The 72089-nt window shown below is 38.7% G+C and overlaps 3 protein-coding genes and 4 long non-coding RNA genes across 11 annotated transcripts; 3 read left to right on the forward strand and 4 right to left on the reverse strand.

The window, feature by feature from the left end:
• Positions 1-3037: 3037 nt before the first annotated feature.
• LOC136244801 (uncharacterized) lies at positions 3038-7271 on the reverse strand. The gene is made up of 2 exons (XM_066036353.1): positions 5249-7271; positions 3038-4158 (listed from the first exon to the last, which is right to left on the reverse strand). Exons 1-2 carry the CDS (start codon positions 5433-5435, stop codon positions 3038-3040), a joined length of 1308 nt encoding a protein of 435 aa, XP_065892425.1. The 5' UTR covers positions 5436-7271.
• LOC136244521 (uncharacterized) lies at positions 3088-6950 on the forward strand. The gene is made up of 6 exons (XM_066036101.1): positions 3088-5764; positions 5823-5970; positions 6027-6094; positions 6145-6242; positions 6296-6405; positions 6461-6950. Exons 1-6 carry the CDS (start codon positions 5604-5606, stop codon positions 6851-6853), a joined length of 978 nt encoding a protein of 325 aa, XP_065892173.1. The 5' UTR covers positions 3088-5603; the 3' UTR covers positions 6854-6950.
• Positions 7272-13103: 5832 nt separating the features above from the next.
• On the reverse strand, positions 13104-19263 carry LOC136244948 (uncharacterized). Its single transcript, XR_010695667.1, has 3 exons — positions 19181-19263; positions 13651-13768; positions 13104-13239 (listed from the first exon to the last, which is right to left on the reverse strand). It is a non-coding gene; the product is annotated as an uncharacterized lncRNA (long non-coding RNA).
• Positions 19264-25407: 6144 nt separating this feature from the next.
• Positions 25408-26121, forward strand: LOC136243894 (uncharacterized). The gene is made up of 4 exons (XR_010695012.1): positions 25408-25581; positions 25629-25773; positions 25864-25893; positions 25951-26121. It is a non-coding gene; the product is annotated as an uncharacterized lncRNA (long non-coding RNA).
• A 4984-nt stretch (positions 26122-31105) lies between these two features.
• On the reverse strand, positions 31106-34705 carry LOC136244338 (uncharacterized). 3 transcript variants are annotated; one of them, XR_010695155.1, is made up of 5 exons: positions 33514-34705; positions 33065-33265; positions 32912-33013; positions 31234-32856; positions 31106-31178 (listed from the first exon to the last, which is right to left on the reverse strand). XR_010695155.1 is itself a non-coding variant. In XM_066035916.1 (4 exons), exons 1-4 carry the CDS (start codon positions 33550-33552, stop codon positions 32146-32148), a joined length of 1053 nt encoding a protein of 350 aa, XP_065891988.1. In that variant the 5' UTR covers positions 33553-34705; the 3' UTR covers positions 31219-32145. The 3 variants fall into 3 exon arrangements, 1 of the variants encoding a protein (XP_065891988.1); XR_010695156.1 differs by having other exon boundaries at positions 33323-34705; XM_066035916.1 differs by lacking the exon at positions 31106-31178 and having other exon boundaries at positions 31219-32856.
• LOC136244341 (uncharacterized) lies at positions 31406-35764 on the forward strand. Of its 3 annotated transcripts, none has more exons than XR_010695159.1 (7): positions 31412-31769; positions 32247-32312; positions 32370-33022; positions 33578-33720; positions 34758-34963; positions 35028-35279; positions 35340-35764. It is a non-coding gene; the product is annotated as an uncharacterized lncRNA (long non-coding RNA). The 3 variants fall into 3 exon arrangements; XR_010695158.1 differs by having other exon boundaries at positions 31417-31769; positions 35028-35371; positions 35421-35764; XR_010695157.1 differs by having other exon boundaries at positions 31406-31769; positions 35028-35764.
• A 1308-nt stretch (positions 35765-37072) lies between these two features.
• Positions 37073-37541, reverse strand: LOC136244910 (uncharacterized). The gene is made up of 3 exons (XR_010695643.1): positions 37459-37541; positions 37322-37404; positions 37073-37130 (listed from the first exon to the last, which is right to left on the reverse strand). It is a non-coding gene; the product is annotated as an uncharacterized lncRNA (long non-coding RNA).
• Positions 37542-72089: the final 34548 nt, after the last annotated feature.

Genomic DNA, 72089 nt, shown 5'->3' on the forward strand with positions numbered 1-72089 from the left:
AGACTACAAAATTGCAGCCAATCACAAGCTAGATGCAATGTGCATTAAAAATAAGTTAACATTACAATTTCTGGATGTAATATCCATGACAAATAGGTGCGTGCTGATGGCCAGCCTTCAGGTGGTGGTTTACTGATATTTTCTTAAATGTGCATGCATGAGTATGTGTGTGTGCGTGTGTATGTGACTCTACCTATCTATGTTTATTTGTCTGTACACACCCATTTGAGCAAACCATGAAGTGGTAAAAGTAGCCTGTATACAGATAAACAAAGCCTCTAATAAACTTCACACAGGTGAGCTTTAGCTCTAAGGTGGGCTAGGTTCTTTTCCTAGTTTAAAACTGAGTGTAGCAACTCTCCACAGACTTCAAAACCGGCTTTCCTAGTGGACTTTTCAGGCATTTTACAACTGAAAAACACTATGGTAGTCCTCATAGGCTACCAGGAAATGTACATCTTTTCATTTAAAAGTGCATGTGACCTGTACTTACGTGAACGAAAATAAAGAGCAGCCCAGAGGTTTTGTCAGGAGAATTTTCAAAGAACAATACCATAGACAGAGAAACAGCTGAGAAGATACTTCTGTGTGTAACGTGTTGTTTGGAGCAGTTGTTTAAATATGCATCCTTAGCAGCACATAGCAAAGTATTTCAGGAATTCCAAAGTAATTCATTAATTTCATTATAATAAAAATTTAAATGATTCAAAACTCTGTATGTGAATACAGGGGCATCAGAGTAAAACTGAAAGTGGTAAGGCTTAGTCTGGGGTCACACCCCAGGAATTTTTTTAAATCACACATTATTAAAGATGTCATTTGGAGGCACTCTTTGGGCTGTAGTACTATATGCAAGGTGCTAGTTAGCTACACTGTAGCTAGTTAGCTACCTGACAGGTGTTTGATGACAAAACTGGAGAATGACCAACAAAAATGCCTCCACATTACTGTGTAACTCCTAACCTTACCACTTGGGTCTATTATTAAGCTGTAAGGAAATGTTTCCAAAGCAGCTACACAGAAAATCAAAGCCATAGCTAGCATGATGGTAATTAATTTTAGAGGCCTTCAATACAGACGAGCTTAACATGGAGCTATTTTGAGTGAAAGACAGGTTAGACGAAGTATGTATAGCTGCGATGATGACTTATAGTTATAATCACTGCCATGCAAAGCGACTCGGTTCAGAGCAGATAGGGAACCAGACGTCAAGAGGCAAGACTTTTCCATTGCTTGTTTACCAAAAATTGTACCGTTGCTGTACTATAGCAAACCAAGCTATGGCAGGGCAGTCACGGTGACGGTATGGCTTGCGACTACTGAACTGGATACCTACCAACTGCAGCTCTGCCTATAGTAAGTGATCACAGGTAAGGAAAGCTTAGTATTGTTGAACTACAGTACAATGTGTTTGCAGTTTCACAGCTGTTGGTGTTGACCACAAGTATGTCCCAAAGCAATGCAAAGACTTATTCAGGTCAGTAATACAATTATTGTCATAAACTTGTGAATATTTTTAACGCTGTTGGAGCTGCATACCTGTGTATCTATATTTTCCCCTTGAAAGTGATAATTATGCTTTACAGCACTAGAATACCACTTGTTTAATGGACTATCTAAAAACTGTGCATTAATGCATGTGACATTGTCAATAAAAACATAAAATATAAGTGATTGAATCGGTACCGTTTGTGTTCGAAATATATAATACTTGGCATGACCAAAAGTTCACTTTACAGCATACAAAGCAAAGTGTATTTATCATCTTTGTTGTTTTTTGCAGATCACTTTTGTAATCTTCACCCCTTCCTGACCTGCCTCTCTCATGGAAGAACTATATACATGGACACATATAGAAAGTGACAGACACAATTAAGTTATCACAACTGTTATTCTTTTCTAAATATGTTTGTATGTTGTGAATATAGAATTGAATATTATATGTGACCCAGTCTGAGAAAACCGGTTTTATCTCCCATGTCAGCAGATTCGATTTTTCACCCAGGACACAAAGCTACATGAATAAACTACCTAATTCCACAATAAAAAATAATCAGTTTGACTTGAGTGGTCTGGTTTTGCTGGCTGCTTTTCCCAAGCCCAGTGGCGATCCGTACATGCGGTGTGGGGCCTTAATGGAGCTCTGGTCAGCCTGGGGATGACTGTATGTGGCTGTACAGCTCTGTGGTGTTGAATAAGTACCTCTGCTGTAAATTTCTTTTCATTTTATCCAGTTATGAGACTTCAATGGTCAAAAACTTGGCCTAATGCATCCCCACGCCTTCCTTTTCAATTTTTGAACACCATCTTGCCCGCCTTCCAGGCCCCCCCGTCTCCCACCCAATTTGCAGCTTACCTGATACAGTCAACCTCGGTTTAAAAACTATCTAAAATGGTGGGAAACTTAGTTGTTGGCTACTTGCATAGTGGATGCTCTGGAAGGTAAGGAATTGGTGTAAAATGTGTGAAAATTTGGTGCACAAAGCTTCAACCATTGGCGAGCTACAACACACTAAATACTTAAAACCGGTGTTTCTCGATACTTTTAAATAGGTGATAAGCCCGGTTTTCCCAGACTGGGTCACATATGTACAAGTACTAGTGCTCAATTAATCGAACATAGTGCTATAAGAACATGCTTGAGTGCTATGGTGACACATATTTTAGCACTTGTGAATTTAGAAATATAAGTGAACACTCCAAAAGGTGTAGTAGTTACACACGAAAGTGCTGTCTGTACACTGAAGGGTGCTGCAATGACATGGATTTAGCACTCCGTCCTTGTTGAATTTAAACATGCAGGTGGACACTCTAAAGTGTTACAACAGCATCCTTTTTTAACAGTGAAGGCTGCCAACACACACTAGGTGTGCTACTCCAGCACAGTGAAAGTGCTACAGTAACACTCATTTTAACACCCACCCCTGGTTGAATATAAACATGCAAGCAGACACTCCAAATTGTGTTGCCATTACACTCATATTTTAACAGTGTGGTTCTGTCTGGGCTTGCAATGCATGCATGTCCATTTTATAGATTATGCAAACTGTATAGCTACAATATCACACACAGTGGCCAGTAATGCAACCCGTACTTTAACGGTTTGTGAATTAATTGAAATAGAAAATCCATCTGTCCAAAGACTATTTAATTCCTTAACCAAAGGTCTTAAATAAGAATTCATATTCTTTGGTTCCTTTGGACCTGGAATAATGCCAGTAACAATAATATTTTCAGGTCTAAAACGAATAGCACGTGGTAAATTCAAAATTACTAGATATATAACACCGACAGTATACCTAGACTGAGCAAACGGTTGGAACCAATCACAGTTAAGCATAACTGCTAAATTGTGTGGTTCAGATAGAAATGGTTGGTCTTTATATATTTGAAACTCTTTCCACACACGTCCATCATAGATGTCAGAAAAAGTTCCACCAGTAGTTTCACGTTTTCTCCACAATTCACACTGATCTAGCATGTTCTCCCGTTTAAGGATAGTGGTCATACTTTCAACAAGTGGCAAATAACAATACGTTTTTACTGGAGAATACTTCGTTCCTTTCTTTGTAACAATTTCTTTAACAAGTTTGTGACCACATTGGGTTCTACGTGATGCATGGGGATGGTTAGGAAATGAGACATGAGAGCATGTCTTTGGACTGTTTCCAAAAAGGGTATACTGGAAACATTCACTATATTGATAAAGGGACTCACACTTTCCACAAATCACATATTTCTCAAATTTGTCTGTACCAATGGCAAACATTTTCTTCATCAAGTACAATGATGAAGGAAATGCTGCTACTACTGAAGCAACAGCAGGGGAATGCACAGCTAGAGTCGATAGCATGTGGTGCAAATACTGTAACAGATGATTTACAGCCACTGCTGAGACACCATAAAAGGAAGCCCAAAGGAAAATAAAAACAATTGTTACAAACACAATTCTGTTAAGCGATGCACTATCTTCACGTTCTTCATCATCATAGTCAATATCACTTGTTTCTACATCACTACTCCAGTACTCTTGTTCAGAAGTGGATTCATCATCACTGACCGTGTCTTCTAATTCTGAATTGCATTCATATGCATTTGGGACCTCAGTATCACAGTTCTCTGAAATTGATGGTCCTGTCTCCATAGCATTTACAATACCTATATATAGAAATTATTAGTTCAAAATTAGAAGAAAAGGCATTTTTCCCTGCACAAATAGCGTAACAGTTATACAAAGGGATAGTTAAGTACTTCCATAAACAAAAACTACAACTAACATAACTAATTCCACAACTACATAATTTGCTAGTACTACGTACGTACAGGGGAATACTATTACTCAGGGTATAGGCGATTGTCATCATCGTCACGTGCACTATCTTGAAGAGTCCAATATCTTTATATCATCCTTGAATTGCTTAGCCACAGTGCAACAGAAAGTTGCTGGGGGTAAGTTCTTTCTTACCAGGTTGGGAGTGACAACACTTTGAGGGGTGATACAATCAGAGATTGTTTTTAACATTTTTAAAGCAAAAGGAGTCCACACTCCAAAGCACCCCATCACTAAAGGGATAAAAATCCTTCTCCATGGCTACCAAATGTTTCTCAAAATTTGGAATATTATTAAAGGACTCGCAGCCTTTATAATAAAATTTAAAAGCTGTGGCTAAACATGTTGGGGGTATTTATGCTTAAGATATTGATTTTTGCATACTGTATATGGGACTGGGAACTTTATACAAGTTGCCAGTCATCATGCAGGTTGTGGGATCCCACACCTACTTACTGAATTGAGGCATCTCAGAGTCTTGGCAAATTTAACTCATTATTGCCTGACTGGTGCTTTAGGCCATGACAAATTAATCTTATGTTTCACGGCTGTGGCGGGTCAGCATTTTGGCAAACTCATAAAATATGCAAGTCATGTGATCTCTTAAAAGAGTGCTAATGTAGCTGGAAATTCATAAGCATAGTAGCAAAGAGGAGTTTCCTCACTTTTATTCGTAGTTATTAAAGGGTGGATTTCATTATCTATGTTTTATTTCAGAAGGATTTAGCTACTGAGCAACTTCACCTGCAAAGATTGAGATACTCTAATAGAGCTGTCAAAAATATTCTAATAATAAAACAGTCAGTTGGAACTGGAAAAGATTTATATTATTATTTTTTCGACCTGCCGGGTCACTGGTAGAGTTCATGAAACATATGACTAATTTGATATGCACAAATTTAACAGGAAGAGTTATACCTGCTATAACCTGCTCATCATATGCATCCTTGGTACTAGTTGCAGGCCGCTGCATCAGGATATCTTCTTTCCTAGTCCATTTCTTCGCCAAAGTGTCATAATACATATCCTTGTGCTTTTTAAAAGCAGGGTTAAGCAGGTATTCCTCACAGTGCCCACAAAACTTTCTCTTTTTCCCTGCATGCATCTGTACTCAAGTTAAAACTTCGTCCCTGATCGATATCGATATCAGTACAGATCCTCACACAGATCGAAGAAATTGACTTCACGTGCGCATTTGTTCACGTGATCCACCACATGCTAGAGGCAGGTGCTTGAGGCGCGTTAATTTAAAATCGTCTGGTGTCACAAGAGAATGGCATTCAGGACTCCAGTAAGAGGACGGCCGGTATCGCGAATTGCCAACGCACCATTAAGTGAAGGGCCGCCACGATCTACCGCACACCCAGCGCCAATTGGATCTACTTCGCCAAGTACCAGCAATTGCAATGGATCTCGCAATGGACCCATTTTAAGGTATTTTTACTATAATATTAGTGGTGCTTCAGACAGGCGCCATGTAAACTGTTTTCAGTGACCAGCCCAATGAAGCAAACATCAGGACTCTGATGAACCAACAGAAGTCCTTGCAGCAAAGTGTGGCGCGCTTAGAAAAGGTGGCCAAGGATTTGACTGCTGAAAAAACGAAGCACCAAAAGAAGCAAGTCCCTCTAGATTTAAGTGTAAGTGTGACATTGTCATTAGCATGTTTTCATTGTATATATTTTACTCCTAATAGGCAGCAGTCAGGGAAGGATATCATGAAATGTGTGAAGATGACATTCCGCATTGGGATTTTTCTGTCTGGTTTGTGATAAATCAATTTTATTTAGTGATATGTTGTGATTGTTCTATAGTTTCGACCATCCAAACAACAAGGAAGTAAACAGGACATTAATTAAGAATGTCCAAGCAGTAGTTGATGAGGAGATATCAAATGTTGCCTTAGTCAAGCGTATGTTAGGATGCCGTCTTATATGTGCACAATTTTATTTTATTTTGATTTAGGTGCAGCTAGGACGTATTTTAAAACCAGAAAGAATCGCCACCGTAAAGTTTCCTCAGGAAAGCAGGCAGCTACTGCTGCAGAGTGCAGACAAAGACAGAGGCGTCATAATGTAAGTGTTCATTTACATACATGTCTATCAGTTGTGCTTATGATTTATTTTACAGAAAGCACATGCTCGCAAGAAGGCTCTACGGAATTCAACTACACTGGATGAAGCAACAAAGAAGAGGGTGGAGCCTTTGCTTACAGCTGAATATATGTCTTCAGATGAAACTGCCATTGAAGACTCCAGTGATGAGTCTGCAAGAAGTGACTCTAGTGAGCGGTCCACTGATGAGCCAAAGACAAAGAAAAAAAAGCTTATAAAACATACGCTATCCTGGAGAAGTAGAGAGATGGAAGAAATGGTTTCCTCTCTAGATCGAAAAGTGAGCAGACGGCGTACACCTAGAGGGAAAACAATGTGCTTAGAAGTGGAAGTTGGAAGGGCATCAACTCGGCCCAGGCCAGATAATGTTCCTGAATGGGCAGCAGAGCTATTTGACAATGACAATTAATAACTTTTAATCTGGTCTTGCAACAAGTTGTGTATACACATGTAATAATTGTTATTGTTGATGTTGCAGTTTTTGTTATTTATACTGCTTCATTGAATTCTTCCAGTGTAAATCTGAAAAAGAGATGTCCATTTATTGCACATCAAAAGTATCATATGTGCTACATATATACTTCACAAAGTATCATATTATGCTATATATGTACTTCACCTGTGTTTAGTGCAAATATGACTATTATATCCTATTTGGTACGCTTCACATGTGATGCAAATCTGGCATATAACTAAATTTACTCAATGTCAAATGTGTACTATATATGTTATGCATAGTGATGTAAATATGAAACAAAGTAGTTTACACGTGATGTGTACTACACATTTAATCAATATTTGCTGCAGGTGTAAATACATATTTTAGGGCGGTGTTGCTTCCTTGCCCATCTGCCAAAAAGTATTCACGACTTGCCACACCTGCTGCGTTTTCCTTGTAACTGAAGAAGTATTTTATTCCTTCCTCAACCAATTCATCATACGTTGCTCTGGGTGCCATAGAAACCCCAACATTAGGTCCAAGTTCCTTGCAGTGTACACCACGTTGCTTTACATCATCGAACCTCATTCCACCAAGTGTAATCTAACATAATCGAACAAACTTATTGAGTAATTTGCACACATGTGGCTAATGCCTCAAGGGGTGGATCCATACTTTCAGGGTTTCACTATTGCAACCCACACTTTTGAAGGCTCAGACCAAAAGCGGCAGAAATTTTGAGTGAATTTCAGTTTTTCTCAAGTTCAACATACAGTAAGACCAATTTGGCAACCGCCATTTGATTACATCCTGGACGGTTGCATTATTGTAGTGATGGTACAATCTATCGTATACCGTGTATCTCATGATAATCATATTGTGACAAAGCTATATTGTGATATAAAAATTTCAACTAAATACATAGTAATTGCAATAAACAAGAAACTTTCTCTGATAGAAATTTTCATCACTAGTTACAACTGCACTCAGAAACTTGTTGTTTGTATAAGTTCTCACCTGTAGACTGGCATCTAATGTTACATGTTAATTGTCGTGATAATTATGATAATCGTGATAATTTTGCTTGCAATAATCACAATATGCAATGTAAACAATAAGCTATATCGCACATCACTAGATTTTAGTGAATGCTCTATTAGAGAATTTTGATTGTGCTTCATTGATGATTTTTCAAAAAGGGTGCTCCATGGAACCCTCTCAAACCCCCTGGATACACCACTGATGCTTATTAGAATAGTTAGTTATACACTGACCTTAATTAAAACTGGGTTTCTTTTTTGAACACTAGCAGCACATCTTGTCTTCTTAGAGCTATTTGATCGTTCTCCTCGTTGGAGTTACTTATATTTTTCAATAATCTCAGCTCTTTTACTGCTACCTAGTAAAATGAAAGTGCCATGTTGCTGGTGATGCCTATAAAACACTAGCTAGTCACATTCCTCGTAAGCACCACTCGTCAATTAGAAGTTAAAATCCCCCATTTCTAGGAAGGGGTCTGGTGAATCATCCATACCATTCTTCTTCAAAATTGTTGCATGCAAATTAAGGTTAAGGCCTTGGTGGTAAGATTATATGGTTAACACCTTGGTGGTAACAACAAATTGTATGCAAAAAGTTGCCGAACAAAAAGGTGTGGGCAGACGACAAAACTTTTTCTGAGGGGGTACTTATAATCTCTAATTGATAATGTCAAGAAGTTAAGGCAATACGGTCTGGACAGGAGACTTTCATGCGACTAGCTACATATTATACAAATTAAAGCAGGCATTAAAAGGAAAAATACAAGTTGGCTACAATAAAAATGTTATGAACAAAAAAGATATTTTCTGATAAGAGCTCAAGGCAGAAGATCCTGCTTTTAAAACACCATTGCTCATGAGCACTACATATAGAGCATTTTGTTTTGACAAAAAACCAGACAGCTCTACAGACCAAAGCCAGGTTTATACATTAAAGTCAATATGCACGTGCTCGAACTACGTTCAGTATGTGTAACAAGATAACGGTTGCTGGCTTACTTGCAATTGGTGTAGGGCGTTGGATACTATGATTGGGTCCATATCTCATAATAGCTCCTGTGGTGGCTGATGATCTGCCCTTGCCAATGATATTGATGGCTTCGTCTCCCGTAATCTTGCCTTCCTTAACGCACTTGAACAAAAAAGAAACTTCATCTTTTCCCGCCATATCCACGCGCACTTTTAAGTTGTACAGTAAGAACTCTTAATTACGCATTATGACGTCGTATGCCACGAAGAAATTCTATGGAAATTTTAGAGAAGTACTGATCACGTACACATAACGTCTTATTTCTCAAAGAAATTCTATGGAAATTTTTGAGAAACGAGAAAAGATCGAGAAGTACTAAAGAAATTTTAGGGAAAGTTTCAAGAATAGAGAAAAAATTGAGAAAAAGGTGAGAAATATTAGAGAAACTGTTGAGAAATGAGAAAAAGTGAAGAAATTTCTCGGAAATTTCCGGGAAATATACCGGAACGGGCCACCGTAGATTTGCTTAAGGTACTTGTGAAACTTGTTGGAGTCATGTAATTTACACCTGCTGTAGGTTACACCTGCTGTAGGTTAGGTCTATACAATTACTCATGATCTATACAGCAATTATAAGATTATTTCAAAAAACTGCTTTTCTTTGCAAAATTGTTAATAATGCTTGCTGCAGGTGATCTTGTACTTGTTGCCATGGATACTGCTCATTGTAAGGCAACAATAAGGCTGTATTTGTGAAATTGTTTGTAGGATATGCTAACTGTATCATCTTGAATAGTTTGTGACATACATGGTTCAAATAAGTGTCAGGTCTTAGTAAGAGGCTTGGATGAAAAATTTCTTTGCAGCAGCTTTTGATCCAGGCCACAGGGTGAAAGTTTGAAGAAATGAACATTTCAGAGCCACCTGCCAGAATATTTATTCTTGTTACCATGGTTACCCAGTACACAGCTTTTCAAGTGTTTCCATAGAAACTATAGTGGTAGTATTCTTGTGTTGTGCAATGTGTGGGGTTTGGTGTAAAATCTTCCCATTATGTATGATACTGTACAGAGATTGCTTGCATTGGGTTTTACGCCATTTGTTTGGCATAAAATTTTCCTATTAAGTGCATAAAGCAAAGAGTGGCGTAAAATCTTCCCTTTAGAGTAAAATGAGAGCATAGCGTAAAATCTTCCCTTTAGACCTAAAGGCAATGTACCCCTTAAATACGTCATTGTGTGCAGTACCGTCCGAGAATATAGGATTTCGAGCAACGACTTTGATGTGGTCTAGCACAACAATCAAACAAGATTTTTGGCTCAAACTTGGAGGTCTAGTTAGGCTCTATGCAAGGTATGTCCACACCAAATTTGGTATGATTCCATTAAGCAGTTTACGAAAACGAGTGTCCGGGTATACAGAATAGACAACATACTCTACACATGCGCAGAGTAAATATTCGCGTGCCGCATTTATTCATAACTAGTCCAGATCCCCCAGCATGTTTTGTAGTTGATTGGAACGAAATTACATTTGATAGGTAAAAGAGGAGAGTCCTCTCTATTAAGTAAATTTTATTAATGCCGTGTGTTTTGCTTACATTACAGGCTGTATTTCAGTTAGAACGAAATGAATTGAAGACTCAGATTCCGTCAACGTCAGAGTCAATGCCAAGGTCAACAACACGACAGCCAGCCAGTGGTGCCAAGGGAAACATTAGCCACTTAACTGCAGGTAGTCATGTTTCCTGCGCGCGTACTATATAAAGCATTGTCTGTATGTTTGATAACCATCTGATGTACTTTCAATGTCGCTCTCATAGAATCTTAAGTTTGAGCAAAATTAGTGTCAATGTTTTGAATCAAGAATCGTGTAGATCAAGACAATCACTCTCTCCAAACTAGAGCTTATGGCAACGTCATGGCTACTAGGCTAGTGCAATATGTCATATTGTCACATTATGTGTCAAATGATGCAAAGGGTAAATCCTTTGGCTCTAACTGTAAACAGGTCATTATTCAACACAAAACGTTATACATTTCCATGTACTGTTATATGTGACCCAGTCTGACAAAACCGGTCTTATCGCCCATGTCAGCAGATTCGATCTTTCACACAGGACACAAAGCTACATGAATAAACTATCTAATTCCACAATCAAAATCAGTTAGACTTGACACAACACAAATAGTGTTCCAATACTACATATTCTAACCCAATCTTTATTACAACTATTTTTAAATTCTCCTTATAACAAGACAAAACGAACCTCAAATCTTTAAATGACTTTAATGTTATTCACTATTTGGGGCTGTGATTTGTTTTTGTTTGAGCCAAGGTAGAATATTTGGACTATTAGTTCCAACACCTAAGCATAGACGGATTAAATACTGTCAGTATTTGTGTATGAATTATGCTGTGTGAGTGGTCTGGTTTTGCTGGCTGCTTTTCCCAAGCCCAGTGACGATCTATATGTGCGGTGTGGGGCCTTAATGGAGCTCTGGTCTGCCTGGGGATGACTGTGTGTGGCTGTACAGCTCTGTGGTGTTGAATAAGTACCTCTGCTGTGATTTTCCTTTCATTTTAGCCAATTTTGAGACCTCAATGGCCCAAAACTTGGCCTAATCCATCCCTACGCCTTAATCTAAAATGGTGGGAAAAGTTGTTGGCCACTTTCACAGTGGATGCTGTGGAAGGTAGGGAATTGGTGTAAAACGTGTGAACATTTGGTACACATAGCTTCAACCATTGGTGAGCTACAACACACTAAATACTTAAAACCAGCATTTCTCGATACTTTTAAATAGGCGATAAGCCCGGTTTTCCCAGACTGGGTCACATATCATGACTAATCGATTTTCTCAGTTATTCCATAGTCCAGGGAATAGAAAGATCTTAACTTTTATAATTTATCTGCTGAGGTGTTCTAGCACAGCTAATTTAGAGACAGGTCACAGTAGCCTTAGTGCTGGCATCTGCAAAGGCATACAGGTGGAAAGCTGATATGTTCAATGCTGAGAAGTGACTTCCAGGGGGCAGATCTAAGATTTTTTAAAAGGGTGGTGGGTTACCTGGCCAGACAGGGATCAAGACACACGGTAGTGTGTCGTGCGGCCCAAGAAGCCGGCGCGCAACCCCGTGAGTATATTGACAGGAAGAAAGAAAACGCAATTTTCGCACCTCCGTAGCTCTGTGCTGCCTTGATGAAACAAGACAAATTTTGCTGTGTACATTCCCTCCAACTTCAGTACTCCACATTCCAAATTTGAGCAAAATCGCTTCAGGCATTCCTGAGATATGCGACTTCAAAAATTGGCTTAATTTCTTAGTTTTTTTTTCTTATTTTTCTTCCTCTTTTCGCACACTTACAAAAACTGCTATAAAACGCAAACGCGTTATCCGATTGCCTTGTAATTTGGCACACAGAAGGGGGGTATAAAGGCGCATCTCGGTACCAACTTTGGCTGGAATACCATAAACAGGCAAAGAGTTATGAGCGATTATGCACGAAAAATAACACCAATATGTTGTCACGCCTACAGGGTAAACCGCGTATGGGAAGAAGCTGAAAATCGGTGGGTGAATAGGTTAACTGTTGAACCTCAAACCTTTTGTGGTTTGAAAGAAATCAAGCTAAAAACAAGGAAGATACAGCGAAAAAATCAACAGTGTGTAACAATTATGCAATCGAGATTAGCTAATTTTTTAATATTTTTTATTATTATTATTACTAGGACCGGGTCACACATAACCAAGTAAATTTGTTAACGTATTAAACAACCTGTGGCAGCTTTGTCTAACTGTGATGCATAATAAGTACAGTAGGACCTCCATTATCCAAACACCTGTGTGCCAGTTTAAATATATACAGAGTTCCGTTCAACTACTCTAATGGAACATACACTTACTCTAATAGAACATTCACCTAATGAAGAAATATTCTAATAGAGCAGTCACTAATAAAGAATGAATAATCACGGTTTGGATAGTCAAAGTCCTATTGCATCAGCTGCTTGTGTCACAATTGATGGTGGCCTCTCTACCTTGTCCCCATAGCCCTGATTATGCCACAAGAATGTAGATGTAGTGTCAGTTTGTAACATCATAAGAGTAACATTTAGCTTGCAAGTAGGGTAGATTTTTTCAAGACCAAAAAACATAAAGAAATACACCCACTTAATGACCTAACATTAGTTTAAGTGGAATTCTGATGCTATACACTAAAAATATGGTATGATAACAACATAAAAGCACGTAACAGTTGACAATATACATAAATATCTTTCAAGTGTTTATCTTTATCCATTAATAGTAACTTGAGACAGGTATTCCATTTATTTATCTTGCTACAAAATAAGAATACATGATACTGCTTATTCCCACATCTGATATCCAACAAATACAGTTACATGTATAGTATAGGGAACCTCTCAGGGACATATTATTCTGAATAAAAAAAGTCTGACTGACTGATGAAATTACTCAGCTACTGTACAAGAATGAGTAGCACAACTTAAACAACACTACATCATTTTTGCCAATGGATTTTATTCTGGCTAGTGAATGGATAGAAGTACGGCTATTCAAGGGCTGCTTCAAGCTACCATTTCGCATAAACAAAGTAACTGTGTTATTCCACATGACCATTAATCACAGGGTAATACAGTGTTATCCAACCCCCTTGGGACCAAGACATGTTCAGATAATCAAACCCCATACATTTGTATACAGAGCTCAAATACTCTAATAGAACATACATCATAAACAAAAGAGAACTCAATTCTGCTGTTCGGATAACCAAGTGTTCAGATAATCAAGGGAGCTAGCACTGTATGTCATTTCACCACAGGAAGAAGACTGATATACCATTTTACCCTGTAGGAAATGTAATAGTAAACTAACGGGTGGGACACAACGTATATAGCATAGTTTACCCCGAGATTTACTTCAGAGTAAACTAACATTTATTTTTTTGGTCTAAGTTTTACATCAGAGTAACTAACAGTTACTAGTAATTGGTTTACTCTGAATTAATCACAAGCGGAGCTTATAATAAGAATTCCCTGTTCCCTGTACCATTAGAAAAAGACTATTGATACCACACAATCATCACCACTCACTACAGCACATGCACATATGCACGCAGACACACACAGAGTAGAAGAGTAGATATTCTGTTAAATATTTTTTTCAAATTCCGTAGCAACTTGTTGGAAACATGTTAGGTCAATCTGAAGGCTTGTTTGGGCTTAGTTTTACCTAACCAATACTGCCACATCATCGTTTGGGAAAAATGAGGATGGTTTTTGGATGGGCCACACCCATGTCTTTGTGGTCTCTACTATACAGTACGATATCAGTACTATCGTACTGTACGATAAGTGAGCTGACAATCATTTCTCCAGTGTACTCATTTCTCCAGTGTACACACCTTCTCATTGCTGCTAATTCCAATGCAATTAAAATTCAGAAGAACTGATAGACTTTAGGGCCTAGCTATACAGTGGAACGTGTCTATAACGGTCACCTTGGGACCAGATATATCTGGCCTTTATGTACAGGTGGCTGTTATAGAGAAAACCTGCATAAGATGGTCAGCAGCATTTTAGTGGCTATGACCGTTATAAATGAGTAATTATTATTAAGAGACTCGCGCCAATCACAATAGAGTATAATTTTACTAGTCTTCATACAGAAAGGGCAAGGTGAGCTTGTTATGAATGTTGGTTATAGCTATTGAATACGTTTAAGTAATGAAGCCTGATAGTTTGTATAGCATTCATTGAAAGGAAGGAAGTGTGATAATTGCATGCGCATTAATTGAAATGGTGCCGTGGTCACAGACTATTGGCTTAACAAGCCACCATAAAAGGAAGCGACTGCTATACGAAGGATGAAGTTATGTATACAGTGATTCATAGGCAAATTCTTGGTTGGCCGTTATACACGTTAGATAGGTGACCGCTTAATGCAGACCACAATACATACATTTGAATGGGAAAATATTTGGGCGTTATGCAAAGGTGACCGCTTAATCCAGGTGACCGTAACACAGGTTCCACTGTACATAAATACTAAAGCTTGGAAGGTATACCTTAGTGTGCTTCCTAGTAGGCCATGCACCCCACCCCTACCCCTAAGACAATTTTGGAAAATTAGACCATTGGGGTTGAATCTGAGGGTGATTTCAGCAGTTTACTGTATACAGTACTTATTTTACTGTTGTATAAGGGTGACTGCTCTATTAGGGAAACTTTACAGAAAAGCAGGAAACATACTATCCAGAATTTTTTTAACACTAGACCCAAAATGAGGCTGACTATTAGCAAGTAGCAACTAATTCTGTCTCCCTGCTATATTAGAGTGACTGTTCTGTTGAGTGTAAAAGAAACCGCACATGCTGCAATTCAGCAATCATGGAACATTTAGTTGTTAAAACAAATACTACATTTGACCTGTTATAGCTGAGGCTACTACAACTTTCAACAAAGAAAACCCTGCAGCTGTTATGTGAAGACGGCTACTATGGGCTTGTGTGGTAGCAGCTCATGGTGTCTGTATGGATTCACAAGTTACTGGCCTTGTTCAATCATCCTTCAACGGTATCACTTATTTAAACTTCTCTCAAAAACGTTATTTCCTGGCTTAAAACAACTCCTTTGCCTGGTTTCTGCTCCAAACATGTCTTATCAACACTTGTACCAGCATATTCAGATACAAGATGTGGCTCTTATGACAATAATTCTAGGCTGTAGAGTGGCACTATCTGGGGGCAGCTATTGTAAGAGTCGCGGCTATTAGCCAGTCAAATATGATGAAGGTACAGTGGACCCTTGGTTATCTGAAACATGATGTGTCTCAGACAATGGTAAAAGTGTTCAGATAAATCAATTGTTTGTAAAACTGAAGTCTATACATTTATATCCAGAGCTCTGTTGAAATACTCTAATAGACATACATTTGTACTCAAAATACTCTAATAAAGCAGTCGTTACCAATTGTGGATAAACGAGGATACGGATAAATGATGGTTGGATAACTGAGGGTCTAGTGTACTTAACTATTATACAAGAATAAATAACACAGTTCAAACAACCAGTAGTGGGTTGGACACTTTACATTTAGAATAAGTTATGTAACATTTGGTGTGGTCCAAACTCTGATCAGAGAATAGAGGAAGTTATTTGAGACAATAGCACCCATCTAGCAATGTGGATACTACTTAGTGGTAGTTCAAATGGTGTGGTCAACTTGTGCCCATTTGTTTATATAGAGTTATGTTCAACTACTCTAATAAAACATACACATGCTCTAATAGAATGTTCATGTAATGGAAAATACTCTAATAGGTTACACATCCCCAGTGCAGTGGTCCCTTTAATGTTCGGCCATCGATACCCAATTGTTTTGTTATTCAAACAGAAGTGACTGTTCTATTAGAGTATTTTGTTTCAGAGTGTACACTGTATGTTCTATTAGAGTATTTGAATGGAATTCTGTGTATAAATCAATCGGTTTTAACTTCCCATTATTTAATGAATTTAAATAATAGAAGGACCACTGTACAGATAACAAGGGGAAAACCATGTGCACAGTGTACATACACAAAATACATGGTAATATTATAAAGTTGATGTCACCAGTACCAATACAAAGACCCAAAGACACTGAAAGCTCAGTACAACTTCGTAACAATGTTAAAGTATGTTATCAAAATTATAGGGAAACAGATGGATCAACCAACACAGAGAAAAACTATCATAAAAAGATTGGGAGTTATCCACCACTTAATTTTATCATATGTGCACACAACAGTCGCACATTGTAAGCTAATAATGGATATTATAGCAATATATTAAACAGTGGATCCTCAATAATCTGAACAGCACTGTTCTCAAGTTGATAAAAGTAGTAAAATTGTTCAGATTATAAACTATAATTATACAGAACCCTATTCAAATACTGTAATAGAACAAACACTTGTTCTCAAATTACCCTAATAGAACAGTCATTTCTACTAATTGATCCATCGCACACATGATCCAATCCAGATATTTGATTGCGCATCGGATGATCTAACCCTATGAAAGGGATCAGTGGACAGCTCACTGTGACTGAACACTAAATCTACAAGGCAGACATTTCAGCACAACAAACATTCAGGATACAAATTCATCCTTCTGTCAGCCTACAACATCTGCAACAGTGTAGAGCCAATTTACCAGTAAATTTAATAAAAATTAAATAGTGTGTATTTTGCCAAAAAAAAAATTGACAACTGCAAATTGCCTAAATATTATTTTGTTGTTACACAGCATTTACACATGCTTTGAGGTTATACTATGACATTATCACTTGTCAGCAGAAGTCTACCAAGTAAGTGGGCAAAAGACAATACCAGTTAATCAGTTTTTCCATACCGGTTCACAACACTATTACACAGAAAACAAGCGTCAACTCTGTGCTCGGTGTACACAATTAATAATATTATATGGTCAACTTATATAAAGCTAACGTCCCCAATACCATGTACAGTATGACACTGAATAGGACCATTATCAACCCCATCTGCTTTATTCTCAAGTAACAATACTACAGTATGCTATAAAAATTATAGCATTACAGATGGACCGGCCAACACAACACAGAGTAACATTATTAAAGAAAGATTGAATGATATCCACTACTTAATTTTACTGAATGTACATACAATAATCACATATGTGACCATCTCAGTGAAAACCTGTCTAGTTTGCACAACCTCTAAATTTTTTTTATTTTTATTTCTCAGCATTATCTGCATAGTCCAAGAAATGGTTCACCAAAGTTTCAGCCTTCTGTGGTGAGTAGTTTTGGAATTACAGTGCTAGAAAGTAGGAAGAACAAGGAAATCAATTTGTATGGTGACTAAACTAAAAATAAACTACAGGCGCTTGCATTCGCAGTCTTACCCTGTAACTTCCATTTAGATTAGTCTACAAAGTTGAAATTTGGCTTACAATGTTCACCATGGATTGGCAGACCAACTAAGGTATAGTTTTTGCCTTGCATTCACCTGTGCATAAAGGTATGAAGGTGGTTTTGTTAAAAAAAAACAACAGCAATAACTTTGTTTATGTCTACTGCTCTGTAAACAAACTCACGTGACACACAAACCATTGGAAGATTCTAAAACAAAGATGGTGCATAGTTTAATTGATTTGAATCTTCCTTCTTTGAGTACTGGCCCGATAAAAGCTTGCATATTTTTTTTCTTGTAGCATGTGTAATTTTACGGATTATTTTAAAATTTCTATTTTCTAAATACTCATGCTTTTGCGAACTAGACAGATATTCGCTGAGACGGTCACATATCGTAAGTCATCATACATACGTACTGTACACAGTCATACATTACAAGCTATATGTAACAACAGACATTTAACTAGAACATAATTATATTAGTATCCTATAGCATACTGTATGTATGCGATATATAGACTATTGTTATGCGAGTAGTTAGCAACAAGTTTATAGTTGTTTGCGAGTGAATCTTTGGGTTTGTTTTGGGACGTGAACAGGCAGCACTGCTATAAGACAGAATCTTAGTACAAACTCCACTAACACTGTTACCATCCACAAATTGAATAGCTCATTACATCTACATTTGCACTGCTATTATAGTCATTATTACTCAGTGTTAACAATATTGGTTTGAATGCTATAGTAGCTATAAGCCATGTTATCTACAATAGATTTGTCTTGACCAGCAGTCGCACATCTAGTGCTGCAAGCATATGGTAAAAGCAAATGTTCAAAGTATATTATTTATCTTATGACACATGTGTCTGCATCATTAGTGTACAACATGCACAGTACTGATATGTCTACAGAAGCTGCATACACATGAAACACAAACAAGTCTTATAAGAACGACTGCTCTATATGAAAAACTATTTCTTGGTGCCCCTTACTCTATCCTGAACACAGTAAACAGAGTCTTTTATCATAGAAATTTTGTTTTGCTACCTTTTTCATAGCTAAACAATGCTTGTACAGTAGCTACAAATAGTAAGTCACCACTTATGGACTAGTCACTAAATAACAGACCACACAGCGTAGTATCAGTGATTTGACAGTAGTACAAACTTGTAAATTTGGTCCAATAATAAGACTTTCCCCAACTGACTATTGGCTAAAATCTCGTAAGTGTATTCTAATGCTTTTGCGCATTTTAATACTCAAATGGAATACCCTAAAAACTACTTGCAGTAAAGTAATAGTTGGAGTACATTACATAGAACTAACTTCCAAGTAAGAAAACATCGTTGCTTCCACCAATAATAGTGCTTTCCCTCATAGGAGACAAGGAGTCAAGCGCTTGGTTTAACGCGCAGGCGGCGCAGCGCATTTGAATTGGTTGCTATGAGCTACAAACCGGCCTTACTAGTTTCTGGGCACGCAAATAGGTTTTACGAGTGGTAACTAACGAGTTACTGGTTGTCAGGTACTGAAAAAGGATGGCGTTATATGGAAAACTGTATTCAATAACGAAGGCACGGAAGAAAGAATCCCTTTTTATTTCTCCTGTTTTACTACCGTCTAACACAATCCCGGTGAGCATTTGTGTGTGTGCTAAGTAGTTTCGCTGTACATTAATTAATTAATTATGTAATTAATTAATTATTTATGACGTCACTTATTATTATTATTATTATTACTTGGTTATGTAACTAGGACCGGGTCACACATAACCAAGTAAATTTGTTAACGTGTAAAACAATTTGTATTTGCTTTGTCTAACTGTGATGTATAATAAATATAGTAGGACCTCCACTATCTGAACATCTGTTTCAATTCAATCTTAAAAGTGTTCAGTTAAGTGCATTTGTTCAAATAAATGAAGCCCATTTGTTTATAATAGAGTTACGTTCAACTACTCTAATAGAACATACACTTACTATAATACAATGTTCATGTAATAACAAAATACTCTAATAGGTCACACATACCCTAGTACAGTGGTCCCTTTAATGTTCAGCTATCGATACACAAATGCTCTATTATTCAAACTAAAGTGACAGTTCTATTAGATTATTTTGTTTAAGTGTGTATGTTCTATTAGAGCATTTGAATGGAATTCTGATAAATCAATGGGTTTTAACTTTCCAGTTTAAATGATAACAAGGGGAAAGCCATGTGCACAGTATACATACACAAAATACATGGTAATATTATAAAGCTGATGTCACCAGTACCAACCAATACAAAGACATGAAAGCTCAGTACAACTTCCTAACAATGCTCAAAGCTATACTATTATTCTCTGACATGTGTGTCTATATGCACCAAATGTATAGTACTGATATGTCTAGGGAAGCTGTATACATAAAACACGAACAAGTCTTATCTATAAGAACAACTGCTCATATCAGTGATTCTATGCACTAACTAGCAAATTCGCTCTAATTATAAGACTCTGCTTGTGCTCACTTATCAATTAGAGTATTACAGTCTGCATGAATCTTATGTTTGATGCTGTCTATAAGCTTACATGGAGCCAAGCCCACTAGCAAGAGTTCATAATATAAAAAGAGAGGAGAGTGTCCTACTTAAGTATAGCCTGTACAAATGCATATCTCCAAGTTATGATGCGATACCTATAGTCACTTGCAATGTGTTAGTTGGTCAGGTATCTACTCAGTAGTAAGTTTCAATGACCCTTGTAGATTGGCTTCAATAAACAGTCCACTGATGACATTGTCAACACTCCTTAACACTGTATATGTAACTTGACATGACATCCTAAAGAAATCAAAGGTTTACTGTATTACTTAGATACATGATCATGATAAGTAGTTGTGGTTCACAAAAAAACTAGGTTGTGGCAGGACTAGGTTAAAACACTTCAACGTGAACTAATTGATCCATTGCACACGTGATCCAATCCAGGTCAGACTCAGATATTTGATCACGCGTCGGATGATCTAACCCTGTGAAAGCTATCAGTGGACAGCCTACTGTGACTGAGCACTAAATTTACAAGGCAGACATTTCAGCACAAGAAACGTTCAGGATACAAATTCATCCTTCTGTCAGCCTACAACATGTGCAACAGTGTAGTGCCAATTTATCAGTAAATTTAATAAAAATTAAATAGTGCGTATGTCGCCAAATTAAAATTTTGCCAACTACAAATTTCCTAAATATTATTTTGTTGTTACACGACATTTACACATGCTTTGAGGTTATGCTATGACATTATCACTTGTCAGCAGAAGTTTACCAAGTGAGTGGGCAAAAGACAATACCAGTTATAATCAGTTTTTCCATACCAGTTTACAACACTACTATACAGATAACAAGCGTCAACCCTGCACAGTGTACATACATAATAATATTATATGGTCAACTTATATAAAGCTAATGTCCCCAGTACCATGTGTGACACTGAATAGGACCATCATCAACCCCATCTACTTTATTCTCAGTACAACTTTGTAACAATGCTACAGTATGCTATAAAAATTATAGAATTACAGATGGACCAGCCAACACAACACAGAAGCAGCAATATTAAAGAAAGATTGAGAGTTATCCATTACTTGATTTCACTGAATGTACATACAATAGTCACATATGTGACCATCTCAGCGAAAACCCATCTAGTTCACACAACCTCTGAATATCCTTTTAATTTCTCAGCATTATCTGCATTGTCCAAGGAATGATTCACCAAAGTTTCAGCTTTCTGTGGTGAGTAGTTTTGGAATTACAGTGCTAGAAAGTAGGAAGAACAAGGAAATCGATTTGTACAGTGACTACTAAAAATAAACTACAGGCGCTTGCATTCGTAGCCATAACTTCCGTTTGGATTAGTCTACAAAGTTGAAATTTGGCTTACAATGTTCATCATGGATTGGCAGATCAACCAAGGTATAGTTTTAGCCTTGCATTCATTTTTGTGTAGGCGTATGAAGGCGGCTTTGTTGAAGAATAGCAATAATTTTGTTTGCATCTACTGCTTCGTAAACAAACTCACGTGACACGCAAACCATTGGGGCTACAGAAATGACACAAAGATTTTTGAACTCTCCATGAGTAAGATGGTGTATAGTTTAATCGATTTAAATTTTCCTTCTTCGTGTACTGGCCCGATAAAAACTTGCATATTTTTCTTGTAGCATGCATAATGTAACGAAAAATATTTTTTTAAAGTTTCAATTTTCTCAATGCACATGCTTGTGCAAACTAGACAGGTTTTCGCTGAGACGGTCACATATTGTAAGTTATCATACATACGCACTGTACACAGTCATACATTACAAGCTATATGCAACAACAGACATTTAACCAGAACATAACTATATTAGTATCCTATAGCATACTGTATGTATGCGATATATAGACTAGTGTTAATTGAGTAGTTAGTAACAAGTTTATAGTTGTTTGCAAGTGAATCTTTGGGATTGTTTCGAGATGTGAACAGGCAGCACTGTTATAAGACAGAATCTTAGTACATACTCCACTAACACTGCTACCATCCACAAATTGAATAGCTTACATTTGCACTGCTATTGCAATCATTATTACTCAGTGTTAACAATATTACAGTGCTTGGTTTGATTGCTATAATAGCTATAAGCCATGTTATGTACAATAGTTGCACATCCAGTGCTGCAAAGGTATTGTACCTATAATACAGCCACAGACTGCAGTGTAAGTAAATGTAAATGTAAACCAAGGGGGTAGCATTCCCCCTATACCTTCTCTGTTCCTTCAACTTTCCAGTTCATAAAAGATCAAAATATTCTAATAGAGCAGTCAGTTAAGAACATGCAGTCACCGTTTTATTTACTGCCAATATTTTCTTGTGCCAGATGGACTGCCCCTGCCTCCACCCCAGCTTATTGGTAAATGACCTGCACTTAATACTTAAAAGTAATTACACAGATTTGAGTGCAATTAGGAAGTAATTGTATAAGTTGTGGTCAAATATTCAGTTCTGTGTGGCCATTAACTCCGAACAGATGATTGCATCATTCTTTACACCACAAAAAAGGTTTCTGTGTCATATAGGCTAGTTCCAATTGATAGGATTCTAATGTCATTATATTTCTAATGTCATTATGTAACACGTATATAATCAAGAGTTCATAGTAGTCAGGAGAGTATCCAATACTGCAATAGCCCTTCAAAACACACTGCGTTATTGTTATATCTAATAGTTTATTATCACCACAACATGTTAACTGCCTCAAAGGTCTTATCTTTGCCTATAACATTTGAAGTACAATTACAGGTTTCCCTTAGATATATCATGCAATGCGTATCAACATCTATCACCTTTCATGTCGAATCCTTTCATGTCGAATCCTTATGCTGGAATTTACTGAAAATATCCTAGAGCATTCAGATATGATGTAATACTGATGTAATTTCATAATGCAGTATGTATTGAAGGGCTATTGCAGTGTTGGATACTCTATCTACTACTATATATAATTATTATGAACTCTTGGTATAATGTATGTAATATATTTGTAACAATTAAGGCATGTATTGTATATTTGTAACGTACATGTACGTGATGTCTGTAACCTTTGTACTATATGTAAGTTCTGTAACTTGTAACATATTTAATATCCGTTGTGGTCACTTTACATTATTAAATTATTTACAGAAGTGAAAACTGGAGGATGTGGATAGTAGGACAATCATAATTCTTTAAAGTACTTTTTCATATACATTTCCAGCAGTTAAAGGACTTCACAGAATTACTAAATACCTGGACAGCTGGTCCGTGCTTCATTACAATACAAGTTTGATGGATTTACAGTACTCTAACAGAACATACAAATATTGGCAAAAAATAAATAGAATATACTCTATCATTGTTAGTCACTAAGTTAGCTAAGTCATGCTGAGTAAGTCTTTTAAGACTGTAATTTTGTTGTATTTGATTGTACGTTCGTTTATACAGCGAACATTATGTCTACTGGGCTATGTGGGCTGTGAACTATATAGCTACTGTGAAATGAAATTATTTTCATCACTGATGACTCTACCTAGATAACCTTTTGGATCTATCACACAATGTTGTACTTTACAGATGGAAAATTTACACTGCAAGAGCTCCAACAGTGAAGTATCAAGACAAGAAAGCTTCTTTATCATGCCTTTACAGTGAATTTGCATTGGAAGCGGACTTTACCACATTGCCTCGCACATTGCTTCAGTACATAACGGGCATCAGTAGCTACAACATCATGTTCATGTTTGGTATTGAACAGACTCTGGAGACGATATCATTACTAGGGACAGTGAAACCAGTAGCTCATAAGCACTGCATGGCTATAACTGACATGTTAATGGAACTAAATATAGCTAAACTGGCCAACACTGGCTTGAAAACTGTAGACTCGATCGGAGCAGCTGCAGTCACGTCTGATAGCCACTACTAGCTAATTGCAAACCAGATTACTTCATTACTAGTCACTAGTAATCATTTGTTTTGTACACTAGTGTTTTAATTAACACTTTTTTGTTTCTCTACATTAGAGTTTTGTCCCCAGAGGGTTTTGTTAATTAACAAATAACGTGGCAAAACCCACAATCGAAATTAAAGACATTTATGGTTTAATTATTCGCGTAGTCAACGTTCGCGTTCATAGAAGAATGTTTGAGCAGAGGATGTAGGTTCAAGCCAAGATCACAGAAAGGAATTGAACCCTGGTGTTCATCCCTTCGACTTCGTAACAAGTAAGCCTTTGTAACACTGTTCATTTACGTTTCTCAATTCACAAGCCCGGTCTCTCGGGTCTCCCCAATTTCATTGTAGAGTTTAGGATGATGAAGTTTATAGACACCCCTACCTATTCTCCCGATTTGTTAGTGAATAATGTTTAACAGTTCTTGGACAATTTATACAAAAACATTGCAAAAACCTCATGTATAGAGTGCATTAATTAGAAATTTGCACTATTTCAGTGTCACGCCCCACCTACCTACCTCAGGTCAGACAGTGGGTGAGGATTAGTAGAGGCCTTCATACTGTTACTTATCCCCAGGGTAGGGGCATTTGCAGCACAAATAGCCATACAATATTGTTTGTTTAATGGACCTATCAATGTAATCTCCGCCTATCAATGTAATCTCCGCCTATCAATGTAATCTCCGCCTATCAATGTAATCTCCGACTACCACAGATACGGGCTGAGATGGGGGGAAGGCCAGGATTTTCACTTCTGAAAATTACAAATCCCCACCTACTAGCTCCGAGTAACAAACCCCAGGGATAGTCAATTGTTTTTAGGGTTTTAGTAGAGGATTTGCAACTAGGAAGTTGTCCCCAGGAGTCAAAACTCCACTGTAGTGTTGTACAAGATAGATGGCCGTGTAGACTTGTGCGGACGTGATGTACACGTGTTGAGGTGTTAGCAAACTAGAGAAAAGTGAGTTTAATCCATTAAAGTGACCTTGTATTAATTTATCTTTGTAGGACTCCAATGTAGTGTTGTACAAGATAGAAATTACACATGTGAGGATGGTTGTGAAGGTGTTCACAAACTAGAGGGAAAGCCATTGAAGTGACATTTAATTACAGGAAACAGTAAGACTCCACTGTAGTGTTGTACAAGATAGAGGACCATGTAGACTTGTGCGGACATGATGTACACGTGTTGTGAGGTGTTAGCAACTAGAGAAAAGTGAGTTTAATCCATTGAAGTGACCTTGTATAATTTTACCTTTGTAGGACTCCACTGTAGTGTTGTACAAAATAGAAATTACATGTGCGAGGATGGTTGTGAAGGTGTTCACAAACTAGAGGAAAAATGAGTTTAATCTATTGGAGTAACACAGTGAAAATTATGTACAAGTGTAGGGAGATGTTAAGTATGGTGAGTTTAATAATCCATTGGTGTACCATTGTATTACAGAAATAGTAAGCTCATCTATTGGAGTTACAGTATTTTTTTATTTCTGTGTAGAGTAGCTACAATCAAAAAAAAGAAAAAAATGTGAGAAGGAACTTCTTCAAAAGTTACAGTGTTACATGCTTGTTTTTCCATTTGTAGGACTTTCAGTTCATTACTTTTCAACACAGGACTTTCACAAATTTCAGTGCATTCTTTGTGGTCTAAAGCATGTCATAGAATATTTGCAGATTAATTAGTGCAGCTGGGTTGAAGGGAAGACCCCAGGTGAATTCCAAGCTAATTATTTACCACAACTGTCATCTGATTGTAGCGTACTAGCTGTTTGCTATTTGCATAATCATACTTTTTGGTATTACTTCTATATATATATATACCAGACGAAAGAATTTTGACTTCTAAGATCAGCTAACTCGTGATTGCATGTACAGGCATTTCTTCCCGCACTCACAAACCGCGTATGTTGGTGGTATCGCCAACAAGAGAAGCAATGTTTAATTCCATTGGCTAAACCATCTACATCGTCAAAAGTTTTGGTGGAAAGCGACTTATACCTGGTTTCCTTTTTAGCTGCGTTCCTGTGCCTTTGGTAGGTATAGCGTATTACCGTCAAGTTTGTACAATAATACCTGTTTATTGCCGGCTAGATATGACTGAGTCTGGAGACGAACTCTTAGACATGGATGTGTCACCCCAAGCTACACCTTTGCTAGAAGCCGCATCTAATTATTACCAGAGACCTACACCAACGCCACCTACTCCACCACCACATAGGAAGAGAAGGGCACCTACACCGCCTCAACGAAGGGTAATAAGACCACCTCCCCCGCCTCAACGTAGGGTAATAAGGCCACCAACCCCACCTCAGCAGCGTAGGGTAATAAGGGCACCCACTCCACCACCTAGGAGCACTCCAGCTCAGCTACCACCACAAAATATAGGTGCCTCCAATGTGGCACCTGGCAGGCCCCCTATACCACCTCCAAGGAGCACATCGAATGTACACTCTATATTTATGGTCAGGGCTTCCCTGGATATTACATCACTGGGTAGATTGCTGCCCAGTTAACTATCATATTGTCAACTGTTTTCACAGGTATATAAAGGTAAGACGCATCAACAATAAATGTGAGTGGCAAATTATTTAAAATGAACGGTCAACAAGCAAGGTTGATTTGAACAATAGTCAAGCTGTTTCCCCAGCATGGTCCTAGCTGTGTGAGTAATTAATGCATGAATATAATAGAATGAATACCGGTAGTCAAGGTACTTTTTTGGTAAAAGGCAACAGTCAAAATCAACATTGATCTTGACCAACTTTGATCATGGTTGCAGATTGTACTACAGTGCCTATTGGAGTGACAATAGACCCTGGCCGTGCACCAAGCAAGAGCTTAATGACTGTTTGAAAATAATTATTTACAAAACACCATCATAGCTAACTATGAAACACCATAGATACTGGAAACACTATCCAACACATTAATAACTGCCATGTGGTCAGTGATTTGTAGACCTGTGTGATGCTACAGCAGGGTCTGTAACAATTGTTGGGTTCGGTTCATTCAATTCATGAGTCATTAATCAGAATGACAACAAAGTACAACCAGAAGAAGAAGTAGGACAAAATAATAAGAATACAAACGTGACGTCATAAATAATTAATTCACAGGCAAAACTACAAGGTATAGAACAGAACACTAACCGGTATTGGGTGAAGCGATATCCGAAGGTTAAATAAAATGACGGGTTTGTTTCTGCAACTCTTAATAACCAAGTACGGTTTTCTAAATAACGCCGTCCTAGCAACATCAGTTCAGTTCCAGGCAACCAATTCTAATGTATCACACGTTACTAAGCACCCACCTGTATAACCTATTTGAGCGTCCAGCAACTAGTTTATTAACCGCGATTTTTCGTTCACGTCATAGCAACCAGTCTTATGTGTGCTGCGCATAAAACTAGGTGATAGATACGCTGAATTTAAGCGCCTCTATAATCTATCGTGGAACTTTGACCTCCTGCTCATGCGAGGCCTACCTCTTGCGATATAAACTCTATGTATTTGTACGACCTAGAACACCACACTCTCCAGAACAGGACCTAGAATGGAAGTGTGATATAATCACCTAAAATGGAACAGAGTACCCCCAAATAAACTAATGATCTATCAGGTGCGGAATGCCAAGATGCCGGGTAGATAATGTCAGGAGAAAGAAGCCGTAACGAAAACAACCAGAGTTGTGATGGTTTATAACACGAAGGAAGGATGAAAGTATCTCAGAGTATAAACAGTGGAGAAAGGTATCTCGAGAGCTCATAAAATTTTGTTGCTGATACCATAGTGCTAATACCAGAATATTAGTGCCATATTGCCTGACCATGTTGTATAAACAACACATGCTATGACATAGTCTAATCCAATAGTGACGATTATGTACACATTTGTAGACAGTTGTGAGTTGTTAACAAACTAGAAAAAAGTGTTTATTCCATTGAAATGACATTGAATTACAGGAAAATTTTTACACTGTATGAGTCCACTGTAGCTAGTGTTGCAAGATAGAAATTACAAGTGTGAGGACAGTTGTGAGATGTTAAGGAAAAGTGAGTTTAATCCATTGAAGAGACAGTGAATTACAGGAAACATTTTCCAATGTAATACTTCACTATAGTGTTGTACAAGATATAAATTACACATGTGAGGTTGTTAACAAACTAGAGAAAAGTAAGTTTAACCAATTGAAGTGACCTTATATAATTTTTCTGTGTACGACTTCACTGTAGTGTTGTAAAATATAGAAATTACACATGTGAGGATGGCTGTGAGGTGTTAACAAACTAAATAAAAGTAAATTTAAACCACTGAAGTGACCTTGTATAATTTTTGGTATGACTTCACTGTAGTGTTGTAAAAGATAGAAAGTACAAATGTAAGGATGGTTGTGAGGTGTTAACAAACTAGAGAAAAAGTGAGTTTAATCAAGACTGCAAATAATTATTTTCAATCATTAAACTCTTGCTTGCCGTGCACCAAGCAAGAGTTTAATGATTGTTTGAAAATAATTATTTACAAAACACCACCATAGCTAACTATGAAACACCATAGATACTGGAAACACTACCCAACACATTAATAACTGCCCTGTGATCTGTAGACCTGTGTGATGCTACAGCAGGGTCTGCAACAATAAAGTATCGGTTTTGCCTAAATTTTGGAGACAGCTGACCCCAAATCTGCCCCCAAGGGAAAAAACCCCCACTGAACAAAAACCACATGGGTAAAAAAAGAACAGCTGGAGGAAAAAACCTTACATGATGCATGCAGCTGTAGCACCACATGTGCATCACTCTCGAACACAAACGGCAATAACAATAACCACAAGCAAGATTAAGCACATGCATGAATACATATATAATAGTCCAGAATCTAGTCCAACTGAGTATTTTAGTTTATTTGTGAATAATTAAATGGCATTTTAATCAGACTACAAAGAATTGCTTACATACCATTTTCTAAGCACAATAATGGAAGCCAACCATTCCCCAAGGAGTAGCATAGGTGCAAGAGACCATGACTATACGTAATAATAATTATTTTGTCAGTGGATTCATGTCTGCATGCAAGGGGCAGAAACTACCAATAACAATCCACGACTGAGATATTAGTGGATTATTGGTGACAAATTTCTGACTCCTGGTGACAACTTCCTAGTCATGGTCTCTTGCACCTATGCTACTCCTTGGGGAATGGTTGGCTTCCATTATTGTGCTTAGAAAATGGTATGTAAGCAATTCTTTGAAGTCTGATTAAAATGCCATTTAATTATTCACAAATAAACTCATGGTTGAGTCTCTTATCACTAAGAGACTTGCGGTTACCCACACCATGGCGAGGGGCATAGCTACAACCTCCTTTTCTCCGCTTCTGGTGCAGACCATTTCCTAAGACAGTAAGATGCTCCACAGTAGCATATTCGAATTATTAAACGCCTGAGGCAGAGGTGTTAGAATGATGCAATGAAAACTGAGGCGGAACTAAAACTTACAACAATGCAACCATGATAATACTTGTATGTACGTGCATAGTTATGTTGTATCAATAGATATAGTGGTATTGTTCATCGTGATAAATACTCCTGTGTGATGACTTTATCATGGTGAACTTTTATAGTATCAATTGACCCCAATCGTATGTTGAGACCTGGTCTAATCTGTAGGTCGCCTTTTCTTTGCTGGCCTTGAGTAAATTCAGCTTTGTCACAGCCAGTGCTGTTTTAAGATAATAAATCAACATTAGTTTATTAGAAATCCGACTAAATTACCTGTCTCACTTCTTGTGTAATTGTAGGAACAAAACTGTTCATGTGTGTAAGGACATACATTGTACACCATATGAACCCATTGTTGTCCTGGTGTAGTTCCTACCATTATTATGCAATGTTTTATAGGTGTGGAATAGAATTATGTTGATACTTATGTTTTTATGTGTGGGTACGAGGAGCGAATCTTGACAAAGTGATCAACTGATGTGGTATTGTCTAAAGAACACATGATGAGAACAAAATGCATCATGCACATGTAATCGCATCCCTTAAGATCATGTACAGTATGTTCTATAATATTTTCTTTTAACAATAAGTTTAATAGTAGATGATGTCATAATGTTATTGGCTAATAATAGTTGCAATTGTTGCAATAAATAATAGTAGATGTGTGCCTGTAAAAGAGGCACATGTCACAAACATTTAAACTGTTTATGCACTAACCTTTCATGATTGTCATGGTGGCCTCTTGCACTGGGGCGATTAGGGTTATATCTCCTGTAGATAAAATTATTTTTATATTGCTCAATTTTGTAATATCATAACTATTACCACCTCTGTAGCCACATCCTCTTCCTCTGAAGCCACCTCTACCTCTCCCACCCCTTTGACGCCGTCTCTGCTGAGGAGATTGTCCTGTGCCCCTCAAATTTTGATGTCCTGTGCCCCTCCAATTTCCTGTGCCCCTCCATTTTCTTGTGCCCCTCAAATTTTGATGTCCTGTGCCCCTCCAATTTTGATGTCATGTGACCCTCCAACTTTGAAGTTGTTGTGGTGGGGCGGTAAGGGGCCTCATTAACCCATGTTGCGGTTGAGGAGTGAAAGGTCTTGCTTGCGGAGGGGTAGGTGGCCTTGGTTACTGTGGAGGAGTGGGTGGCAGTTTCTTTTTGTTGGGTGGTGGAGTAGGGGGCTGTATTGTGTTGGAGGCCCCGAAAGACGCTTCCAGCAGAGGGGTGTGTGGCCCATATGTCCTTGGTTCATGGCTGTTGGTGGTAGGCAGTGAAACTTCCATATCTAGAATTTCTTCTCCAGATTCAGTCATTTCTAAAACGACATTAGAACAATACTAAATGCGCTATCCCATACCTACATGTATTACCAGGTAATAAAGCCAGTCCAGCTACACTCGACGCTAACAGTGTCAAAAGTTTATCGCAAAGTGTATTAGCCCGGTTATATTAGCCAATGGAAGTTTCTATCTTTGGCGGCCTAAGCAGAAACTTTTGGTGTATGAGTGCAGGAAGACATTAGCTAATTGTGACCGGATTTGCGAAAAGGTACCTTTTTCGCACATTTTTCAAAACCTGTTTTTTGTTATTAAAGCATTTGTATAATCACATACTATTCGCTGTTAAAATTTTAGCGCGATACACCCAACCGTTATTGAGATATAGGAGTTTTTCGATTCAATACATTACAAATTAACTTTAATACATCTATCAAACCTGTAGTATAAGATTCCGAATATTCTCCGTAACCAATCAAGGCGACAAATCTTCTTCTTAATCGTGACAAATCGCTGTGTTCAGAAACGGAGTGAAATTACAAAATAAAACGGATTAATTATTGCATGGCTGTTTCCTTTTCCTCGTGACGATGTGCTACTGCCATATTCTGTGTAATTCAGATTGTTTGGTGAGTTTATTGTTTACGTAACGAAGTTTTGTCAACTGTAAACACGTAACATACCTGTCAAATGAAGGATTTCTTTTAGTGCGCACTGTTTCAATGCTTTTGTTGTTCAGTTGTTTAAAATAAGCCGACTAAAGCAAGCAGAGTAAACTATGATACTGGATAATAGCCACAGCGAGAACCGTGGTATTATACAATAATTAATTTTAGTTGTTAGCTTCTGTCAGGTTAAAATGGCGGCGTGATTGTAATTAACCTGGCCTATGATATAAACACAGTGAAACACTACTGTAACAGCACTAGTAACTAGAAAATGAGTTAACAGATACAATTCAAAGAGATTAAATACATACAACACAGAAGTATTCTGAAGTGGAGGTCATGGCCGAGGTTCTGTTGATTCAGGACATACGATGTCTTGCACTTCTGTTGGACAAAATTCTTTAATTTTATCGAATAAATACCATTTCCTTTCTATAGATAGTCCATCAGGGATGATAACTTGTGGAAGATCTGTGTGATGTGGATGCCATGAAGAATTTTTCCGTAAGTTAATACACCGCTCGGTGTCAGAAATACGGTTTTTCACAAATACCTTTCCAGGGCGTGATGAGCTAAACCTAAAGTGGTGCAACTGCGTTATCCCCTTCAACGCAGTTTTGATGGTGTGTTGCTCGAAATACTCTGCCCAGTTGTACATTGGCACTATGTTGCTTCCGTCCTGTGCTCCAACTAGTTGAGCGTAGTTTGGTTTTGCTGACTGGTTTACTACTCTCACAATATCATCAAGACATCCAATAAAAGTCTTCTTATAGTTTTGCTTCAGCAGTCCAAAACACCAATCAGGACTAAACTTTGTGTGGCCAACAGGAAGAAAAGAGATTGTGATATCATTATGTTGGCCAGTGAGAATGCGCCACATGAAGTAGTACATAAGAAACCGATTCTTATTCTGGCCACAGCAATTATCTGCATGGAAATGGACTGATTTTTCTCCAAATCCATGATGATAAAGGAAATGATGTAGCATTGAAATTATAGTATTTCCACCTTTGCCAACATTGGATGCCTCGTCGATCAAGTAGTTTATCTGAAATTATAGCACATTGGAGATGCAACTCATGAACATCACAGTATCAACTTACTTGCCGAGGAACAGCTTCGCAACAGACACCAAATATGGCACATTTACGAGGTGTCAGAAAATAAATAGGACCAGGCTGGAAAGGGTTGCTTGGGTAATGGACCTACAATAAGTAAGTCATTATAGTCAGTTAGCTATGATTTTATGCAAATACCTGTTGTGCCATGTCAAAGCTGTAATGTATGGTTTTGTTGTTGGAGTTGCAAGGTATTTCTGCTCCAGGAAGAGGAACTTCCATCGTTTCACCATGTGTGTACAGCTCTTCCAATGCTTTCACACTGTCCTTGCATGCCTTTCTGTAATAGTCCCTCTCCTCCTTAACATGTTTGATGTGTGTTTCAGCTTCCTTGATGGTCTACAGTAGGAAAAACAATAGAACTTTGATACTTTTCAGAATAGAATACTGGCAAACCTTGATTTGTTAAGTGTTTAGCATGTGAAGCTTTGTAATGACAATCTGCACATTATAGACATGGCTTTGTTGTAATTTACAGTAGGTTACTAAAGTGATATTCATCACCAAAATGGTTATCTCTAATTGGGATATTCTAATATTTTCATGTATTGTTTTCTATAATGTCATGATTATGTCTCTAAATTTACCTGTGACTTTTCTTCTTCTGGTTTATTAATGGATCTCATAATAGCTGTGCTATTTTGTTGACAGACCCAACACAAATCTGTGCGTGGCTTGGCAATGAGAATGTGTGGGAGCAGCTTTCTCCAGTATGCGAGAAAAGTGGTGTTTGCTACGTATCTGATGCCAGCCTGAATGCAAGAGTCTTTGTAACGTCTCCACACATCCTAAATGTGAGTAAATACAATAATGATTCAGCACTAGATCGTTCTGAGTGGTGTCACTGTTTGAAATGTAAAATAATTGTTTTCTCTTTCTTTTTGTTTGGGTGGGGGAGAGTCATCTGTTTACATCTCTCAAATGTTTGCGTTTACAATACAACTTGTAGTGCGATTTTGTTATGCCTGACATATGTGACCGTCTCAGCGAAAACTCGCATTGTTTGCACAAGCATGCATATTTAGAAAAATGAAAATTATTTGTAAAATTATGCATTCTAAAGGAAAAAGTTTGCAAGTTTAAATGGGGCCGGTTCTCTGGGAAGGAAGTCTCAAAACAATGACAACTATATACCATCTTACTCGCCTGCTCATGGAGAGTTCGAAAATCCTTGTTTTGTTTCTGTAGCGCTAATGGTATATGGTTGATACGTGCATTTGTTAACAGTGCAGTAGACGTGAAGAATCGTTGCCATTTCTTTTGTAAAACTGGCTTTGTGAGTAACCACGCAATCAAATACCAGTCTAAACCTATGCCTCAGTTGATTGGCCAATGACTGCTGAATCTTTTAAGCCAAATTTCAACAGTGTAGGGTAAAGCAAACAAGAGTTACAGCCTCGAATGTAAGCGCATGTAATTTATGTTTAGTATAGTTGTTGTACAAATCGATTTTCTTACTCTACCTACTGTCTAGCACTATAATTCCAAAACTGCTCACCGGAATTAGCTGAAATTTGGATTATCCACTCCTTAGGCACTAGAGATAACGCTGAGACAATAAAAAGAAATTCAGCAAGTGTGCGAAAAAGCGGGTTTTTGCTGAGACGGTCATGTATAGAGTATGTTGTTTCTATGTTTGAAAGCTTCTAACATGTCAACTTTTATGAAAAAATATTATGTGAGTAGGATCACATGATCTCAATGGTTCCTTGAATGCCAGTTTTGAAATCCCAAGAACTTACAGAATTGTTTCAGTCCTTTCATACAAGAAAACTAACCTTTTTACTGCTGCTCGATGGTAACAATTTCATATCGTCTCTTTTATATCCAGGTATGTGTCCAGGCAAGAGGATGGCATGTTGTTCAGCATAGTTCTGCAGAAACTTGACAGCAGCATTGATGACATCAAATGGCATGGCGTTGTGAGGAAGACACTTACTGTTTCCATGGACTCGTGGTGTCATTCCACATTCCAAGTAATGTGACCTAATGGACTGAAGTCTCTTCTTTGGTCCAATTCCATAAAGAATCCCAAAGGTTACTGAACAAACCGGAACCCTGTTGTGCATGTAGTCAGAATAGTTCCTTTGTCTCCTTTTAGCCTTGTGTCTACCATCTATGATGTTCTCACTCCTGTTCAATGTTGTCATCAATGACCCTAAGATGACCATGTCAAGTTCGTCGTGTGTCATAAGAGAGGCTTGAGCCCTCATTTCAATGAAGTGCTCTGTTGTGAACTGAGAGCTACATGGTCTACCATCAGTCTTCTTGCAACCACATGTGTTTACTACGAACTCTTCACAAAGTAGACCTTCCCTTTCATCTACCAGTGTACTACTACCTGTGGCTGGAGGTGGTAATGATGAACTGCTACTGTCACTGTTTGAATCCATTCTCCTTCTTTTCCTTGTAGATGTTGAACCAGGAGTACTACTGCTTCTGTTGGTAAGTGGTGTGCTAGTGAATGGCTGATTATCATTCAGTGATGTATCAGGCAGTGATGTATCAGGCGTACTGGTGATCGGCTGACTATCATTCAGTGATGTATCAGGCGTACTGGTGATCTGCTGACTATCAGTAGACACTACACTGGCTGGGCAATACACTTCTGGAACACAAGAAGATTCTGGAGTCATCGTTTCCTGGTGGTTATTTGCTAGTGGAGACTGAAGCATGCCACTGCCTGGAGACATAGTAGTATCAACTGCTGAAGTAAAGTTCAGGGAAATCTCTTCTTCGAAAAGACCTACTGTTCAACTAATTTTAATGTTTTTTGTGTATGTTGTAAATATACCTGCATTGTTGTCAAATTCTTCATAAGTGTCTTCATCACATTCAGTAGTGTTTACATCGTAACCTAGGTGGAATTTTCACCTCGACATAGCAGAAATATTTTAATGGATTCCTTACCGCATTCCGATTCTACGTCACTTTCATCATTGTCAAAATATTCCTCAATAAGCGCCTCAAATTCTTCGTGGTTTGTGTTTAGAGAGTGACCAAGCCCATCGTTACAAAGAGAGTTTAAAGCTGAAGTAACTCTATTTCTACTCCGACTGGCCATTGCAGCAGCTTCGCGCGCAAAAGAACCGCCATTGAAAACAAATCGGCTATTTGTAAGTGATTCCGTGTTACGTCTATCGTAGTATGTGCACATGGCCCTGTATTTTGCATAGTATCTTTTGGTACGATGTACCCATGAAGCTATAATTTTGCAGTGTAATAGCCTAGGCTTATGCGCACCCATATATGCAATAAAAAAGGAGGCTTATTATTTTTGGAAATTTTCAGTCGCTCTTTACTCGAGTTTTGAAATGTGCGAAAAAGGTACCTTTTCGCAAATCGGGTCACAATTATAATTGCGCTTCACCTAATACGCTTGCGCTTCGATTCACACTATACAGGTAGCGCTTCGCCAGCCTGTGGCACATATTACACCAGCCAAACAAATAATTATATATAGCAAAAGTCTTTGTGTCAGAGAAGTGACCGAGGAAGTGACACGGATGCTACGTCACTCTAGGTGATATAATAAATCAAGTGATCTTAGAAAATTCCTCTTTTTTCCGTAGGGATATTCCCCTATTTTATCACGTCTACACAAAACTCACTCTTTAAGTGAAATTCTATTATCAAATTTAATACCAACAATTGCCTTTTGTGCTCAATAATATACAACAAATAGATAGATAACCAATACAGAGTCACTCTAGATAATACATTATTTCTGTTGTTACATCCTTCCTCCACACGTTTCGAACCCTTTAGGGGACTCAACACTACTTGTGGAGTCCTGAATGGTGATAAATTAATAGATACAAGTTAACACTACAATTGATGAACTTACTATTTTTGTTGTTTGTTAACGTAACCCATCCTTCCTCCACACGTTTCGAACCCTTTAGGGGACTCAACACTACTTGTGGAGTCCTGAATGATGATAAATTAATAGATACAAGTTAACACTACGATTGATGAACTTACTATTTTTGTTGTTTGTTAACGTAACCCATCCTTCCTCCACACGTTTCGAACCCTTTAGGGGACTCAACACTGCTTGTGGAGTCCTTAATGGTGATAAATTAATAGATACAAGTTAACACTACAATTGATGAACTTACTATTTTTGTTGTTTGTTAACGTAACCCATCCTTCCTCCATACGTTTCGAACCCTTTAGGGGACTCAACACTACCTGTGGAGTCCTTAATGGTGATAAATTAATAGATACAAGATATCACTACAATTGATGAACTTACTATTTTTGTTGTTTGTTAACGTAACCCATCCTTCTTCCACACGTTTCGAACCCTTTAGGGGACTCGACACTACTTGTGGAGTCCTTAATGGTGATAAATTAATAGATACAAGTTAACACTACAATTGATGAACTTACTATTTTTGTTGTTTGTTAACGTAACCCATCCTTCCTCCACACGTTTCGAACCCTTTAGGGGACTCAACACTACCTGTGGAGTCCTTAATGGTGATAAATTAATAGATACAAGTTATCACTACAATTGATGAACTTACTATTTTTGTTGTTTGTTAACGTAACCCATCCTTCCTCCACACGTTTCGAACCCTTTAGGGGACTCAACACTACTTGTGGAGTCCTTAATGGTGATAAATTAATAGATACAAGTTAACACTACAATTGATGAACTTACTATTTTTGTTGTTTGTTAACGTAACCCATCCTTCCTCCACACGTTTCGAACCCTTTAGGGGACTTTTCAAGGCTGCTCGGCAGTTAAATTTGCATTTACATGAAGCATGGTAGCAGCTTCACATGCCTGATACATTGCATCCAAAGCAGCCTCCATATTGCCTTCCACCGTGGCACAGCTAATATCATCATGCTGTCTATCTGGGTATCTTACAGGTGGCCCATCATATGCTGTTGGTCTGATTTGGTCGAAACAGTCGCACCATTCTAGTAATTGTCTATAGTAAGGTGCTATTTTTATGGCACTGGGTGAAAAATCCCATAGGGTTAAATCCTCAAGTTTCCCTACTCACTGAGTGCAACATAGGCTTGACCAGACGCAAAGAAATTGTTATTTAAAGTTACGATAGCACTGTCTACTGTTAAGCCCTGTACACGATGCACAGTTACTGCATAAGCTAACTGTACTGGAAACTGTGATCGTAGTATTGAATACGATGCACCTTTAATGTCTATTCTCTGTCTGGTTCTTGCAACAGGGTACATGCTATCAGGATTTCCTAGTTTGCACACTAATATACCATTAGGAGTCATGTCCAACACCTCACATAATGCTCCATTTACCCAACCTTGTGATACTTGTAAGTTACGTCTCAGCACTATGCGACAACCTTTCTTTAAACTAATTCTATCAGGTAGGCGCATGGAATCTCGTAATCTTTGTTTGTCTGCCTCTCTCAATGGCTGACCATTACTATCTGTATCGTTGGCCTCGTATTCATGTGTCTCACCATCTATTCATTTTAGACACTCCTCATTGATTAAGTCTACCTCTTTACGCTTGGAGCATATTATAACAGTTCGGGTCAAGTCCACTGCATCAATATCAACATCTCTCAGGCGACTTTTTAACACAGAACTGACCGTTTCGTCACATTCTCCCTTCCTAATTTTAGTCAGTATGGAACTTAATTGTGTGTCCTTACTTCTGACTATTTCTCTTAGTTGCAAAATACTAAAGTGAGACCACAATTTTGTGTTAAATATATCTGTGTTTGAAACAGGTGGCAATTGTGCAGGATTGCCAAACAATAGTATATGACGTCCACCCCATGGTTTATAACGTCCATCCTTTGTAGAAAAGCGCCTACAAAGATGTTCCATTGTTAAAAAATTTTTGCAATCTGTCATTCCAAACTCATCACAAATTATTACGTCAGTCTTTCTAAGTGCAGTTGCATCAACTGTTCCATTTTGGAGTGACGTTTTACCGGTAATATCTAACCTAAAGAAATTATGTATTGTTTTTCCGTGAATTAAACCAGCCGCCACGCCACTTGGAGCCAGTTTGGTTACTACCATATTACATTGCCATAAGTGTTCTACTACAGCACCCATAAGGAAAGACTTACCACAGCCTGCAGCACCTACCAGTGCAGCCAATACTTGTGTATTACTTTGCATTCCACTTTTTAAATGCTCAAATGCACGTTTTTGGGATGGTGTAAATTTGCTCATATAGCCTTCTAGAGGTGCATGATGTGGAGGAAGCAAGCATTTACCCTCGCCATCATCTAACAACTGGTCTGTCACTTCTTTAGTTTCTTCATTATTTATTGAACCAATAGGTATTGTTGATAGAAACATGAAATTCAAATTCTGAAGGGCATTTTAATGTTTTGTATACAGCACATGCATACATTTTATCACTTTTATGACGGTACTCTAGTAAACCTTTACCAGCAGATAACATTGCCTTCTGGTATGCTACTGCTGGTATTTGTCCCTCTGTTAACTTGATGTCTACTAGGTTGGTATGACTATTATCTACTCTGGACCAAAGTATACTGCCGCAACAGTAACACATCCCAATTGCTAATGGCTTAGAGTCAAAGCGAACTTGTTGTGCAATCCTCTTGTTTCCTAAAGCTAGGAGCTCATCACTAAGCGACACGCAGTTCACATCTGTGGTGATTAGTTTGTCACTTGTATTTGATTTATATACCACAGGTCTTCCACATGAAACATGAAAACCTGCTTCTTCAGTGGTACCTCTACTACGGCCATTAGAAACCTTATATCCTGCTTCTGCAGTGGTACCTACACTACGGCCACTAGAAACCTTGTACCCTGCTTCTGCAGTGGTACCTATACTACGGCCATTAGAAACCTTATATCCTGCTTCTGCAGAGGTACCTATACCATGGCCATTAGAAACCTTATATCCTGCTTCTGCAGTGGTACCTACAGTACGGCCATTAGAAACCTTATACCCTGCTTCTACAGTGGTACCTACAGTACGGCCATTAGAAACCTTATACCCTGCTTCTGCAGTGGTACCTACAGCACGACCAGTGGTTACCCTAAAGCCCGTTTCTGCACTGGTGCCAGTAGGCCTACCTATTTTTTTGTTAAGCACGTATCCACATTTACACAACTTTTTTCTTGCCGGCACTTTTTCATCACAATTTGGACAAGTCCTTAAAAAGTTTGGGCCTGGGTTACTTTCAACATCACCTGCTTGTAGCAGCAGTAGCATAGTAATAAAAACATGCATAGTAATGAATACCTTAACTGATACCGTAATGAAGAACATTAATTTGTCTACATGGTACTCACCTGAAGTTGTTAACCCGTAATTAGAATTACGCCTCCACCGGAGGTGATGAGTACCTATCGCTATTCTCCATTGCTTTATGTCTATCATTGCCCTGCTTGTTTCTTCGCACTACAACAAAAAAATGTACGACAAGTAACAGGAAACTAGTTATTTTATTGTAAAATAACGTAAAAATAACTTCTGTAATTGTACAACAACTGTGAAACATTTAGCCCATCCGAACAGTACAGTGCCTGGTAACACCAGTAACACACTTTATTCAGACTAGTACTTCGACAGAAATTTATTCCAACCATGGCATTCCATGCGGTAAACAAACTAGTTAGGACTAACCTTCAAACACCTGTAAGTGTAAGTAATGCAGTTCAAGGCAGGAAGACAATGTTTTCAGTTTAAACTTAATAAACAAAAATATTTTAATGGCGCGCGTACGGCTGGTTGCTATGTATTCAGACAGGTTTTACGTGTTTGGCGACCTGTTTAACGCGCAGTGTGTACAACTTGTTTTGCGGGTTGAACGTGGATTTTGAGTGAATTGCGCTGGAAAGTTGTTGTAAGGAGTTCAATGTTTGTTAGAAGAAAGACACTATTTAGAAAAGTGTCCTGCTTAACGAAGGCACCGGAGAAAAAACTCTCACTTCAATTTGACGTTCGGGTTTCGTCTAACTCAATTCCAGTAAGTGTTCTTGTGTGCACTACGCAGTTTTGTCTGGACATTAATTAATTAATTATTTAATTATTTATGACGTCACGTTCTTATTATTATTATTACTTGGTTATGTAATTATGCTTGCAACGCCTACCAGATAAACCACTGGGGGTAATGCTTTGAAAATCGCTGTACAGATGGAGTTATCAACTTAGAAAGGCTCTTCAATGGTGTAGAAGAATCAGACTTAAAGCCACGGTGTTATAACACAAAATCCAACTTGGTGTAGCAAGTGCGAGATCGAGATACTCTAATAAAGCAGTCATCCAAATAGAGCAGTCACCCTGAACAGAATTCAAGAGATCAGTTAGAAATAAGTAACCTGTATAGAGATCAGCTACAAACAAATCACCCTGTAGAGAGTTCAGCTACAAACAATTCACCCTGTTCAGACATCAGTTAGAAGAAGTTTTCTTGTAGAGAGTTCAGTTACAAACAAATCACCCTGTAGAGAGTTCAGCTACAAACAATTCACCCTGTTCAGACATCAGTTAGAAGAAGTTTTCTTGTAGATAGTTCAGTTACAAACAAATCACCCTGTTGAAAGATCAGCTAGAAGATGTCACCTTGTAGATAGTTCAGTTACAAAGAAACCACCATGTAGAGAATTCAGCTACAAACTAGTGACCCTGTAGATACATCAGCTAGAAGAAGTTACCTTGTAGAGAGTTCAGCTACAAAGAAACCATCATGTAGAGAATTCAGCCGCAAACAAATCATGTGTAGAGAGTTCAGCTACAAACAAATCTCCCTGTAGAGAGATCAGCTAGAAGAAGTTTCCTTGTAGAGAGTTCTGCTACAAACAAATCACCCTGTAGAAAGATCAGCTAGAAGAAATCACCTTGTAGAGAGTTCAGCTTCAAAGAAACAATCATGTGAGAGTTCAGGTACAAACAAATTGTCCTGTAGAGAGATCAGCTAGAAGAAGTTACCTTGTAGAGAGTTCAGCTACAAAGAAATCATCATGTAGATAGTTCAGGTACAAACAAATCACCCTGTAGAAAGATCAGCTATAAAAGAAATCACCTTGTAGAGAGTTCTGCTACAAAGAAACTATCATGTAGAGAGTTCAACTACAAACAAATCACCCTGTAGAAAGATCAGCTATAGAAGAAATCACCTTGTAGAGAGTTCAGCTACAAAGAAACCATCATGTAGAGAGTTCAGCTACAAACAAATCGGCTTGTAGAGAAATCAGCTAGAAGAAATTACCTTGTAGAGAGTTCAGCTACAAAGAAACCATCATGTAGAGAGTTCAGCTGCAAACAAATCACCTGTAGAGAGTTAAGCTACAAACAAATCTCCCTGTAGAGAGATCAGCTAGAAGAAGTCACCTTGCAGGGAGTTCAGTGACAAATAAATAAACCATGTAGAGAGTTCAGCTGCAAACAAATCACCTGTAGAGAGTTCAGCTAGAAACAAGTCACCCTGTAGAGAGATCAGCTAGAAACAAGTCACCTTGTAGAGAGTTCAGCTAGAAGAAGTCACATTGTAGAGCTACAAAGAAACTACCATGTAGAGTTCAGCTGCAAACAAATCACCCTGTAGAGAACTCAGTTACAAACAAATCGCCCTGTAGAAAGATTAGCTAGAAGAAGTTACCTTATAGGGAGTTCAGCTACAAACAGATCACCCTGTAGAGAGTTCAGCTACAAACAAATCACCATGTAGAGAGTTCAGTTACAAAGAAACCACCATGTAGAGAGTTCAGCTGCAAAAAAAAATCGATCACTCTGTAGAGAGTTCAGCTAGAAGAAGTCACCTTGTAGAGAGTTAAGCTGCAAATAAATCACTCTGCAGAGAATTCAGCTACAAACAAATCACCATGTAGAAAGATCAGCTAGAAGAAGTTACCTTATAGAGAGTTCAGCTACAAAGAAACCACCATGTAGAGAGTTCAGCTGCAAACAAATCACCTGTAGAGAGTTCAGCTAGAAACAAGTCACCCTGTAGAGAGATCAGCTAAAACAAGTCACCCTGAGAGAGTTCAGCTAGAAGAAGTCACATTGTAGAGAGTTCAGCTACAAAGAAACTACCATGTAGAGTTCAGCTGCAAACAAATCACCCTGTAGAGAACTCAGCTACAAACAAATCGCCCTGTACAAAGATTAGCTAGAAGAAATTACCTTATAGGGAGTTCAGCTACGAACAGATCACCCTGTAGAGAGTTCAGCTACAAACAAATCACCCTGTAGAGAGTTCAGTTACAAAAAAACCACCATGTAGAGAGTTCAGCTGCAAAAAAAATCAATCACTCTGTAGAGAGTTCAGCTAGAAGAAGTCACCTTGTAGAGAGTTAAGCTGCAAATAAATCACCCTGTAGAGAATTCAGCTACAAACAAATCACCCTGTAGAAAGATCAGCTATAGAAGAAATCACCTTGTAGAGAGTTCAGCTACAAAGAAACCATCATGTAGAGAGTTCAGCTACAAACAAATCGGCTTGTAGAGAAATCAGCTAGAAGAAATTACCTTGTAGAGAGTTCAGCTACAAAGAAACCATCATGTAGAGAGTTCAGCTGCAAACAAATCACCTGTAGAGAGTTAAGCTACAAACAAATCTCCCTGTAGAGAGATCAGCTAGAAGAAGTCACCTTGCAGGGAGTTCAGTGACAAATAAATAAACCATGTAGAGAGTTCAGCTGCAAACAAATCACCTGTAGAGAGTTCAGCTAGAAACAAGTCACCCTGTAGAGAGATCAGCTAGAAACAAGTCACCTTGTAGAGAGTTCAGCTAGAGAGTTCAGCTAGAAACAAGTCACCCTGTAGAGAGATCAGCTAGAAACAAGTCACCTTGTAGAGAGTTCAGCTAGAAGAAGTCACATTGTAGAGCTACAAAGAAACTACCATGTAGAGTTCAGCTGCAAACAAATCACCCTGTAGAGAACTCAGTTACAAACAAATCGCCCTGTAGAAAGATTAGCTAGAAGAAGTTACCTTATAGGGAGTTCAGCTACAAACAGATCACCCTGTAGAGAGTTCAGCTACAAACAAATCACCATGTAGAGAGTTCAGTTACAAAGAAACCACCATGTAGAGAGTTCAGCTGCAAAAAAAAATCAATCACTCTGTAGAGAGTTCAGCTAGAAGAAGTCACCTTGTAGAGAGTTAAGCTGCAAATAAATCACTCTGCAGAGAATTCAGCTACAAACAAATCACCATGTAGAAAGATCAACTAGAAGAAGTTACCTTATAGAGAGTTCAGCTACAAAGAAACCACCATGTAGAGAGTTCAGCTGCAAACAAATCACCTGTAGAGAGTTCAGCTAGAAACAAGTCACCCTGTAGAGAGATCAGCTAAAACAAGTCACCCTGAGAGAGTTCAGCTAGAAGAAGTCACATTGTAGAGAGTTCAGCTACAAAGAAACTACCATGTAGAGTTCAGCTGCAAACAAATCACCCTGTAGAGAACTCAGCTACAAACAAATCGCCCTGTACAAAGATTAGCTAGAAGAAGTTACCTTATAGGGAGTTCAGCTACGAACAGATCACCCTGTAGAGAGTTGAGCTACAAACAAATCACCCTGTAGAGAGTTCAGTTACAAAGAAACCACCATGTAGAGAGTTCAGCTGCAAAAAAAATCAATCACTCTGTAGAGAGTTCAGCTAGAAGAAGTCACCTTGTAGAGAGTTAAGCTGCAAATAAATCACCCTGTAGAGAATTCAGCTACAAACAAATCACCCTGTAGAAAGATCAGCTAGAAGAAGTTACCTTGTAGAGAGTTTAGCTACAAAGAAACCACCATGTAGAGAGTTCAGCTGCAAACAAATCACCTGTAGAGAGTTCACCTAGAAACAAGTCACCCTGTAGAGAGATCAGCTAAAAACAAGTCACCCTGAAGAGAGTTAAGCTAGAAGAAGTCACATTGTAGAGAGTTCAGCTACAAAGAAACTACCACGTAGAGAGTTCAGCTGCAAACAAATCATCCTGTAGAGAGTTCAGCTAGAAGTCACCTTTTAGAGAGTTCAGCTACAAAGCAACCACCATGTAAAGAGTTCAGCTGCAAAAACTCAATCACCTTGTAGAAAGATCGGCTAGAAGAAGTTACCATGTAGAGAGTTCAGCTACAAAGAAACCACCATGTAGAGAATTCAGCTGCAAACAAATCACCTGTAGAGAGTTCAGCTAGAAACAAGTCACCCTGTAGAGAGTTCAGCTAGAAGAAGTCACATTGTAGAGAGTTCAGCTACAATGAAACTCCCATGTAGAGAGTTCAGCTGCAAACAAATCACCCTGTAGAGAACTCAGCTACAAACAAATATGCAGTGTAAAAAGATCAGCTAGAAGAAGTTACCTTGTAGAGAGTTCAGCTACAACGAAACCACCATGTAGAGAGTTCAGCTAGAAACAAATCACCTGTAGAGAGTTCAGCTAGAAATAAGTCACCCTGTAGAGAGATCAGCTAGAAACAAGTCACCTTGTAGAGAGTTCAGCTAGAAGAAGTCACATTGTAGAGAGTTCAGCTACAAAGAAACCACCATTTAGAGAGTTCAGCTGCAAACAAATCACCCAGTACAAAGTTCAGCTATGAACAGATCACCCTGTTGAGAGTTCAGTTAGAAACAAGGAATCCTGTAGAGAGATCACCTAGAAGTATCGCCTTGTAGAGAGTTCAGCTACAAACAAATCACCTTTAGAGAGTTCAGCTACAAACAAATCACCCTGTAGAGAGATCAGCTAGAAGAAGTCACCTTGTAGAGAGTTCAGCTATAAAGAAACCACCATGTAGAGAATTCAGCTGCAAACAAACACCCTGTAGAGAACTCAGCTACAAACAAATCGCCCTGTAGAAAGATCAGCTAGAAGAAGTTACCTTGTAGGGATTTCAGCTACAAACAAATCACCCTGTAGAGAGTTCAGCTACAAAGAAACCATTCTGTAAAGAGCTCAGCTGCAAACAAATCACTTGTACAGAATTCAGCTACAAACAATTCACCCTGTAGAGAGAGCAATTAGAAGAAGTCACCTTGTAGAGTGTTCAGTTACAAAGAAACCACTATGGAGATTTCTGTAATCAATATAATATTATGTGACCGGATTTGCGAAAAGGGGTCTTCCACACACATCGAATTCCGTAACCGTTGGAGACCATAACTCAGTGTTCAAGTAACATATTAACCTGAAAAGTTCACCACGTATTCAGCTATAGTGGTGCTCACCACTGTCCAAAATTCAAGGCAATAGCTCTTTCCAATCTGAAGTTATCAATTGTCAAAGTTGGCAAATTGGATGTGTGTGGAAGACCCCTTTTCGCAAATCCGGTCACATATGTATTATACAGTATGTATAATTTGTACATTTACTGATAAAATATTTAAAGTACATCTACTTCATCTTTTCTTCTTCCTGTAGTAAAGAAAAAAACATAGGTTAAAAAAGTCCCAAAGCTGGCCATAGGCCGGCTTTGGGGTATACAAAATACAAAAAGAAATGAAATCTAATCCAAAACAGCAAAGCTGTAAAAAAAGTGTGCGGCTGTCAGAAAGGCTATGGTGAAAAAAGATGTGAAATCCAAGGTGGCGGCCAAGAAATGCCTGTGATGGTAGGTTAATGGTAAAAATTTTAATAATGACAATTTAGATAAATTTTGTCAATAAGCGCCTCAAATTCTTCGTGGTTTGTGTTTAGAGAGTGACCAAGCCCATCGTTACAAAGAGAGTTTAAAGCTGAAGTAACTCTATTTCTACTCCGACTGGCCATTGCAGCAGCTTCGCGCGCAAAAGAACCGCCATTGAAAACAAATCGGCTATTTGTAAGTGATTCCGTGTTACGTCTATCGTAGTATGTGCACATGGCCCTGTATTTTGCATAGTATCTTTTGGTACGATGTACCCATGAAGCTATAATTTTGCAGTGTAATAGCCTAGGCTTATGCGCACCCATATATGCAATAAAAAAGGAGGCTTATTATTTTTGGAAATTTTCAGTCGCTCTTTACTCGAGTTTTGAAATGTGCGAAAAAGGTACCTTTTCGCAAATCGGGTCACAATTATAATTGCGCTTCACCTAATACGCTTGCGCTTCGATTCACACTATACAGGTAGCGCTTCGCCAGCCTGTGGCACATATTACACCAGCCAAACAAATAATTATATATAGCAAAAGTCTTTGTGTCAGAGAAGTGACCGAGGAAGTGACACGGATGCTACGTCACTCTAGGTGATATAATAAATCAAGTGATCTTAGAAAATTCCTCTTTTTTCCGTAGGGATATTCCCCTATTTTATCACGTCTACACAAAACTCACTCTTTAAGTGAAATTCTATTATCAAATTTAATACCAACAATTGCCTTTTGTGCTCAATAATATACAACAAATAGATAGATAACCAATACAGAGTCACTCTAGATAATACATTATTTCTGTTGTTACATCCTTCCTCCACACGTTTCGAACCCTTTAGGGGACTCAACACTACTTGTGGAGTCCTGAATGGTGATAAATTAATAGATACAAGTTAACACTACAATTGATGAACTTACTATTTTTGTTGTTTGTTAACGTAACCCATCCTTCCTCCACACGTTTCGAACCCTTTAGGGGACTCAACACTACTTGTGGAGTCCTGAATGATGATAAATTAATAGATACAAGTTAACACTACGATTGATGAACTTACTATTTTTGTTGTTTGTTAACGTAACCCATCCTTCCTCCACACGTTTCGAACCCTTTAGGGGACTCAACACTGCTTGTGGAGTCCTTAATGGTGATAAATTAATAGATACAAGTTAACACTACAATTGATGAACTTACTATTTTTGTTGTTTGTTAACGTAACCCATCCTTCCTCCATACGTTTCGAACCCTTTAGGGGACTCAACACTACCTGTGGAGTCCTTAATGGTGATAAATTAATAGATACAAGATATCACTACAATTGATGAACTTACTATTTTTGTTGTTTGTTAACGTAACCCATCCTTCTTCCACACGTTTCGAACCCTTTAGGGGACTCGACACTACTTGTGGAGTCCTTAATGGTGATAAATTAATAGATACAAGTTAACACTACAATTGATGAACTTACTATTTTTGTTGTTTGTTAACGTAACCCATCCTTCCTCCACACGTTTCGAACCCTTTAGGGGACTCAACACTACCTGTGGAGTCCTTAATGGTGATAAATTAATAGATACAAGTTATCACTACAATTGATGAACTTACTATTTTTGTTGTTTGTTAACGTAACCCATCCTTCCTCCACACGTTTCGAACCCTTTAGGGGACTCAACACTACTTGTGGAGTCCTTAATGGTGATAAATTAATAGATACAAGTTAACACTACAATTGATGAACTTACTATTTTTGTTGTTTGTTAACGTAACCCATCCTTCCTCCACACGTTTCGAACCCTTTAGGGGACTTTTCAAGGCTGCTCGGCAGTTAAATTTGCATTTACATGAAGCATGGTAGCAGCTTCACATGCCTGATACATTGCATCCAAAGCAGCCTCCATATTGCCTTCCACCGTGGCACAGCTAATATCATCATGCTGTCTATCTGGGTATCTTACAGGTGGCCCATCATATGCTGTTGGTCTGATTTGGTCGAAACAGTCGCACCATTCTAGTAATTGTCTATAGTAAGGTGCTATTTTTATGGCACTGGGTGAAAAATCCCATAGGGTTAAATCCTCAAGTTTCCCTACTCACTGAGTGCAACATAGGCTTGACCAGACGCAAAGAAATTGTTATTTAAAGTTACGATAGCACTGTCTACTGTTAAGCCCTGTACACGATGCACAGTTACTGCATAAGCTAACTGTACTGGAAACTGTGATCGTAGTATTGAATACGATGCACCTTTAATGTCTATTCTCTGTCTGGTTCTTGCAACAGGGTACATGCTATCAGGATTTCCTAGTTTGCACACTAATATACCATTAGGAGTCATGTCCAACACCTCACATAATGCTCCATTTACCCAACCTTGTGATACTTGTAAGTTACGTCTCAGCACTATGCGACAACCTTTCTTTAAACTAATTCTATCAGGTAGGCGCATGGAATCTCGTAATCTTTGTTTGTCTGCCTCTCTCAATGGCTGACCATTACTATCTGTATCGTTGGCCTCGTATTCATGTGTCTCACCATCTATTCATTTTAGACACTCCTCATTGATTAAGTCTACCTCTTTACGCTTGGAGCATATTATAACAGTTCGGGTCAAGTCCACTGCATCAATATCAACATCTCTCAGGCGACTTTTTAACACAGAACTGACCGTTTCGTCACATTCTCCCTTCCTAATTTTAGTCAGTATGGAACTTAATTGTGTGTCCTTACTTCTGACTATTTCTCTTAGTTGCAAAATACTAAAGTGAGACCACAATTTTGTGTTAAATATATCTGTGTTTGAAACAGGTGGCAATTGTGCAGGATTGCCAAACAATAGTATATGACGTCCACCCCATGGTTTATAACGTCCATCCTTTGTAGAAAAGCGCCTACAAAGATGTTCCATTGTTAAAAAATTTTTGCAATCTGTCATTCCAAACTCATCACAAATTATTACGTCAGTCTTTCTAAGTGCAGTTGCATCAACTGTTCCATTTTGGAGTGACGTTTTACCGGTAATATCTAACCTAAAGAAATTATGTATTGTTTTTCCGTGAATTAAACCAGCCGCCACGCCACTTGGAGCCAGTTTGGTTACTACCATATTACATTGCCATAAGTGTTCTACTACAGCACCCATAAGGAAAGACTTACCACAGCCTGCAGCACCTACCAGTGCAGCCAATACTTGTGTATTACTTTGCATTCCACTTTTTAAATGCTCAAATGCACGTTTTTGGGATGGTGTAAATTTGCTCATATAGCCTTCTAGAGGTGCATGATGTGGAGGAAGCAAGCATTTACCCTCGCCATCATCTAACAACTGGTCTGTCACTTCTTTAGTTTCTTCATTATTTATTGAACCAATAGGTATTGTTGATAGAAACATGAAATTCAAATTCTGAAGGGCATTTTAATGTTTTGTATACAGCACATGCATACATTTTATCACTTTTATGACGGTACTCTAGTAAACCTTTACCAGCAGATAACATTGCCTTCTGGTATGCTACTGCTGGTATTTGTCCCTCTGTTAACTTGATGTCTACTAGGTTGGTATGACTATTATCTACTCTGGACCAAAGTATACTGCCGCAACAGTAACACATCCCAATTGCTAATGGCTTAGAGTCAAAGCGAACTTGTGCAATCCTCTTGTTTCCTAAAGCTAGGAGCTCATCACTAAGCGACACGCAGTTCACATCTGTGGTGATTAGTTTGTCACTTGTATTTGATTTATATACCACAGGTCTTCCACATGAAACATGAAAACCTGCTTCTTCAGTGGTACCTCTACTACGGCCATTAGAAACCTTATATCCTGCTTCTGCAGTGGTACCTACACTACGGCCACTAGAAACCTTGTACCCTGCTTCTGCAGTGGTACCTATACTACGGCCATTAGAAACCTTATATCCTGCTTCTGCAGAGGTACCTATACCATGGCCATTAGAAACCTTATATCCTGCTTCTGCAGTGGTACCTACAGTACGGCCATTAGAAACCTTATACCCTGCTTCTACAGTGGTACCTACAGTACGGCCATTAGAAACCTTATACCCTGCTTCTGCAGTGGTACCTACAGCACGACCAGTGGTTACCCTAAAGCCCGTTTCTGCACTGGTGCCAGTAGGCCTACCTATTTTTTTGTTAAGCACGTATCCACATTTACACAACTTTTTTCTTGCCGGCACTTTTTCATCACAATTTGGACAAGTCCTTAAAAAGTTTGGGCCTGGGTTACTTTCAACATCACCTGCTTGTAGCAGCAGTAGCATAGTAATAAAAACATGCATAGTAATGAATACCTTAACTGATACCGTAATGAAGAACATTAATTTGTCTACATGGTACTCACCTGAAGTTGTTAACCCGTAATTAGAATTACGCCTCCACCGGAGGTGATGAGTACCTATCGCTATTCTCCATTGCTTTATGTCTATCATTGCCCTGCTTGTTTCTTCGCACTACAACAAAAAAATGTACGACAAGTAACAGGAAACTAGTTATTTTATTGTAAAATAACGTAAAAATAACTTCTGTAATTGTACAACAACTGTGAAACATTTAGCCCATCCGAACAGTACAGTGCCTGGTAACACCAGTAACACACTTTATTCAGACTAGTACTTCGACAGAAATTTATTCCAACCATGGCATTCCATGCGGTAAACAAACTAGTTAGGACTAACCTTCAAACACCTGTAAGTGTAAGTAATGCAGTTCAAGGCAGGAAGACAATGTTTTCAGTTTAAACTTAATAAACAAAAATATTTTAATGGCGCGCGTACGGCTGGTTGCTATGTATTCAGACAGGTTTTACGTGTTTGGCGACCTGTTTAACGCGCAGTGTGTACAACTTGTTTTGCGGGTTGAACGTGGATTTTGAGTGAATTGCGCTGGAAAGTTGTTGTAAGGAGTTCAATGTTTGTTAGAAGAAAGACACTATTTAGAAAAGTGTCCTGCTTAACGAAGGCACCGGAGAAAAAACTCTCACTTCAATTTGACGTTCGGGTTTCGTCTAACTCAATTCCAGTAAGTGTTCTTGTGTGCACTACGCAGTTTTGTCTGGACATTAATTAATTAATTATTTAATTATTTATGACGTCACGTTCTTATTATTATTATTACTTGGTTATGTAATTATGCTTGCAACGCCTACCAGATAAACCACTGGGGGTAATGCTTTGAAAATCGCTGTACAGATGGAGTTATCAACTTAGAAAGGCTCTTCAATGGTGTAGAAGAATCAGACTTAAAGCCACGGTGTTATAACACAAAATCCAACTTGGTGTAGCAAGTGCGAGATCGAGATACTCTAATAAAGCAGTCATCCAAATAGAGCAGTCACCCTGAACAGAATTCAAGAGATCAGTTAGAAATAAGTAACCTGTATAGAGATCAGCTACAAACAAATCACCCTGTAGAGAGTTCAGCTACAAACAATTCACCCTGTTCAGACATCAGTTAGAAGAAGTTTTCTTGTAGAGAGTTCAGTTACAAACAAATCACCCTGTAGAGAGTTCAGCTACAAACAATTCACCCTGTTCAGACATCAGTTAGAAGAAGTTTTCTTGTAGAGAGTTCAGTTACAAACAAATCACCCTGTTGAAAGATCAGCTAGAAGATGTCACCTTGTAGATAGTTCAGTTACAAAGAAACCACCATGTAGAGAATTCAGCTACAAACTAGTGACCCTGTAGATACATCAGCTAGAAGAAGTTACCTTGTAGAGAGTTCAGCTACAAAGAAACCATCATGTAGAGAATTCAGCCGCAAACAAATCATGTGTAGAGAGTTCAGCTACAAACAAATCTCCCTGTAGAGAGATCAGCTAGAAGAAGTTTCCTTGTAGAGAGTTCTGCTACAAACAAATCACCCTGTAGAAAGATCAGCTAGAAGAAATCACCTTGTAGAGAGTTCAGCTTCAAAGAAACAATCATGTGAGAGTTCAGGTACAAACAAATTGTCCTGTAGAGAGATCAGCTAGAAGAAGTTACCTTGTAGAGAGTTCAGCTACAAAGAAATCATCATGTAGATAGTTCAGGTACAAACAAATCACCCTGTAGAAAGATCAGCTATAAAAGAAATCACCTTGTAGAGAGTTCTGCTACAAAGAAACTATCATGTAGAGAGTTCAACTACAAACAAATCACCCTGTAGAAAGATCAGCTATAGAAGAAATCACCTTGTAGAGAGTTCAGCTACAAAGAAACCATCATGTAGAGAGTTCAGCTACAAACAAATCGGCTTGTAGAGAAATCAGCTAGAAGAAATTACCTTGTAGAGAGTTCAGCTACAAAGAAACCATCATGTAGAGAGTTCAGCTGCAAACAAATCACCTGTAGAGAGTTAAGCTACAAACAAATCTCCCTGTAGAGAGATCAGCTAGAAGAAGTCACCTTGCAGGGAGTTCAGTGACAAATAAATAAACCATGTAGAGAGTTCAGCTGCAAACAAATCACCTGTAGAGAGTTCAGCTAGAAACAAGTCACCCTGTAGAGAGATCAGCTAGAAACAAGTCACCTTGTAGAGAGTTCAGCTAGAAGAAGTCACATTGTAGAGCTACAAAGAAACTACCATGTAGAGTTCAGCTGCAAACAAATCACCCTGTAGAGAACTCAGTTACAAACAAATCGCCCTGTAGAAAGATTAGCTAGAAGAAGTTACCTTATAGGGAGTTCAGCTACAAACAGATCACCCTGTAGAGAGTTCAGCTACAAACAAATCACCATGTAGAGAGTTCAGTTACAAAGAAACCACCATGTAGAGAGTTCAGCTGCAAAAAAAAATCGATCACTCTGTAGAGAGTTCAGCTAGAAGAAGTCACCTTGTAGAGAGTTAAGCTGCAAATAAATCACTCTGCAGAGAATTCAGCTACAAACAAATCACCATGTAGAAAGATCAGCTAGAAGAAGTTACCTTATAGAGAGTTCAGCTACAAAGAAACCACCATGTAGAGAGTTCAGCTGCAAACAAATCACCTGTAGAGAGTTCAGCTAGAAACAAGTCACCCTGTAGAGAGATCAGCTAAAACAAGTCACCCTGAGAGAGTTCAGCTAGAAGAAGTCACATTGTAGAGAGTTCAGCTACAAAGAAACTACCATGTAGAGTTCAGCTGCAAACAAATCACCCTGTAGAGAACTCAGCTACAAACAAATCGCCCTGTACAAAGATTAGCTAGAAGAAATTACCTTATAGGGAGTTCAGCTACGAACAGATCACCCTGTAGAGAGTTCAGCTACAAACAAATCACCCTGTAGAGAGTTCAGTTACAAAAAAACCACCATGTAGAGAGTTCAGCTGCAAAAAAAATCAATCACTCTGTAGAGAGTTCAGCTAGAAGAAGTCACCTTGTAGAGAGTTAAGCTGCAAATAAATCACCCTGTAGAGAATTCAGCTACAAACAAATCACCCTGTAGAAAGATCAGCTATAGAAGAAATCACCTTGTAGAGAGTTCAGCTACAAAGAAACCATCATGTAGAGAGTTCAGCTACAAACAAATCGGCTTGTAGAGAAATCAGCTAGAAGAAATTACCTTGTAGAGAGTTCAGCTACAAAGAAACCATCATGTAGAGAGTTCAGCTGCAAACAAATCACCTGTAGAGAGTTAAGCTACAAACAAATCTCCCTGTAGAGAGATCAGCTAGAAGAAGTCACCTTGCAGGGAGTTCAGTGACAAATAAATAAACCATGTAGAGAGTTCAGCTGCAAACAAATCACCTGTAGAGAGTTCAGCTAGAAACAAGTCACCCTGTAGAGAGATCAGCTAGAAACAAGTCACCTTGTAGAGAGTTCAGCTAGAGAGTTCAGCTAGAAACAAGTCACCCTGTAGAGAGATCAGCTAGAAACAAGTCACCTTGTAGAGAGTTCAGCTAGAAGAAGTCACATTGTAGAGCTACAAAGAAACTACCATGTAGAGTTCAGCTGCAAACAAATCACCCTGTAGAGAACTCAGTTACAAACAAATCGCCCTGTAGAAAGATTAGCTAGAAGAAGTTACCTTATAGGGAGTTCAGCTACAAACAGATCACCCTGTAGAGAGTTCAGCTACAAACAAATCACCATGTAGAGAGTTCAGTTACAAAGAAACCACCATGTAGAGAGTTCAGCTGCAAAAAAAAATCAATCACTCTGTAGAGAGTTCAGCTAGAAGAAGTCACCTTGTAGAGAGTTAAGCTGCAAATAAATCACTCTGCAGAGAATTCAGCTACAAACAAATCACCATGTAGAAAGATCAACTAGAAGAAGTTACCTTATAGAGAGTTCAGCTACAAAGAAACCACCATGTAGAGAGTTCAGCTGCAAACAAATCACCTGTAGAGAGTTCAGCTAGAAACAAGTCACCCTGTAGAGAGATCAGCTAAAACAAGTCACCCTGAGAGAGTTCAGCTAGAAGAAGTCACATTGTAGAGAGTTCAGCTACAAAGAAACTACCATGTAGAGTTCAGCTGCAAACAAATCACCCTGTAGAGAACTCAGCTACAAACAAATCGCCCTGTACAAAGATTAGCTAGAAGAAGTTACCTTATAGGGAGTTCAGCTACGAACAGATCACCCTGTAGAGAGTTGAGCTACAAACAAATCACCCTGTAGAGAGTTCAGTTACAAAGAAACCACCATGTAGAGAGTTCAGCTGCAAAAAAAATCAATCACTCTGTAGAGAGTTCAGCTAGAAGAAGTCACCTTGTAGAGAGTTAAGCTGCAAATAAATCACCCTGTAGAGAATTCAGCTACAAACAAATCACCCTGTAGAAAGATCAGCTAGAAGAAGTTACCTTGTAGAGAGTTCAGCTACAAAGAAACCACCATGTAGAGAGTTCAGCTGCAAACAAATCACCTGTAGAGAGTTCACCTAGAAACAAGTCACCCTGTAGAGAGATCAGCTAAAAACAAGTCACCCTGAAGAGAGTTAAGCTAGAAGAAGTCACATTGTAGAGAGTTCAGCTACAAAGAAACTACCACGTAGAGAGTTCAGCTGCAAACAAATCATCCTGTAGAGAGTTCAGCTAGAAGTCACCTTTTAGAGAGTTCAGCTACAAAGCAACCACCATGTAAAGAGTTCAGCTGCAAAAACTCAATCACCTTGTAGAAAGATCGGCTAGAAGAAGTTACCATGTAGAGAGTTCAGCTACAAAGAAACCACCATGTAGAGAATTCAGCTGCAAACAAATCACCTGTAGAGAGTTCAGCTAGAAACAAGTCACCCTGTAGAGAGTTCAGCTAGAAGAAGTCACATTGTAGAGAGTTCAGCTACAATGAAACTCCCATGTAGAGAGTTCAGCTGCAAACAAATCACCCTGTAGAGAACTCAGCTACAAACAAATATGCAGTGTAAAAAGATCAGCTAGAAGAAGTTACCTTGTAGAGAGTTCAGCTACAACGAAACCACCATGTAGAGAGTTCAGCTAGAAACAAATCACCTGTAGAGAGTTCAGCTAGAAATAAGTCACCCTGTAGAGAGATCAGCTAGAAACAAGTCACCTTGTAGAGAGTTCAGCTAGAAGAAGTCACATTGTAGAGAGTTCAGCTACAAAGAAACCACCATTTAGAGAGTTCAGCTGCAAACAAATCACCCAGTACAAAGTTCAGCTATGAACAGATCACCCTGTTGAGAGTTCAGTTAGAAACAAGGAATCCTGTAGAGAGATCACCTAGAAGTATCGCCTTGTAGAGAGTTCAGCTACAAACAAATCACCTTTAGAGAGTTCAGCTACAAACAAATCACCCTGTAGAGAGATCAGCTAGAAGAAGTCACCTTGTAGAGAGTTCAGCTATAAAGAAACCACCATGTAGAGAATTCAGCTGCAAACAAACACCCTGTAGAGAACTCAGCTACAAACAAATCGCCCTGTAGAAAGATCAGCTAGAAGAAGTTACCTTGTAGGGATTTCAGCTACAAACAAATCACCCTGTAGAGAGTTCAGCTACAAAGAAACCATTCTGTAAAGAGCTCAGCTGCAAACAAATCACCTGTACAGAATTCAGCTACAAACAAATCACCCTGTAGAGAGATCAGCCAGAAGAGATTACCTTGTAGATAGTTCAGCTACAAACAAATCACCCAGTAGAAAGATCAGTTAGAAGAAGTTACCTTGGAGAAAGTTCAGCTACAAAGAAACCATTTTGTAAAGAGCTCAGCTGCAAACAAATCACCTGTACAGAATTCAACTACGAATAAATCACCCTGTAGAGAGCTCAGCTATAAGAAGTTACCTTGTAGATAGTTCAGCTACAAACAAATCTCTCTGTAGAGAGATCAGCTAGAAGAAATTACCTTGTAGAGAGTTCAGCTACAAAGAAACCACCATGTAGAGAGTTCAGCTGCAAAGAAATCACCCTGTAGAAAATTCTGCCAGAAACAAATTGCCCTGCAGAAAGATCAGTTAGAAGAAGTTACCTTTTAGAGAGTTCAGCTACAAAGAAACCATTCTGTAAAGAGCTCAGCTGCAAACAAATCACCTATACAGAATTCAGCTACAAACACATCACCCTGTAAAGAGATCAGCTAGAAGAAGTTACCTTGTAGAGTGTTCAGTTACAAAGAAACCACCATGGAGATTTCTGTAATCAATATATGTGACCGGATTTGCGAAAAGGAGTCTTCCACACACATCCAATTCCGTAAACGTTGGAGACCATAACTCAGTGTTCAAGTAACATATTAACCTGAAAATTTCAACATGTATTCAGCTATAGTGTTGCTCAGCACTGTCCAAATTTCAAGGCAATAGCTCTTTCCAATCTGAAGTTATCAATTGTCAAAGTTGGCAAATTGGATGTGTGTGGAAGACCCCTTTTCGCAAATCCGGTCACATATGTATTACATATATAATTTGTACATTTACTGATAAAATATTTAAAGTACATCTACTTCATCTTTTCTTCTTCCTGTAGTAAAGAAAAAAAAACATAGGTTAAAAAAGTCCCAAAGCTGGCCATAGGCCGGCTTTGGGGTATACAAATTGTCACGAAGCCGAGTAGTTCTAGCTGTTCAATCCGGCACTTCAGTTCTCAATACTCAGTTTAGCACACTCAATTGCAGACTAAATTTTGCACACAGATACAGAGTATTTATACAAGCTGTAGTGCTAAGGTCAGCAAAAGGTCAACTACACAAGCTTACAAAGAGAGCTAATTACCTGTACAAAACTAGAACAATAAAGAGACAGAGATATGTCAAAACAACCGGCTACTGATAACTTACAAAAATAACAACGAAGACAGGATTAGGTAAAAACACCTGGCTAATTACACTAATAAGCTACAAAAAGTAATTATGTATGCATACAAAGAGATAATTATTGTTAATTAAGTATGAAGTCATAGCTGTTTACAGCCTGCTTCTTCACATCCCTCCCTCCTTAAGCTGATGGCTGGGGCTGCTTGTAGTCACTGCCATTTGCTCAGTTAGTTGCAGTGGTCCTCTAGATAGCCCATCAGCATTACCATTCTTACGACCAGAACGATGACATATCTCAAAGCAGTAGGGTTGAACAGCTAGTGCCCATCTGGTAAGTCACTGGTTGTTGTTCTTCATTCGCTCTAACCAGGAGAGTGGCTGATGGTCGGTCTCTATAGTGAACTTCTGTCCATATAAATAAACATGAAACACTTGTAAGGACCACACAATCGCAAGGCACTCCTTCTCAATTACAGAATAATTCTTCTCTCTAGGCAAGAATTTTCTGCTAGCAAATGCCACTGGATGTTCTTCTCTGTTCTGATCTATCTGACTTAAGACAGCCCCGAGTCCTTTTTCAGAAGCATCTGTCTGGAGAACATAACACTTAGTAGGCTCAGCAACCTTCAAAATAGGAGGGGTAAGCAACAGTTCTTTCAACTTACAAAAAGCTCTCTCACACCGGTCACTCCACTTAACCTTGTCGGGATTCTTTGCCTTGGTCAACTCTGTTAAAGGCTCCACAATGGTAGCAAAATGTGGCACAAATCGTCGATAGTAACCAGAGAGGCCCAAAAATGCTCTCACCTCCTTCTTGGTTGCTGGTACTGGGTAGTTATCCACTGCTTCAAGCTTCTGAGGGTCTGGTTTCACGGTTCCTCCTCCAATTACATGACCCAAGTAGTGTACTTCACTCTTCCCAAACTGACACTTGGACATATTAACCGTTAATTGAGCCTTCTGAAGACATTCAAGGACTTGACACAAACGGTTAAGGTGTTCTTCCCAGGAATTACTGAACACAACGATGTCATCGAGGTACACCCTAGCAAATGACCAGCATTCTCTGAGCACATGATTGATCATCCTCTGAAAGGTAGCAGGGGCACTATGTAAACCAAATGGCATTACCTCAAATTCAAATAGTCCAAATGGTGTAGTGAATGCAGTCTTGTCCTTTGACTCTTCAGCCATTGGTATTTGCCAGTAGCCCTTGGCTAAATCAAGTGTTGAAATGACTACTGCTGGCCCAATTGTATCAATGAGCTCCTCTATTCTAGGCATTGGGTAGGCATCAAATCTGGCAACTTGATTCAACTTGCGGTAATCCACACAAAAACGAATACCCCCATCTTTCTTATTGACAAGAACAATTGGTGAAGCCCAGGGGCTAGTTGAAGGCCTGATCACACCTGCCTGTAACATTCTGTCAAGCTCCTGCTAAACCTGCTCTCTCTGGGAATAAGGCACCCTGTAAGGCTTCTGTTGTATTGGAGTTACATCTCCCACACTGATGAAATGCTGAACAAGGGTAGTCCTTCCTGGTTGGATGGCTAGTACCTGTGGAAATGATAACAGTATTTCACACAGTTGCCCCCTTTGTGGTTCGGAATTGTTCAAGTTCACTTCCTGGACCCCATCTACTTCCAAAGGAAAGAACTGTTCCTCACCGGTCTCCTGCCAGTACTGAGTATCTTCTGACTCTGAAACAGCCTCAGCTGGGCCCATGGCCATTGAAACAGCCTGTACACTGGGTTGAGATGGCATGACATACCACTTCTTCATCAAATTTACATGGTAAAATTTTTCTTTCCTATCTCCTACCTGGAGTCTCGACCTCATAGTCAAAAGTGCCCAACTTCCTTGTGACCTTGAACAGGCCAGTCCACTGCAACTTCAGTCGATTTGCTGTAGTGGGAAGTAGTACCAACACCTTGTCTCCAATTTTAAAACTTCGAGCCTTTGCTCTTGTGTCATAATATAGCTTCTGCTTCTCCTGGCTCCTGGATGAGTGTTCAGCTACCAGCTGTGCCATGTCTGCCAATCGCTGCCTCATCTCTACCACATATGTATTCACAGGAACTGCAGCTTCCTTATCTCCGGTCCTCCCTTCTCTCAGTACATCTAAAGGACCTCTAACATGGCGTCCATAGAGTAGATCAAATGGAGAAAAGCCAGTTGTTTCCTGTGGAACCTCACGGTAAGCAAACAATAAATATGGCAAATACTCATCCCAGTCCTTCTGACTTCTGCTTACAAACTTCCTCAGCATATCAGGGTAGCGGGTAGCATAATCACAAATAGTGAGGATGAATCTGTTCCCTCTCTGTGTACGGGGTAGTGGTCCAATGACATCCATAGCTACTCGCTGGAAGGGCTGTTCTATCACAGGCAAGGACACCATCTTGGCCCTGGGGGGAGACTTAGGATTACTCTTCTGACATACCTCACATGTCCGACAATAGTTAGCCACATCTGTGAAGACTCCTGGCCAATAATAACATTGTAGGAGACGATTCTTGGTCCTGGTGATCCCCATGTGGCCAGCCATTGGTACATCATGAGCTAACTGTAACACTGCTTGTCGGCACTGCTGGGGCAACACTAATTGTTTACAAGTTCTTACGTCCCCTTCTGATGACACCTCAGGTCTCCACTTCCTGTACAGCAGCCCATCATGGTAGTAAAAGCCAACTCTAACATCAGCAACTTGTGACCATTGCCCCAGCTTAAGGTTCACTTTTGCAGTTGGGTAGCTCACCATATCCCCATGTACACAAAGGATCTTCTCCTGGTTGTCATTGTCTAAGCAGTTAGGGTGGATATAATCAGCTGACACCATTGTCTTGGTACACCCTGTGTCTATCAGCATTTGGACTGGCTTACCATTCAGCATACCACGACGCAAATACTTTTGGCTCTCCTTATTCCAGGCCACCTCATCACAAGCCTTCCCACTCAATCCAGCATTGGTTTGCTCACGTCCCTGATGATCTGGGCAACTATACATTAAATGTCCAAACTTTCCACACTAAAAACACTTCTTGTCTCCTCGTAGATTGGTTTGGCTTCTGCCATTTCTCATCGGATTGCTCTGGGGTCGATCTTTTGAACCCAGACTGCCAGCTGAGTTCTCCAGAAGATGTGTGCCAGTTCCAGGTGGGGTTGAGGAAGATGTCTTGAGATTTGTCTTCTGGTTACCCTTACGAGCTAGAGCATAGTTATCTGCAAGAACTGCAGTTTGTCGGATTGATGTGGGCTTTCTCTCACATAGCCAAATTCGGCGGTAATCAGGTACACTGACAAGAAACTGCTCAATCATTACAAGCTCCTTTAGTGGGACAGCCTGACTATCACCCCATCAAGTAAAGTGATCTCCCAGCCGGTCAGCATACTCCCGATAAGATTCCTCACCCTTCTTACGGTCCTGTCTAAACCATTGTCGATATGTCTCTTCATTTATTTCATATCTCCTCAGGATTGCCTTTTTCACCTTCTCATACTGGATTGCATCCTCAGGGGTAAGAGCTGCATACGCCGCCATCGCTTTGCCACTAAGTAGCCCTGCCACTTGTGTTGCCTATACCTCTTTTGGCCACTTCTGTTGGGTTGCAATCCTCTCAAAGGTAGCTAAAAAATGTTCTACATTGTCTGTTGCAGTTAATTTCTGGAGCATAGGCTTTGGTAACTTTGCCTTTGCTGGGTCACCCATCTCTTCCTTTGGCTGGGTGTCCTTGAGAACCTTCATCTCTCGTTCATGAGCCAATCGTTGCTGCTCCATCATATCAAGCAACATCTTCTGTTGGGACTGGTGCTGTTCCTGTATAGCACGGTTCTGCTCCTGAAGCATTTCCAGCACTCCAGCCAACGATGATCCATCAGAGTCTGCACCTTTATCTGCCCCCTTGTTGGTCGGCATCACTGAGTCCTATATACAAAACGTAGGAAGACAGAGAACAACTGCTCAATGCAAATAGCTAGACTATAGACCTTTCAGGGTACCGTTATCACTAGAAGCCACGGTACCACAGCGGATGAGCTTCGGGTTACAATAATCAGTAGAGCTGTCAATTGCCACGCAATTAGCTTCAACTGATCCCACCGCTGCCACCAAATGTCACGAAGCCGAGTAGTTCTAGCTATTCGATCCGGCACTTCAGTTCTCAATACTCAGTTTAGCACACTCAATAGCAGACTAAATTTTGCACACAGATACAGAGTATTTATACAAGCTGTAGTGCTAAGGTCAGCAAAAGGTCAACTACACAAGCTTACAAAGAGAGTTAATTACCTGTACAAAACTAGAACAATAAAGAGACAGAGATATGTCAAAACAACTGGCTACTGATAACTTACAAAAATAACAACGAAGACAGGATTAGGTAAAAACACCTGGCTAATTACACTAATAAGCTACAAAAAGTAATTATGTATGCATACAAAGAGATAATTAATGTTAATTAAGTATGAAGTCATAGCTGTTTACAGCCTGCTTATTCACACAAATACAAAAGAAATGAAATCTAATCCAAAACAGCCAAGCTGTAAAAAAGTGTGCGGCCCTCAGAAAGGCTATGGTGAAAAAAGATGTGAAATCCAAGGTGGCGGCCAAGAAATGGCTGTGATGGTAGGTTAATGGTAAAAATTTTAATAACGACAATTCGGGTGAATTTTTGTGCCGCTTCACAAAATTCAAGTTTCTTTTCAAGTTGTGCCAGCAAGGCTGGCACAACTTGAAAAGAAACTAGCACAACCCAATGACGATAATTGTGCCAGTGTTACACCTGGTAAACTTGTTGAAGTTATCAATGACCCCACTTCATGGTACCAACAAACAACTGTCAACACATCCCCAAGGCGCAATCATTCCTCCCAAGCCTCCACAGATGGTTTCTGATAGGAAATTTAATGTAGTGATATATGGAATCAAGGAATCTCCTCCCAACACACCTAAAGCAACTCATCTAAATTGTGACCTGGAAAGTCTGCACCATACCTTGTCCAATATGGACAGCTCACTTAACACATCGTGTATCCAAGACTTTCACAGACTTGGAAAATTCAACGCTACCAATTCCAAACCTCGTCCCTTATTGGTCAAGTTCCTGAGAGCCTTTGATGCCACACTGGTCTTGCCTAAACGAGGCTCTCCGCCGTCCTCGATTCTCGTCAAACCTGATTTGACACGAGAAGAAAGAGCTATTGATTCTGCCTTCTTAAAGACTAGATGGAACTTAATTCAGAGTGGCACAGATAAGAAGTACATCAGGCTAAGAGGCACCAATATATACATCAACAAACAACTTTATGCCAGATTGGACAAATCTAAAGATGGTTCATTTGTGGTTAATATCATTGATACCAATCTGCCCACTCCTTCCTACTCACAGGATACCACACACAGTAATTCCACCTCCATACCCACACATACCCAACACTCAACGACTTCTAATTCCAATAACCCCAAGCCCATGATCACTGCAGCTTCATCTGCATCCAACAATAACCAATGACTAGCTTCTGTATTTTACATCAACGCTAGAAGTATTGTAAATAAACTTGACAAATTTCAATCACTGATTTATGCAAATTCTTATTATATTATTGGAGTGTCCGAATCCTGGCTGACCAACGAGATATACAGCAATGAAATTCTTCAACGTGGCTATTCAGTGTACCATAACGATAGACCATCACGGGGAGGTGGTGTGATGCTTGTTATCCATAACAGTATTCCGTGTCAACTATTGGCATTCCTGCGAAATCTTCAAAAATTGCCCTACGGTATTTAAGGATATGGTGAAAATTCCCATCTGCTCGTTAATCCTGAGAAGCTTTAATTTACTGGTGTTGAATGGCTATACAAGAGGTGAAGATTGCACCATTGCATCATCAAGCCACAATCTTGAAACTTCTCTAAAACTGTTAGCTAATCTGCTGGTTGGCAAGTGACGAGGAGTGTTTGTAAGCATTTTATAGAGGTACATGGTAGAGTCAGTTCTCAAAATCGTGTGGCTTCATGAAGCAACCTCACAATCTTCGAATCTTGTATAGTTAGCACCAATTAACGTTCCCCAGAATCTGGAGATTGGCCTGACAAGTCTGGATAGGGATGATCACCATACCCCTTTCAATGCATGCCTATTATCTAAAATCTACAAGCATCCTGAGGTAGGGTATGCAAAACGAGACTAACATGCAACCAGTTGTTGCATGAAAACCTATGGATAACGGATGAATGCATCAATGTGATAGATTTCTCACATCATCAACAATTAAGGTACATGCCAACTCCCTAAACTAATTATGTGCTGGTAATTCATGGTCATTTGATTATATAAGACTATTTATTACGTAAAGGGTTAAAGTCTTAAAGAAATCAAAACTGTCACTCTCAGTGACTTTACTCAGTATCATCAGCCTGAGATGTCCTCCATGTATATATGGAAAAAAATGGTTGTACTGACATGCAAACTTCATTAGCATGGATAGGTTGGCTAGTTTACCAGAATGCACCAAGAAGTTTATCCAATGGCTTCTATTGGTATAATGGTGAAGATGCAATAAACCTCAAAGAAGCCAAAATGCAAAAAAAACTGCCTTAAATAGACTTGACGTTTAAAGCCATAAACATTAAAAATTTTATGCAATAAGTTTGAAGAGCAATCAAAGGAGAAAATCTTCTAAACTATGGTTGGCCAAGCACAATGGACAATCCACCTTCCTCTTACCTGTTTATGCATAGTTTCAGTCGCTTTTGTCTCCAAATCCATGCCTTACACGACTCAACCGAGCAAGTGCCGAAATATTTAGAATTCAAATATTCAATGTTTGTGGGACGAGTTGCGGGCAAAGGGTCGTTGGAATTCATTAACATCCTCCATCAATGTTGGGGTATTAGAAACGAGCCTATGCTAACTGTTCCAGACCCTTTTTTGAAGCAGGTGCTTATAATTTCAAAGAAAAAGCAGTCTGGCCACACGAGACTACTAAAAGTGAAAATGATAGGTACAACAATTATTGGGCAAAGTAGATGAGGTTGTGGGGAGTTGTAGTGGGGAGAGTGGTGACACTCAACCACACCAGTACCACCCTTACAGTATGAATTATTCAGGCTTAAAAGAACAACTGTTATGATTGTATTTAGGCCTGCGCCTATTATGCCGGCATAATCTTGAGAATAATAGGTCACCAATTTCGTGAGAATAATTCCGGAATAATAGGATGGTTACAGGCATAATTTTAGAATAATCGGACGACCACGGGAAATCGATGGAATTAGGGGGCGTGACTCTTCTTGATTATCTAGAAGAAAGAGTTAAGCTACTACAAATGATATAAAGCTGACAGGAGTGCTGGCTGAAAGGAGCTGAAAAGCCTCTAAAAAATCGATATACTCTAATAGAACGCTCAAATACTCTATAAGAGCAGTCAGATCGTTTCATGTTAACAATCTGCAGCCAGCATCAGGGATTTAACTGCATGATTATCTGCAATTCTGAAACTTGTACATCTTATACCAGTGTATCTCCTTCAAGCCTTTGAGCATTATTATCTACCTAACTTAGTAGCTATACAGTAGTTACAGCATAGTATTATAATACACTAATAATTAAATACTCTTGAATAATTACTGTAGATAGCTATTCTAACTCTGCTGTAACTATTATGGATAGAAAAATGACGTGTAAGGTGGAATGCTTCATATATGGCTATTAATAATTCAGACAAAACTACTTATAGCAGCATCTTGAAAACTAAGCAACTAGCCACAGATATATACTGAATGAGAATAATTATGAAATAATAGGCTGGATGCAAGAATAACAAAAAGAATAATAGGAGAATTTTTTGGGAAATTCTGGAAAGAATAATAGGTAAAATTTTGAGCATAATAGGCTCAGGCCTAATTGTATTATATTCTGCAGAGGATACTACTCAAGGTCATCAACTGACCACAACAGCAGCAACAGCCGAAGGTACTATATTTGTTTTAATTGGACACTGGAGGGCTAGGGAATGTTCACCATCTATGACAAAACAAACGTAGGAAAAATTTTCCCTTGAACACGGATTTGTGACCCAAATTTGGAAAACATGTCTTAGTGTCACTCATGCTTGAAACAGTTAGAATTTTCAATTCATTGTGCTACCCTAGGAATTCTATCGGGATGGCTCTCCCTGTTCAATGAAAAAGTTTTCAGCATCTTTTTAGGAAAAGTTGCAGAATGGTATAGCATTGCTTATATTTTTTATATTTATAGTTATCTTATCGTGAGTAATGATTGTTACAGCTTTGCATAAAAATGTTAAATAGTGAAAGGTTGGTCAAAATAATTGAAGAGGTACTGTTGTTAGATAATACAGGTACGTAGGTATAGCAGGTTCAATATATATGTTTCTTACAATATTCAATTTTCTTAATTACAGGTCTTGCCTACTTGTCACATGTACTTGCACATTCTTGTGTGTGATAGAGGTAAGGCTCTGACTATAGAATTATAAATACTAGAAAAATACTTGCTATAAATGCTTGAAAAAATGCTTCCTTACAAGGAATTGCAGGAAGCCGTATGATATATCAGTAGCCTTCACAGTACTTTGGCTTTGCCTCTAACAGTTCAAGTCAGCTAGCCACATTAGGACTGATGGTACACACCTCGTTGAATTGTTTCATTATTTTTTTCACGTTCATACACAATAGAGTATCCATTAGTGTGTGGTAGTTCATCAATAATCGTGTGTGGCAATGAATACAATCATCAGTTTATCCGCAGAACATTAACAACATTCTGTACCCATAACCAGAGCCTATTTCAGCATTTCTGTCATCCAACTCCCATTAAAGACCACATTAATGGCATGATGTTGGATAGAATTTGGGGAACAGATCTCAAAATCCATGTGGCTGCGTCACTATAACATTCATGTGTCAGATTCATTATACTCATGGATTTGCTTCAAGCCATTCTCACAAACAGAGCTAGTATGCTGTGAAGAATGTTTCCAAATACCATGTCCACTAGGAGTACTCCACTTTGAGTTGTTTTATGCATCCAGGTGTCATCTTGCTGTTCCACGAAATTTTAATCTGACAGCGTTGGCGACGGAGCTTTGCGATGTCTCTATGGACCAATTACTACGGTTCAATACCTCTCATTCTGGGAATGGAATTCACTGCCACCGCAACTAATTGTACCATGATGCATTACCGTGCCTATATGGTAGTAGAAAAGTAACTGGACAAACAGGAGCACAAAGGTAAGCCCATAATGCATACATTGTAGCTGCAGCTGCGGTTGATGAAGACACCCCTCAGGCTAAAGCTATGAAGACATCTGATCTATAGTCTTCACAGTTATGCTTGGCTGAAAGCAGGCAGGTGGTCAGTTACTAGAAAAAGGAGTAAATTTATAGTCTGTACTTCTGTAGAGACTAGCTGTATTGATTGCAGAGGTACTTCTACTATTCTTCATTTGTATTACTGTATAACAAATGGAGCATAGCTGAAAACAAAGTGGAATGGCCACTTCACCAGCCTCGAGTAGTTTGAGTGGTACTGAGCTGTCATCATTCTGTGGCAATGAAGGAATAAGGCTGTTTTCTCTTTCATCTACTGAAGGAAAATTACAGCCTGTGCTGGGACTAGTGATTGTGTCTTTAGCAGGTGAAGAGGATGGATACTGAGTTATCACCAACTGTTTTTGTCCTCCTTTCCTCACTTTCATTATCTGAATCAAAATTAATCACTTTTACTCTTCTGCTGCATAATACAAGTATAGCAACGGGCGTAGCAAGGCAAAACATTATTAGGGGGCCCGCTATTGGCAACTAAGGCAGTGGCAGAGGAAACTATTGCTATAGTGGGTACATGCAGTGTGCAAATGCTCTCCATCGGGGATGCCCCACCCCCCCACCCCCAGGGAAATTTTGAAAATTAAGTGCTATGAAGTTGAATCTGGATGCAATTATAGCATAATTACACATATACCGTATAGCGGAAAATTTTGGCGAATTTGGCGAGTATACATGGATTCGCCAAAATTTTACTCGGCATTTTTCTAAACGCTGAAAGTGTAGTAGACACTGTTCATCAGTGAGTGAATATTGTTACAGCATAGCGATGAGTGGTTAGTCTTCGACAAGTATCCCATTGAATATAGTATGTTTTAGCGTAGACATAGATTATAGGGGAGTAACTTGGACCAGAGTTTACAAAACCGATCCAAATCACACATCAGGCAAAATCAAACTAACACCACCAGTGGATAGCTACACTATCGTACTAGTAGTTTTGAACAATAGTCACAAAAATGCATTTATTAACAAAGCAGTCTGTATTGTTATAACTTTGTTAATAATGGTGTTAACTCTCACAATTGTTAAAAACAATAGTTTAACAATTTGTATTGTTAAAAATAATGCATACATAATTTGAAATGATGCCAAAAGTAAAAGTTAGTATTGACTCAGATACTAAGTGGCATAACTTATTGGCCTACTACAAAAACCCTCATTGAAATGTTGATGCCACATTGAGAATGATGTTGAGCAACCAGCTAATAGTCAGTGTTGGGCAAGTTACTTTGTAAAAGTAACTAGTTACATATTACATATTACTTGCAACTGAACTATTTAGTTACAGTTACATATTACCCATAAAATAAAGTAACTGTAATAATATTACATATTATATTACTTTGTGTCCACAGCCTTAAGCTGTCACGTGTGAAACTACCACCTTATCACGTGACACGATTGCGTTGTTGGACAATATGCAAATTTTGGTTATAAGTAAGAAGCTGGTGAATAAGCTTCATTCAGTAGGCCTCGTTACTTTGTTGTGGCTAGGCGTTACTCAGGGATAACTAACGAGATTAGTAACTTCGTTACTTGTAGTAATAATATTATGTAATATTAGACTCGTTACAGTAACTATATTACTTAGGTAACGCGTTGCATTTGTAAGTAAAGTAGCTTGCGTTATATTACCTGTTTTTATAGCGTATTTCGTTATATTACTTTGTTACCACAAAAGTAATAATATTACGTAACGCGTTACATAAGCAACGCGTTACTCCCAACACTGCTAATAGTTGATTTGGATGGTCTTCGCCGCCAAGTTTACAATAAAGTTTTTAATGTTTTTCGGTAAAACATATATTTCAAACTTTTTGAAGGGCCAGAAAATTGCTTGCGTCCTATGATCACAGCTATGGTGAGATCATCAGGCTTGTTAAAAATTCTGGGGCAGATGTTGGCCCATAGCATTGCACAAGATGGTATAGGATTTCCTAGGCTGTGTTATTGGTACATGACTACATGGCGATTCAATATGGTAGCATAGATGACTTGCCTGCTGATGCTGCATCATTTATTTCAGAGGTATGCTTTGTATACATTAATTTTAAGAACACTTATTGTATATGTATAATGCATAAGCCAATTACTGGCACACTGGTGTGACCCTGGCTTCTTTGGTCAAATGATGCAGTACTGTGTGTTTTATAATCATACCAAATGTGTCTCGAAACCTTACAAACCTATAATTGCAGCCATTCCAACATAACATGTAGCTTTACACAATCCTCAACACCAAGCAAGTGAAGTACTTGGCTTTGTGATCATGGTTATGGAGTATGAGCATGACCTATGGCTGAAAATTGACTGGAAAAGGTGTTTGGAATGCAAAACAATCAGTACTCGTTGTGTATTGTGCTCTGTCAGTTAGAAAGTTGACTGTAGCGTACCTTAAAGTGTATTAAACCGTTTCTGTGTCTTTTCCTCCTAGTTGTTGACATCGCTTTCATCCGGTGAAGCGCTTCCCTATATTAAAGAAACGCATCGTCTTGGAATATTGGCTCATCTTAGACCAGAGGTAACTAGAACAGCTGTTTAATTGTATCTATTGTTTCTCTGTTGTGTAAACTATCTATAATGTGAATGTGAAAGTTATAGCTTGTCTCAAACAATTTTGTACTTCACTGAAAGCGGTATTTCCACCCACACCTTATGGCCACACAGATATTGCATGAATATATGCATTCCTCTATTAATTTAAATGAATTATTTACATCTACTACTACTGCTCCAGTTGTTCACCAGTGTATCACTTCAATCTTTGTCCATCATGCCGTCATGTTGTGCTGCTGTGTCACTCATATGAAAACTGCTCTCAGGTTTACCAGATTTGTGTAGGTTTTGTCTGTTCCGGTAAAAATTACACCACCTTGTAAACAAACCACAATAACTTTTGCATACTTTAGTTTACGGAAACATGGTTAGGTTTATTGGATTCCTTGATACGAGGAGAATCCAGTGGTGTATTGGATTTTGTCCTAGCCTGCGTTAAATTTCCTTACCTGGTGATCTTTTTCATGCATTGTAAAAAGATTTTGGCTAGTTTTGAGGCAAGCAGCACTTAGCAATGTGACCTTCCAGATATTGTCTTTCACTGTCTCTAGTGGTTTTGAGAACGTGAAACGCAGTAATATTATTTTGTGTTGTCCTAAGCTATTATTAAGAGTTCATTATTGTTGCTACTGTATAATATATTTCAGGACAGTATTAATATTACATTTTAACATCATAAAAGTAGTTACAAGTGATTAAAAGGTAGCACTAAATGAGTTATGTAATATAAAACAAAACTAGATTGGAGTATCATATAAAAACTCGTCTGTTACTATTTCCGTTTCTATTTCCTCATCAGAGTTGTGATCATCCTCTGTCACATCATCGTCATCTTCACTACTACTACTACTGCTGACGTAATCTCTGGGAGCTATTAGTTCCTGTGGTTGCTGGACAGGTAAGTTAGTACATGCCTGGCATTCACAACCTGGTCCACAATAGTTGGATCTTTTTCTACAGCCACAATTGTTGGTAGCACACCCCTTCTTACAGCTGCAGCCTTTTGTTAAGAATTTGATAGTTCCTTTAATTTTTTCCATCACATCAGCAGCTTCCCAATCAATGCTGTAGTCATGGCCATCTTTGATCCACCCACTTTGCTCAGGGGCTGGTAAAGAAGAATACATGTCAGGGTATGTTGATCTTTGCCACATCTGGTGGATCCAACATGACCGCAGCCAGTGTCGCCATAGGGAAGTATAGGTTGGAACCCTCTCCTCTTCACTTAATATTCTGTTACAAACAGCTTGCCGAATTCTTTGTAGCCAAACTTTGTGCCTTTCTAGTGCAGGTAGACTGTTGTCAGTAGAGTTATACAGATGGAGAGGTGTAGAATGACCACAGTTAGCAATAAATGCTGCAATATGCTTTTTAAAATAGCATGTGCCTATCAAGCGCACAAATGATACAAATCCACTGCCTCGATTGATAAAATCAGTTTGGTGCAAATTTCCAACATCTGTTCCAGAAATAAAACTAGCATACTGAGTGAAAATATTTATTATTTTAGCTTTGCCAAACGTTTTAAAATAAGAAATATAGTCGCATCCTGTACTGATGTACAGTGATTGCATAATTGACCCTAGGTGGTCCCTTGGTAGAGTATGTAGGTCTGGGTCTCCTTGAAATGCCAATATTAAATGTTTTAGTATAAGGTATTTCTTATCTGCGGAATGATGGACATTTAGCTGTACAATGTAATCCTTGTTATCGGGCATACTTAAACCGATGTTATACACATCAGTGTCTGGAGAACACACAAGTATCTTATTGGCAGTAGTCTGAATAGCATGCCTCCATATCCTGTTGTCTGCCTTGTGAGCATTAGATGTGTATAGACAAGCTGTTTCTGGCAAAGTTCCTGCACGTATCGACCATGTACATTCAGTAGTAAAACATCCAGCTAATACTAAATGTTGTTGGCCTTGTAGTAGCAAATGACCATTCTGTAAAAAGTATAGGCCAATTGCTTCAACTATTTTCCTTTTACAGATTGGGCATTCCAAAATTCCTGCCATCCAGGGGGTATTGGTGAGTTGAAATCAAAGAGGTAATGTTCATGTATTGATGTTTGTTTATGGTTGTAGCGCCTGGCTTGCTCAAATATCTTAGGATTAAATATTTGTGTTGTTGGGTTGTCAAAAATCAAATGTACTTCACATGTTCCCATTTTAAAGTGTTCCAATATGTATTGATTAAACAGTAGCTCAGAGATGCCAGACAGCATCTCTTTGTGCCATTCGATTAACAAATTCCTTAAAATCAGTAAGGGAAGCATTATCCTGTAAAAGAGCTTCAATACGTACCATCAACTGGTGTGGTGACCTACAGTTATTAATTGCTGCTGTCAAAATACATTTCATATTCTCAACAAGGTAAGATGGGTTGGTGTTTGTTGTATATGTGTGGAGCATTCCTCTGTATATAGCTTCCCATACCTGCAAAAGAAAGCAATGCGTTCTTTTAAAATTACTGCAAGTCTCCAGGGATTTCAAGGTTGTGCTTCA

The sequence above is a fragment of the Dysidea avara genome, chromosome 14, assembly GCF_963678975.1.
Source record: "Dysidea avara chromosome 14, odDysAvar1.4, whole genome shotgun sequence".
Lineage (NCBI taxonomy): Eukaryota > Metazoa > Porifera > Demospongiae > Dictyoceratida > Dysideidae > Dysidea > Dysidea avara.

Excerpts from the sequence above, each read along its gene's own strand:
- LOC136244521 (XM_066036101.1), top strand. The coding sequence starts at position 5,604 with ATGGCATTCAGGACTCCAGTAAGAGGACGGCCGGTATCGCGAATTGCC. Across the intron at positions 5,765-5,822 it reads CGCAATGGACCCATTTTAAG|TGACCAGCCCAATGAAGCAA; the intron begins GTATTTTTACTA and ends AACTGTTTTCAG. Across the intron at positions 6,406-6,460 it reads AAAGACAGAGGCGTCATAAT|AAAGCACATGCTCGCAAGAA; the intron begins GTAAGTGTTCAT and ends TTTATTTTACAG.
- LOC136244338 (XM_066035916.1), bottom strand. The coding sequence starts at position 33,552 with ATGAGATCCATTAATAAACCAGAAGAAGAAAAGTCACAG. Across the intron at positions 33,266-33,513 it reads CAGAAGAAGAAAAGTCACAG|ACCATCAAGGAAGCTGAAAC; the intron begins GTAAATTTAGAG and ends TTCCTACTGTAG. Across the intron at positions 33,014-33,064 it reads GCTTTGACATGGCACAACAG|GTCCATTACCCAAGCAACCC; the intron begins GTATTTGCATAA and ends TACTTATTGTAG.
- LOC136244801 (XM_066036353.1), bottom strand. The coding sequence starts at position 5,435 with ATGCATGCAGGGAAAAAGAGAAAGTTTTGTGGGCACTGTGAGGAATAC. Across the intron at positions 4,159-5,248 it reads TGATGAGCAGGTTATAGCAG|GTATTGTAAATGCTATGGAG; the intron begins GTATAACTCTTC and ends TTCTATATATAG.